Here is a 72,089-nt window from a genome sequence, read left to right on the forward strand (position 1 = left end):
TCTGGGAATTCCAGGTGAAAGGGTGTGTGAAATTACCCCAGTGTAGTCAAACAGGCTGAAGACACAGGTACATCAGTGATAACGATTGTGCACATCTTCATGATAAAGTTGACACATGTAACACAAGAATAATTCAATTATACAATGATTTTCAACATAGCAAAAATTCTACATTGCACATGAATTGCTCTGAGAATAAAAAAGTCTGCAAGCAAAAATATATGGAAAGGTATTCTAGAATTATGTTAGGAAGTATGTTTTGTTATTTTCTGGACATTGTGATATTTGTGGTATTTGTCATTTTTTTAATTTTTAAATTTGTGGTTTTAGTTCCCGTATTCTAATGAAATACTTATTTTCATATTTAACTATATATATTATTTTATTTTATTTTTTTCTTCATGAGGGACCTTAAACAAGATAAGTTTCAGATCCTAGAGTACTGGACTGGCCTTTGTCTCCATTCACCCATCATTGATGGGGAAGAAACTTTTCCCACTGAGGAGTCATTTTATTTTCTCTGAATGAAGTGAAATGGAGTAAAACTTGATCAGAAAGTTCTTAGCTCACTAATCATCAGGCAAATGCAAATTGAAACCACAGTGAAATATCACCTCATACCTGATAGAATGACTATTATAAGAAGGCAAGAGATAAGAAGTATTGGCGAGGATGTGGAGCAAGGGCAATCCCTGCACACTTTTGGTGGGAGTGTAAATTGCCGCAGCCACTTTGGAAAATTGTATGGAAGTCCCTCAAAAAATTAAAAATAGAACTACCATATGATCCAGCAATCTCACTTCCGGGTATATACCCAATAAAAATAAAAATGAAATCAGTATCTCAAAGAGATGTACCCCCATCATTGCAGCATCATTCACAATAACCAAGATACGGAAACAATCTAAGTGCCCATCAGTGAGTGAATGAATAAAGAAATTGTAGTGTATTTATATACAATGAAATATTATTCCACCATAAGAAAAGAAGGAAATCCTCCTATGTGCTACAATATGGATGAACTTGGAGGACATTACACTAAATGAAATTATTTCACTTGTATGTGAATACACATACAATGACAAATACTGTGTGTTCTCACTTACATGTGGAATACAAAAAGTTGATCTCAGAAGCAAAGAGTAAAACAATGACTGACAAGAGCTGGAATAGGGGAGTGAATGGGGAGATGTTGGTCAAAGGGCTGAAACTTTCAATTATAAGATGAATAAGTTCTAGTGATCTAATGTACAACATGGTGGCTATAGGTAATAATACTGCATTGTTTATTTGAAGTTTAATTATAGAGGAGGTGTTAAGGTCCTCACTCCCCTACACACACACATAGATACAGTGTTAACAATGGGTGGTGGTAGATGTGTTAATTAGACTGAGGTAATCAGTACACAATGTATATCAAATCATCACTTTGAATATATACAATTTTTTTAAAATGAGAAAAGACTTTTCTTAGCTGACTATATCATACTTGATTCATGGAATAGAAAATGAGTGAAAATTTTTAAAGAGCTATGTTTAGTGCCTGCCTAGTTTTTCTAGAGTATTGTGTCACCCCTGGTACACAGTAAGTGCTCATTGTTTGCTTAACTAAAATATTGACTTAAATGGGATGTTTTACCACCTTCATTATTAATGTGCCTCTTGATAACACTTGGTATGTTGTATTAGTCTGTTTTCATGCTGTTGATAAAGACATACCAAGATTGGGAAGAAACAGAGGTTTAGTTGAACTTACAGTTCCACATGGCTGGGGAGACCTCAGGATCATTGTGGGAGGTGAAAGGCACTTCTTACATGGTGGTGGCAAGAGAAAATGAAGAAGATAAAAAAGCAGGAACCCCTGATAAAACCATCAGATCTCATGAGACTTATTCACTACCACGAGAACAGTATGGGGGAAACCATCCCCATGATTCAAATTACCTCCCACCGGGTCCCACCCACCATATGCGAGAATTATGGGACAACAATTCAAGATGAGATTTGGGTGGGGATACAAAGCCAACCCATATCATATGCCTTGACTCTAAATTAACCAAAATTAAATTCAAATAAAGTTATGTTTTCCTCTTTAAATTATAAGTTTTCCTCAATAGCAATTGAATTGTTTAAAGATAGTGTTGGGACAAAAATTTTAAATAAGAAATTAATCTTCCTATCAGAATTACAGAATGTCACCTCTAAAGGGAGCCCCAGAAATCACCCTCATTCCACAAAGTGTGAAATTTGGCCGGGGAACAGGGAGAGACAGGCCTAGGCCTCCCAGTGGATACTGATTAGGACAAGGAAAAAACTATAATTTCAGAAGTCTTCCCCCTTCCCCCTTCAGTATTCTTTATTGCAAGGTCATGCCCTTTCTCCATTCCCTTTAATTATTGGGCCTCATTTTCACTGTAAGCAAGTGGTCCTTTTAAGACAACATGGCCTGATATTTGGTCCAGAAAATATGTCCATTGTAGTAGTAATTGCAGGGAAAGAAAAACAAATTATCTTCTTATTTGGCCTGCCTTAAACACAGATATTCTAAAATGTTTGCCAGAAAATCCATTAGATAGGCAATTCCAACCAGTTTCTCAGATCAAGTTGAAAAAAAGAAGTCAAATATTTACTTACTTTTCCAGCCAAAACTCTTGTCTCTGCTCTGCTAATGGTCTTCGAGATGCAGTGACTCCATTAATTTAGTTGGAAGAATTAATGAAAGGCATCTTGGTTTCTTCTGTTAAGATTAGAAAGGACTAAAACTGAATAAGTTACAAATATCCCTAAGGTCATTCCAGCACTAACTACCCAATGCTTCCAAATTTGTCCTCCAAAGAAAGGTTATTTTATCAGATGGCAATTAATGGGTTTTTTTACAGGTAGAAAAAACAAAATAACAAAACAAAACAAAAAGTATGGTTACTGCGTGCCTTCTGGAAGCTTCTGGACACTGGCGTTCAAGTGCAGGGGAAACTTGTCTTTAAGAGCCCACAAAATGGCAAAGATTGCAGGCAAACTTATTTTATTGCACGTCCAGCTATGAAAACCCCTTAAACAATGTTGCCCCTTCCCTTGCACCCACTCTCTGACCATGAATAAGACAATCCCCAGTGCCACATAACCCTGAGATTGACCAGCTTGGAAGCCTGTACATCTTCCTTGAAGGGATGCAGACTCTATCCTGCAGAGAAAGGTTTAGATCCATAAATGCATAGAAGAACAAGGTTGTCCCTTCTCAGTGGTATTTGAAAAAGTGTTGCCATTGAAAAAGTCAGAAAACTGAATAGGACTGAAATCACATGCCATTCCTGTCAGCTCAAAGGGATCAACAGTGTGAATAGCCAGCCCGTTTGTGTTATGCCTAAAGAAAGCTTAAGTGGGCTGCTTCATCTTTATGGAAAATTCTCCTGGCTCCCACTCCTCCCTCTACTGACAGGCAGTCCCTACTCCCCAGGTGACCTTTGTGGCCTTTTAAAAGACTTCCAGACACGTGTTTCCCCGTGGTTCCTGTGATGTGCTCTACATGTCATGTGGGATCCTGTACAAGTCTCTTGCAGCACAATTGACCTGAGCACATACTGTTCTATAGTACATAACAATTACAAAAACCCACAACAGAAGAAGAAAGAGGAGAAATTGCCATGGAAAGGCTTCTCCTTCTTTATATACCAATTCTCCTCCCCAAGAGCCATGCCACCTTGGACTGGGAGTCCATCCACCCTTGAACTTCAAAGTTCAGCTATTTCACAAGTGGTCAACTCTTGCTTGGGAAAATCCCAAACAACCTCAGAGGGGATAGGTAAATGGAGTTTGTTTTCCATGAGTCATGTGGTTTCCTCTGAGTCTGTCTTTGATTTATTTAATGATTCAAAAGATACCTTAAGTCTAACTTGCTGTGGAGAGATATTTATTTCTATTTCCCCCTCCCTCATCTACAAAAGCCCTAGTTTGTACCTTCCTCAGCATAAAACCATACATTCTGATAACTGAGAATTTTCTTGAAAAATTACCATACGTTATATACAATTTTTATTTCTCAGTTACCCCTCAATAAAGCCAAGGAAAATAAATTTTAAAATAACTTTTAAAAATATAGCCTGATGTTATAAAGACAGTAGTATGTGCAAAATAAATACTATAAAAGTAGATTCTAGTTAATAATGTTTAGAAATGATACTTTGAAACTGAAACCATTAGCAAACTTAAAAAAATGAAACCTGCTGACCTAAACAAGTGGATGCGTCATTCTTTTCTGGGTGGCAGTGTTGCAGAGCCTGCATTAGCACCATGTGGGCGAGAGCCTTGTCTTTCTTCTGCAGCAGGTGAAGCAGGCAGAGCTCTCAGGCGGTACTAAATCTAGAGCCCTGCGGGACCCACCCAGAGGTGCCATTTGGAGATGGTTGGTTCGGGGATGAGACAAAGGAAGTGGGGCAGGGAAGGGAGGGTCAGATAACTTGTGAAAGGAAAGATGACTGAGATTTGGGGGAAGCAGCAGCTGCAGGATTGTATCAAGCACCCCAGTATTGGGAGTTGGTGGTGCCAGCCATCAAAACAGTTGTGTGGCTGAGTCTTTGCTGGGCACATGGGATGTACCGCACACCAATAATTAGAATCACTTAGAAGGAGGCCTGGGGTGGAGGTGGTGCAAGTCCACCCCTGGAGATGTCTCCTAGAGAAAGTGTCACATGTGTGTGCCCAGAGACACATGTAGGCTGCCTCCAACTGCATGGCCTGTGTTTGCAAAATGGGAACCATCCCAGCGTCCATTGACAGTAGAGAAGATAATACATTAATGCACACATATATAATTGCATAGTGTGTTACTGAAAAATAAATGAAACCATGAAATAAAGAACTGCTACTTGCATCACCATAGGTAAATCTAAAACATGGAATATTAAAGGGTGGAAGCAGGCATCAAACAAAACATGCAATGAGACTATTTATCTAACAGTAGAAAACAGACAAAATGAAACAATCCATTATTTAAAAATGCATGCAAATGAGAAATTTTTTAAAACATAAAAATAATTAACACAAAATCTAAGATGGCAGTTAACTCTAGGGAGAGAGGCACTCAGAGGGTTTCAAAGATGCCATCAGTGGATAAAGGCATGTCACTAGTCTTTTAACTATGCATACAAGCTACATACTCTATTTTATATGCATTATATATTTCGTTGTTGGCTGGGTGTGGTGGCTCCTGCTGGTAATCCTAGCAATTTGGGAGGCCGAGGCAGGCAGATCACCTGAGCTCAGGAGTTTGAGACCACCCTGGGCAACATGGTGAAGCCCAATCTCCACTAAGATACAAAAAAATTAGCCAGGTGTGGTGGCACATGCCTGTAGTCCCAGCTACTCAGAAGGCTGAGGCATGAGAATTGCTTGGATGCTGGAGATGGAGGTTGCAGTGAGCTGAGATCGCACCACTGCACTTCAGCTTGGGCTACAGAGCGAGACTCCATCTCAAAAAAAAAAAAAATTAGAAAAGGAAAAAATATAGATATATGTATATATTTCACTGTAACAAAGAAAAAGAGGAAAAGATTATTAAAAAAAAAAAAAACTGGGATCAGATAGCTCTTCCTGGCACTCATACTTAGTATTAGGGAACTGAGAACACTCAACTCCTCTAGTCCTTTACGTGTCACAAATAAAAACAAATAATACAAACAAAAGAAATATTAATTTTAAAAAGAAAAATATCTAGGAGTGAGTATACAGCAGAGGCCTGTGACTGACACCTCTCCCCTGTAGGTGGACTTTTTCAGCCAGGGATGATTCCTCCTGTTCCCCCATCTCCTAGTCAGCATTTATTGAATAAATTATAGAACAGTAAAGAGAGTCTTTTATTCTTTCCATAGATGGAATTTTCCCCAAAGAGGTAGGACTGATTCTTCCTGGGATGATTCTGGAGTAGAGAACTGGAGGGCGTGTGGACAGCAGGATGCAGGAGCAGAGGGCGTGGGGCTACAGGAGCTGCCCGCACAGCTATGCGGGAGATGCTTCCTGGCCAGCGCTGCCCTGGACCAGTTCCCCGGCTTCATCCCCATCACTCGTGAGTGAGAAATTGTTAACTCCGGAAGGACAAACTCTGCAAGCATCAAAGCAAGGGCCGGCACAGGAGCAGAGGCAGGACAGAGAAGGATGTTCTCCAGCCAGGATAATGACGGTGAGCTTCTAGGGAAGATGAAGCCTCTAATGCCAGGCATGCCCCCATGGCAATGTGAGGGCCAGTGAGGAGGTGTGGGCTGCTCCTACCTACTCAGCTCTGCCATGCCCCTGCTGGGCAGAGTCTGCACCTTCTCGGAGTACCTTCCCTCTTGCACAGCATGGAGACACACCATTCCTAAGGCATGTGATTACATTCATCCATTGAACCCAGATTTCCTTGTAAGGTGGGCAATTTGGGCACAGAGCACAAACTCTGGGGACAGATGGGTACCAAGTCCGTGAGACAGAGATAGGTGCCAAGCTCACTGCTACAACGAGTAGTAGCCTCAGCTATTCTCTCTCCTTCCCTTAGCTTGTAATATGTTTATTTATTTGAAAGAGGAAAAGAAATTATATCTTATATTCTTCAAAACTTTACATGGATCAAGACCCTTCAGTATAAATGCCTAAAATCTGTTCCATCTGTCCTCTTATTCTGTGATGACTATTTTCCCTCTCAAGAAATTATCCCTCGTGTCTAGCTAGGTGAAGGGCTCTACTGTACAAGGTAAGAAACTTACTGAAGCGTGCAAAGTCAGAAAAATAACACTTTAAATAGTACCACTTGGAAAAGTGAGAAATACTACTAGCCTGAGCCCAAATTAGAGCTTGGACCCACAGATGACTCATGGTTTGAACTTGCTGTTTTGCAGCCTAACGGGTGTTGGCCTTTTGTCTTAGTTTAAAGACCACAAATGTCTGCCAGACTGACCGTGGTTTTCATTTTCTCATGAGATTCATACATCTAGAAATTAGAGACTATCAGAGCAAGAAGTTCCCTCTGAGGATGTCGAGTCCTTCTGAGCTTTGCTCTGAGTGATCTTGCATTTTGGTGCTCTGAGAGTCTCCCCAAGGCCTGTGTCATGAGGAGACGCCGGGGCCAAGCAGAGACAGGATAAGGGAGAGCTGGGGCCACACACGCCTGAGGGGTTGTATTCATCATTTCCGTTGTGGTCACATAGCAACGTACAATTTAGCTTGAATAAATAATTCTGCCACTAAAGATGGTGTTGAAAACCATGGATCTCACAGATACTCTCAGATGGAAACAAAAACCCAGTGATTTGAATGGATTCCCCCAAATTCAAAACTTATGTGCTTTATCTGAGAGTGAGTAGCAAATGGTCATAGCTTCCCCAAACTGCAGACCAGTGCTCTTTGACCACATCACACCACCCTAGGTTACCCATTAGCCACAGCCTTTCTACTCAGCCCAACAAATGCCAGGGACCAGATGTAGGTAAGTATGCCTAAGCTCACCTCTCCAAGAAAAGGATAAGGAGTTTGGTTCAACAGCATGATATTTTGGTATTGGGATTTTCTTGGATCTGGAAAATTCATTTCCAAAATGTCTCCCCCACAGAACTTTGAAGATGTAACACTGTCAGACCATGCCTTTGTCACAGGCACTGACTCCCCTTGGATGCTCCTGGAACAAGTATCCTAACAGCCTACAAACTTCAGGATGTTATGATCAGGCCTGGAATATCTTCCCTGTAATGTGGGATGCAGTTGTTCCCTTGATTCCTTCACAAGTCACATGGAGTGGAGGCCAACATTTCCTGTGATGCAAAACACAAGCTTGTTTGCATCATAGCTGAGGAGTCCCAAGCTCGGGGATCCCCGCTTTCAAAAACGGGCTAGAAACAAACTTACTGCCAATACTGGGAGAAGACATTATATTTATCATCCTGGACAGTAAGCAAACCAGCTCTTTGCTTCAGAGGGATACTCTGTGTCTCTCTTCAGAGGCTGTCCCCTGTACAACCCTCTGTGAGAAGGCAGTCTAGAATCAAAGCTATCGGTGCTTACAAGATGAGCAGAAATATGAATGACCCTGGAGAATCATCTCCCAAGAACTCTGCCTGGCTTTTCCGAGGTTTAGCTTTAATAGTTTTAACACGTGTTTCCTCTGCATCTAAACATTATCAAATCATGTAAGGACTTCCAGTATATTAGCATCTCAATTACACTTGCCTCTTTTAACCAGAATTATCACAAAAATACTTTCTCAGAGCATGTGTCCTGGTTTTGATTTGAGAGGAAGAAAAAAAAAGTCACTTCAGAAACATCTAGTTAGTATCAAGTCCTATAGACCCAACCACATACTTCATATATTCACTGAAATATTCAAGTTCAACCTGAACTCCATCATCCCAGTAATCACATACCCAGTGTTCAAAAATATCCTTGGGGAATGCAAATATTCCTAAACACAGATCAGCTTCAAAATTGCTATTGTCAATCATTTGACCTTAGTAAAATGCTCCAACATGCTTGATCACTTCAAGATTTTTCAGTAAAGCCTCTGTCTGAAAATCACTTATCTGTTTGGCTTTGAATTTGGGTATGAACACGCCAAAGCTTTACTATTCCAGTGTTCTCAAAATTGCTAAAGTTTGTTTTTGTGCCTGTAATTTAAATACTAAAACAGAATGGGGCAATTTTATTTCCTTTCCTCTTTCTCTTCTCCATTTAAAAAAATTGGCAGGGTAGATTGGAAGGATGGGGGTACAAGCATTTGTAAATACTGTGTGCCAGGCTGGGACACGATCAAATAATTCTGTTGTGGTTGATTTTTTCAGCTTGTTATAGAAAACAAACAAAAAAATTAAAACAGATTTTGTGCTTTTTTTGAAATTTAAAAATAGTTTCTTTTTTTCATGTATGGAAGCATGCCATAGTTATGCATGTTAGGGGAATGTGTTGCTTGTTATAATTTCCCAGGCTACGTTAAAGAGAGAAAAACATGATTAAGTTAAAGAAAGATTGAAAATGTTGTAACCCTTGGGCTTGCATAAGGTACTATTTCATTAACTTAAACAGGATAATTTCTTGTAATCAGGGCCAGTCATGGAGCTAGAGATGGATCAGGATCTACCCGTGTGATTAATCTAAGAAGATAATGCTGTACAAAGTCTTTCTCCTAGGACTTGGTCATGCCCACTTGTATGAGGACTAATATAGCCTCATCTCTACCCAAAGCGTGGATGCCTTTAGGGGGCAGCAGTTTTCTGCCCACACACCTCAAGCAAAATGTTTGTAAAGGAAAGGGCCAGTCTCTTGCCTCCAGGTGTAACCTAGAATTTTCTGAATGGCCTGAACTACCACTCCCAAGCAAATTTATAAAATTGTATTTTCTGCTGATGTTTCTGTCCAATCTTCCATCATAACCCATTCCCTGACCTTTTACTGTGCTATTACAGGCAACGTTGCAAAGTTGATCTGCTTTGAACAACCTGATAGCTAGAGCAGCCAGCACAGAGCCTTGACCATAGCAGAAACTTAGTAGCAATTTTTAAAATAATTGAATAGTATTATTCATCCTTCTACTATTTTAAAATTTAAAATGAACTATAATATATCCAGCTATATAGTCCTCTTGAAACATTTTTAGAAGCAAGGAAAATAACACATTTGAAGTTTAGGTGAATCTTTTTGGAAATAATGCCTTTAAATACATTTGTGTTTTAAAAATAATCATTTAACACTACAAGAAAAGAAAACCACAGGTTAATATCTGTCATGAACACAGATGCAAAAATTTTCAACAAAATATGAGCACACCAATTTAACATATTGAAAAGATCATACACCATTACCAAGTAAGATTTATTCCTGGGCTGCAAGGATGGTTCAACATATGCAAATCAATTAATGTGATATACCACATTAACAGAATGAAGGATACAAATCACATAATCATCTCAATATATACAGAAAATGCACTTGACAAAATTTAACACACTTTCATGATAAAAACTCAATGAACTAGGTCTGGAAGAAATTTACTGCAACATAATAAAGGCCATATTTGAGAATCCTGCAGCTAACATTATCTTTACTGCTGAAAAACAGAAAAATGTTTTATTTAAGATAGGAACAAGATGAGGATGTCCACTCTTGCTATTTCTATTCAACATAGTATTAGAAGTTCTAGCCAGAGAAATTAGATAAGAAAAATAAATAAGAGGCATCCAAATCAGGAAAGAAAAAGTAAAATTATCTGTTGAGAGATGATGTGATCTTATATGTAGGAAACCCTAATGACAGCACTACAAATCTGTTAATTATGAACAAATTGAGTAAAGTTGCAAGATATAAGATCAACATACAAAAATCATTTGAGTTTTTAATACACTAACATCAACTATCCAAAAAGGAAATTAAGAAAATGATCCCATTTGCAATAGCACCAAAAAGAATAAAATATCTAGAGATAAACTTAACTAAGAAGATGAAGGATGTATACTGAAAACAATAAAACATTTATAAAATGTATATATATATTCATATATATATATACAAAAGACTTAATATTGTTCAAGTGTCTCTACTGCCCAAAGTGTTCTACAGAATTATTGCTATCCCCATCAAAATTCCAATAACATTTTCTATAGAAAAAGGAAAAAAGCAATTCTAAAATTTATATGGAACCACAAAAGACCACAAATAGCCAAATCAATCTTGATAAAAAAGAACAATGAAATATTATCTCACATCTATTAAAATGGTTATCAAAAAATAGGTAAGTGTTGGCAAGGATAGGGAGAAATTAGAAAACTTGTACATGATACAGCCATTATGGAAAACAATATGGAAGCGCCTCAAAAAATTAAAAATAGAACTGCTGCAGGGCACAGTGGCTCATGCCTGTAATCCCAGCACTTTGGGAGGCCAAGGCAAGTGGATCACCTTAAGTCAGGAGTTTGAGATCAGCCTGCCCAACATGGTGAAACCCCATCTCTACTAAAAATACAAAAATTAGCCAGGTGTGGTGGCAGGTGCCTGTAATCCCAGCTACTCAGGAGGCTGAGGCAGGAGAATCGCTTGAACCCAGGAGGCGGAGGTTGCAGTGAGCTGAGATCGTGCCATTGCACTGCAGCCTGAGTGACAAGAGCAAAACTCCATCTCAAAAAAAAAAAAATAGAACTACAATATAATCCAAGAATTCTGCTGTTGGGCATATATCCAAAATAATTAAAATAAATATCTTGCAGAGATATGTGCACTTCCATGTTTATTGCAGCTTTATTCACAGTAGGAAAATCTGGAAACAACCTGAATGTTTATTGACCAATGAATGGAAAAAGAAAATGTGGTATATACAGACGATGCCATAATATTCAGCCTTAAAAAAAGAACGTCTTGTTATCTGTAAAAATGTGGGCAAACCTAGAGGGAATTACACTAAGTGAAAAAAGCCACAGGCTGAAGAGATGGGGAAATGAGGATCTGTTAAATGAGTGTAAATATTCAATTATGCAAGGTGAATACATTCTAGAGATCTTCTGTACAACATAGTGCCTACATTTAACATTGGGCACTTTAAAATGTTACTAAGAGGGAAGATCTCATGTAGCATTCTTACCACATAGACACAAACACACACATATATGCATGGACACACACATGCACACACACAAAAAAAATCATAAGGACATGGGGAATTTTTTGGAGATATTGGATAGGCTTATTTCCTTGATTTTGGTGATAGCTTCACAGGTCTATGCGCATGTCCAAACTCATCAAATTGTATACATTAATTATGTACAGTTTTGTCCTATATCATCTGTATTAGTCTGTTTTCATGCTGCTATAAAGAACTATCTGATACTGGGTATTTATGAATAAAAAAATTTTAATTGATTCATGGTTCCACAGGTTTAACAGGAAGCATGGCTGGGAAGCCTCAGGAAACTTACAATCATGGTGGAAGGCAAAGGAGAAGCAAGCACATATTACCATCGTGGAGCAGAAGAGAGAGAGCAAGCAAGGGGGGAACTGCCACACACTTTTAAACCAACAGATCTCGTGAGAACTCACTCACTATCATGAGAACAGCATGCGGGAAATCCACTCCCATGATCTAATCTCCTCCCTTCAGGTCCCTCCCCTGACATGTGGGGATTACAATTTGACATGAGATTTGGATGGGGACACAGAGACAAATCATACCATCCCACTCCTTGCCCTTCACAAATCTCATGCCCTTCTCACATTTCAAAATCAATCATGCCTTCTCAACAGTCCCCCAGAGTCTTAACTCATTCCAGTGTTAACTGAAAAGTCCAAGTCCAAAGTCTCATCTGAGACAAGGAAAGTCCTTTCCGCCTATGATTCTGTAAAATAAAAAACAAGTTAATTACTTCCAAGATACAATGGGGGTATAGGCATTGGGGAAATGTTCCCATTCCAAATGTGAGAAATTGGCCAAAACAAAGGGGCTACAGGCTCCATGCAAGTCCGAAACCCAGCAGGGCAGTCATTAAGTCTTAAAGCTCCAAAACAATCTCCTTTGACTCCATGTCTCATATCCAGGAATGCTGATGCAACAGTGGGGTGCTCCCAAGGTCCTGGGCAGCCACCAGAGTAGCTGGGACTACAGCTATGAGCCACCACACCGGGCCTTCCTAAAGATTAATGATCAATCTACGGCCTAAGCAATCCAAGCCATAAGCAGTGTCTGAAGATTAGGTAAAGATGTAATGTGCCTGCAGATGAACCCTAAGTCCATTTCTGCTACTTCAAAAGTTATTGCAGGGAGCTTCAGTTCTAGCCAGTGCTTTCCACACAAACCTGCAAATATGTCTTTTCTCTTAACTTTAGGTCTATGGAGAAAAGGTTGAAAGGCCGAAAATGACTGATGAACATGATATATAATGACAGCTGGCTCTTAAAGATTCTGTTAGCCCCTGGTATTAGGAAATCCAAGTGAAAGGCCCTGATTATGCTAAGGGTTGCAAGGATGCCCAATAATATTTGAATTTCAAATAAACAACAAATAAGTTTAACATAACTATGTCATAAATATTGCACGGAACACACTTTCACTAGAAAAATATATCTTTAGCTGAAATTCAAATTTAACTGGGTATCTTGTATTTTTATTTGCTAATTCTGGTAACTAATATAGCTTACATGAACTCTTGCAAAAGTATCCAAAGTGCATTTCTTATCACATGTTTCAAGGACTGCTTCTTGCTTAAGGAAAGACTTCTGGTTGTCCTGGAATTTGAGGTGCTTGAAGGTCTGCTGTCAGCACAACTTTGCATCTTCTTTCTCTGGGATGGCCCTCCCATACCACTTTTAGTCACGCAAAATCTCTTGTACTTTTGAGCAGGTCATATGTTTCTATGTTTCCCCATCTTCTCGAAGACTGTCTTCATCACCTGCATGGCCATTGCTCACTTTTCTCTTTGTAGAAACTGTCTTCAAAATCTAGGTCAAATATCATACATCCATGATTCCTTGGCTGGCTCTCCGAAAGCTCAAATAGTAATTTTTTAAAAATTAATAATGTCTGTCTTTTTGTCTATGAACAGAAATGCATCATCAGTGCTGAGTCAGAAGGACTAAAAGATTAAGGTTTCAGAAGCACTGGGAGATCTGGGAATGGGAAGTCCAGAAGAGTACCCATCAAAAGTTAGGGTGGCTGACCTGAAGGCCTCAGACTGAAAGCACCAAAGTAGTTGGTTCTCATGAGCTCTCTGGGGATGGGGACTGTGAGAATCCCCATAACTGGTGGGAGCTCCTACCAGCTCATTCAAGCTACAGCCTGAGGCACATGGCCCTCAGGGCCATGCTGGCCAACCACACAGCCCTGCAGATTGCTCCTGAGAATAAGGACTGCTCTTTTCACACCTGGGGGAGTGCCTCTCGTTGGTCCACTCAAATGTGGAACTACGGATAGAAGGGATATTGGGCAATGCAGTTCCCAGCTTGTTTTTGGCATACAGAAAGGGTCGCGGCAGGGCCGGTCTACAGAATGCAATTTAGCATATCACCTTTGCTTCAAAGACATCATCTTGGCTTTTGTAATTTTATTAACTGGATTTGTAGACTTACCTTGGATGGGGATGGCATCTTACATATTCTTTGATTTGCAATTCCCAGCATAGTGCTTAGCAAATCTTCAGTAAATGAACAAATAAATCAAACTTAAAAGTATAGCAGAAGGCCTAGAGTCTATCCTCAGCTCCACACATTCTTATTATTTTGCCAAAATCACTAATTACAAGCCTTCATATTTGCATCATTAAAACTATATAAACATCTCCATCCCACACTCCCATACTTTTTTTAAATTAACAGTTGTGAGTGATATCACTCCATGAGTGATAGAGATAGCTCTGTAGGCTGAAAGAGCTGTTTACAAAAATAGGATATCTTTTAAAAAAGATGTTAGTAATTTTAATTATACCACATTTAAGCAGCAGAAGGGGGATTTATTTTGTCCTCTGCATAATAGTTTCCTTTTTTATGATGCTACAGCCATTTCTTAGTAAATAAATGAATTAATTAAAAATTATTGCTTTAAAATTATGATTTATTGCTCCCACAGATGATTATAAAAGCCATGTACCCATGCTTCAAAGAGTAAACACAAGAGGAGTCTTCTCCTACTGTGACAATATGCCACATATGGAAAAATCAAGATGAACAACTTAATAAACCTTTAAAAACTGTTGCCATCACTTTTGGTCACTGTCACTGTACAGGATTATTTACAGGGCTTCTGAGGTACACTAATAATTTTCCTCTACTTTCATGCCACCAGTTACCTTGGCTTGCCTTCATTTACTGAGTAAGGTAAAATGCTGTCATAAATGTTTATCATGATCTATGTTACATGCTACTGGTATAGTTGGCAGAGGACATTACCTCACAAGGGAGGTGGCCTGGGTATTAATATCAGTATTGGCTCAAAGAAGATGCTTTAGCTTCCTTCCAGTTCTCAGCTGCTTTTTCATCTTGAAAATAACCTCATTCAGATAATGAGGATTCTAATACTCTGTTCTGCTCAAAATTTTTATTAATGCATAATAACTTTACATATTTTGTACCACTTGATAGAAAGATATAAAATGTGTTTTAATAGGGTTTGAAAAATCACAATTACTGTTATTTCATAATTTATATTAATTGCAGAATCAGATTTCCCAGCAATAAACTAGTACTTGAAAGTGAATGAGGAGGTAACTTCATGGAAATGATGAAATAAGAAGCCCCATCAATTGATTTCTCCATGGAAACAACCTTTAAACTGACAAGAAACTGACCATATCAACTTTTTCAAAATTCTCAGATCCCATGGAAATCTCACAATACCAAGGGAGTGTTTAGTGAAGAAAGAGGCTTCAAAGTCTCATTAATATATAGTTATGTCCATTTTGTTTACCTATCTAACTTTCTCTAATCCCTAGGCTCATGGCAGCACCCCTCAGTCTGGAGTGGCTTTCCAGGAAGCATCTGATTAAATAATTTAAGACATATAGTAGCTACTTATAGAGCTCTGGGCCATGGGACCATAGATGAGGCAAGCAACAAAGATTACCACAAGCCTGGGAAGAAGGAGGCTGAGAAGGAAGCTTCTTTGGGGAAATAGATATTCTGAAGGGTTTCCAGATATAACAGGAAATATGAAGTATACTATTTATGCTCAGGACTGGACATACATTCAGAAAAAATCTAAGAGTACCGTAGTATTGTAAGTCTAATATTGGGCTTCATGTAAACAGAAAGTGAAGGCTAAGGCAGAGTCACACATGGCTCGACCTAAAGGACTACCTCAGTCAGAGCCTGTCTTCAAAGTTTGGGAGACTTTTTTTTTTCTTTTAGACTCCAAGCATTTCATCAACTCTCTGTCAGGTAACTGGCTAACTGATGAGATAATAGAATAGAAACTGTGGTGGCAATATACGAGAAGAAATATATTCTTTGCAAAAATAGTTTGGAAAAGTCACTAAACAAATAGATGACTGCAAACCTCAACAATACACAATAGCAAATTCTGAAGTGGAGGAAAGACTAATTTCTAGTATTACTACATTCAAAGTGCCAAATTTCAACCAAAAATTATAAAACATATAAAAAAATTGGAGGCTGGACATGGTGGCTTATGCCTATAATCCCAGCACTTTGAGAGACTGAGGTAGGTGGGTCACTTGAGGTCAGTAGTTCAAGACCAGCCTGGCCAAAATGGTGAAACCTCACCTCTACTATAAATACAATAATTAGCCAGGTGTGGTGGCACACACCTGTAGTACCAGCTACTCAGGAGGCTGAGGCAGGAGAATCGCTTGAACCCAGGAGGCAGAGGTTGCAGTGAGTTAAGATTGTGCCACTGCACTCCAGCCTGAGCAACAGAGCAAGACTCCATCTCAAAATATATTATATATATAGAAATTATGGCTCATTCACAGGAAAAAAAAAAGAAAATAAATTTACAGAAACTGTATCCAAGGAAACTCAGGCATTAAACTTACTAGACACTTTAAATCAACCAGCTGAAATATGTGCAAACAGCAAGAAAAAACAATTAATAAAGAACTGAAGAAAACTAGGAGAATGATGTACAAACAAGTCAAGGATATCAATAAAGATATAGTATAAAAACAAAATAGAAATTTGGATACTAAAAAGTATAATAACTAAAGTGAAAAATTCACCAGAAAGGTTCAACAGCAGATTTGAGTAGACAGAAGAAATAATCAGTAAACTTAAAAATAGGACAATTGAGATAACTTACTGTGAAAAGAGGAAGCAAAGCAAGCAAGTCTCTGTAAGATAATTCATTGGTTATTTTGGTCTCAGGATGCCATTTTGTAACTTGCTCTTGTACACTGCCTTCATGACTTGAAAGAATTAATGCATCTTCAAAATTCTGCTCTGTACCTAACAACAGAGTCTGAAAACATAAGAATTATAGTATGCTTTCTCTTTTTGTTTCTCTAAAGCCCTTCTATAAAGTAAATAGGTCAAATCTTTTTCATCAAAGTTGACATGGCTTGCCATGGGTCTAGATAAGACTAGAAACTGGACTCTCCAAATTTCTATTATAAACTCAAAATCTAAGTATTGTTTTGGACCTATCCACAGCAGCTTCGTGTTCAGAAGTAGAAACGACTTTGTCAAAGTGTTCTAGCAAGTAAGATTGTTTTAAATAGAAAAGAATTTATTCTAATGCATCATGATGAAGTGATTTAAAATTTACATTTCAGTATATTTCTGCTGAACTTGACTCTCTATGATTAAGTTGTCTTTCTTATACAGCTTTGGGAATTTTACAAAATATAAGATTGTCAGTCCGGTTCTTTACAGAAAAAAAGTTTGACGGGTAATTTCCATTCTCTTCTTTATTATCAGAAAGACATGATAATTATTATAATTGCTTCTTTTAACAATTTTAATAATAAGACAAATATTTTCAGTATTTAGTATGAGCTAGTTACTGTACCAATTCTAGGCAGGCATGGTTTTCTGTAATTCTAGTGGGAACATAGGGAGGAAAGTTAATTGAATTTATATATAAGGAAATTAAACTGAATATCTTAAGAAATTTGCTCAAGTATACACAGTCAGAAAAATGACTGGTCCAAAAGGTGAAATTAGACCCCCAAATCCCTAGGTCATGTTCTTTCTGTTAGGCTTAATAACTGCCAAAATGCAAGCCCTTAGTTTGCAGTCTTTAATGCAGATTTTCTTCGCTGTATTAAACCTTACAGACATTACTGACATCAGATGAAATTGTGCCTTCTCCCTGGGCAGAGAAACACTTTTAAGATGTTCCCCAAATAATAGATGAGCACAAGGCTAGATGCATAACACTCAGACAGAAAGAGGAGACAAAGAACATTGCGGGCCAACTCTGTAATTGCACCTAAGTCATCTCATCAACTCCTCACAGCACATGACATTACAGCTGAGGAGACTAGGCTAGAGTTCCTACAGAGCTTACCAAAACCCCTAAGTTCATGCCTGTGTGTCCTCTTGTATGTGTGTGGCTTGGGGACAAAGATGTCCAGGGCAGGTGGAACAAAGCAGGAGGAATCACATTTGATTCTAATCTTTTTATACTATGCTTTTTAAATTTGTTACGATGAACAAATCAGAATTACTTTTAGAAAATAATGTGTTTTCTATTCTACCTCATTTCAAATTGATTAGTGAAGAGGAAGATCAGCGGTCACGTGATCTCTTTGAAGGGTCAAAATAACTGGATTGAACACAAATAAGCAGCAGTTATTTCAATAATTTCTCAAACACACTGGGCAAGGTTTGGGGTCTTTCATTCTAGTGTTTATTAACTGGTCATTAAAACAACAGAAAATACAAATGAATTAAACGAAATATCTCAAGCAAGCTCATTGAGAAAAGTTCTGTGTCATTGTATTGAGACCTCACATTTCAGCTATTTGATACAAGTTTTAAAAAGCAAGGAAATATTTAGAGAGAAATTTAACATGTTTAACAACAATTTGTGGAAATGCAGCAATATCAAAAACTTAACTTAGCATTAGAAATTTATAATTATTTTCCTGACCATTAATTTCCACACTAACAACAGATAGTAAAAGTAAAAGACAGATCCTCACCAGCAAGCAGCTTAAGGTAGGATAGGAAGGGATGCACCAGAAATGGTGAATAATAATAGGAGAGAATTTTTAGGTAAGTGAAGTAAACTGTGCCTCTTTCAACCTTCTCAAACTTTGTTGTGTTTTTAATGAAATTCTAAGAATCAACCCCTTCGATCATATTTCCATATAGTAATGTAACAAATGTTTTTAAAATTTACATAGCTTCTTCCCAAACTGCATTTCCAATTAGTAATTAAAATCAAATTATTTTATCTCTCCTAATACTTTATCTTCTACATGACTTTAAATATGAAAAATAAAAGCATAAATATCTTATTTTTAAAAAGGAAAAGTATTCTATAGATATTGAATATTTTCAATAGAAAAAGATCTTTACATTTAAAAAATAGAAGAAATCACAAAAGATAATAATTCTATACTTTAACACATAAAAGTTAAAAAGTAATATATAAACTTTCAGTTTCTAGTCTATTAAAATAGAAAGAAGCTTAGAAGCCACCACTCATACCCACACAACTAGAACAAAGCTGAACAAACTGAAAATCAATGTTTTTCAGATCCGTCAGATAATAGAGGTCATAGGGCACTGCTGCCTGGAAAACTGGAGAGGCAGGTACCAAGAATCATAGCCTGCTGGGGCAGAGGCCCAGGAGCAGAGGCCCACAGCTGAGCTAATACTTGAACTGCAATTAGCAAATACTGGTGACCCAAAGTGGACTAGCTTGAAAGTTAAAAACACCAAGGGATCGAACATTAGAGGGATCCACACTCTTTCTTGCGTTTTACCTCCAGGAGCCCCACCAGGTTCTCAGAATTATTACAGAAAAATTCCTTCAAGCTTCCAGCAGAGGGGAGGAAAAGAAACCATTTTGAAATATGCTTAAAGAATTATTTTTTCCTTAATAAAATCCAGCCCACAGGCAAACTATTTCACTCAAGACCAGCTGACTTGGGTCTTATTGCCTTACCAATGTGGGGAAATAAAAATATCCAACTCAACCCCTGCTAGCTTTTGACTTGGGAAAAGGAAAGGAAAATACTAAAATCTAGCCATTTCTAGCCTTCTTTTCCTACCTAAATGGAGGCGGGAGGGAGCTAGGAAGTAATTCTAAAGGTCACAGCCCAGAGGCACAGTCTCACTAAGAGACTAAGATTGAATGATGGTATTACAGGAGACACCCCCCTCGCCACCTCCACATCAGTTAGCCTTCTGTGTAATAACAGGGAATTACAGATAAAATGACCACAAGATTCAAACTCTATATGAGGAGGATCCAAGACAACGGAAAAGATAATCCAAAATACTAGAGAAAATGTTAGCTTCTGGCACCTAGAGCAAGAGAAAACAGTATACACACCTACAATTGAGCCAGATAAATGTAAACCTCACACTAAAGGCCTATTTATTTCAGTTCCTTTTACCTGACACATTAGGTCTGGCTCTCAAAAAAAAAAGTTACAAGGCATGAAAAAGGCAAAAATAAATTAAAAAGCAAAACAAGCTAAACAAAAATAAAACAAAACCAAAAATAAAAACAAAAAACCTTAAAGACATAAAATATCAGAATCAGACTCAGATACACCAAGGATTATAAAACTTATCAGTCCAGGAATGTAAATTAACTATGATTAAAATATGCTAAGGATGCTATTGGAAAAGTAATCAACAAGCAATAACAGATGGAAAAAGTAAGCAGAGAGATGGAAACTGTAAGAAAGAATAAAAAAGAAAGGCTAGAGATTGAAAAAAAGAAAAAAAGGTAATATAGACCTGAAGAAAGCCTTTGATGGGATCATCAGTAGACTGGACACAACTGGAGAAAAAAACAGTGAGCTTGAAACATGTCAACAGACACTTCTCAAACTTAATAAGCAAAAGAAAGACAAAAAGAAAGAAACAATAAGAAAACAGAGAACAGATTATCTAGTAACCGTTGGAAAATTACAGAAGGTATAGTAGATCCATAATGTGAATAGCAAAAGAAGAAAGAGAAAAAGAAACAGAAAAAATTAGTAGAATTAATAATGGCTTAAGTAATGGAGAATTTTCCAAAATTAATGACAGATACCAAACTACACATCTAGAAAGCTCAAGGAAAACCAAGCAGGATAGAGCCTTTTTTTTGTTTGTTTTTTTTAAAAGCATCTAAGCATATCATATTCAAACTGCAGAAAAATCAAAGAGAAAGAGAAAATTTTGAAAGAAGCCACAGATAGGGAAACGCCTTACCCAGAGAGGAACAAGGAAATGTATTATGTTAGAATTCTTTCTGGAAATCACGTGAGCAGAAAGAGGAGTGGGGTAAAATATTTACACTATTGAAAGAAAATACACCCACTTGAAATTCCATATCCAGTAAAATTATCCTTCAGAAATGAAGAAATAAAGATGTTTTCAGATAAAAATTGAGAGAATTTGTCACCAGGAGGCCTGCCTTTCATGATATGTTAAAATACCTTCTTCAGAGGAGGAAAATGATGCAGGTTAGAAACTTGTATCTACATTAATAAAGAAAGAGCATTTTTTTAAAAAAATCAAGAAAGGGCCTGGTGTGGTGACTCATGCCTGTAATCTCAGCACTTTGGGAGGCCAAGGCAGGCAGACTGGTTTGAGCTCAGGAGTTCAAGACCAGCCTGGGCAACATGGCAAAACCCTGTCTTTACAAAAATATAAAAATTACCCTGGCATTGGTGGCTTGTGCCTATAGTCCCAGCTAGTCAGGAGGCTGAAGCTGGAGAATCACTTGAGCCCGGGAAAGCAGAGGTTACAGTGAGCCGAGATTGTGCCACTGCACTCCAGCCTAGGCAACAGACTAAGACCCTGTCTCAAAAAAAAAAAAAAAAAAAAATCAAGACAAACTAAAATATTTTGTCTTATTCTTAATTAGTGTAAGAGAAAATAGTTTTTTTCAAAATAATATTAGCAACAATGTACTAGCTAATTATAGCATAGATAAGTAAAATGAGTGATAGAAATACTATAAGGAACAGGAGAAAAAATTAGGAATATACAGTTACAGGGTATCTGCATTATCTAAACATCAGTAGATAATGCAGCATTAATTATCAGTAGATAATGCATGCTCTCAAATTATAGCATTATTCAAGAGTGGAGTTAGATTAATTACAAATGTATATTGCAAATGCTAGGGCAACAAGTAAAATGAAATATAAAATAAACAAAATAAAATAATATATTAAGTTATAATTGGTATGGTAAAAGAGAATCGATAATGGAATCATATGAAACCCTCAAGTAAAACCAAAGAAGGCAGAAAAGAATAGAAGACCAAAAAAATAAGATACAAACAAAGAACAAGGGCAACAAATAGAAAACAGTTACAGGTAATGTAGACATTAATCCAACTATATCATTAATCACAGTAAATGTGAATGGTCTAATATATCAATTAAATATACCAACTAAAAGGTAGAAACTTTAAAAGTGAATAGAAAAACAAAAGCCAACTATATGTTGTCCATAAGAATATAAAGACACAAAAGGGTTAAAAGTAAAGGCATAAGGAAAAACATACTATGATTACAATAATCAAAAGAAATCATGAGTAGCTATATAAGTTTCAAACAAAGCAGACTTCAGAGAAAGGAAAATTAACAGAAATGAAGAGGGACATTACATAATGATAAAGTAGTTGATATGGTTTCGCTCTGTGTCCCCATAAAAATCTCATCTTGAACTATAATCCCCACTTGTGGGGGGTCGAGGGGACCTGGTGGGAGGTGATTGGATCATGGGAGCAGTGTACCCCATGCTGTTCTCATGATAGTGAGTTATTATAAAATCTGATGGTTTAAAAGTGTGTGGCATTTCCCCTCTCACTCTCTCTCTCTCTCCTGCTCCACCATGGTAAGATGTGCTTGTTTCCTCTTCACCTTTCACCATGATTGTAAGTTTCCTGAGGCCTCCCAGTCATGCTTCCTGTTAAGCCTGTGGAACTGTGAGTCAATTAAATCTCTTTTCTTAATAAATTACCCAGTCTCAGGTAGTTTTTTTTATAGCAGTGTGAAAACAAACTAATATAGTGGCCAATAAGTCACAACAATCCTCAATGTGTATGCACCTAACAACATAGCCTCAAAATACTTTAAGTGTAAACAGAACTGCAGGGAGAAATAGACAACTCTACTGTTTTAGTTAAATCTTCAATGACTCTCCATTTATAATTAACAGACCCAGCAAGCCGAAAATATGTAAGGACAGAGTTGAAATGAACGCCACCACCAATCAATTGAACCTAATTGATATCTATAGAACACTTCATTCAACAACAGCATAGTACAGACTTTTCTCAATCTCACGTGAAATACTCACCAATAAATTATACAAATATTATTCAATCTCTTTTAAAAAATACAAGAGAGTAATTTGCTTAGTAATTAATTCTATGAAGACTGCATTAGTCTGAAAACAAAATCAAGCAGAGACATTACAGAAAAGGAAAGCTATAGGCCAATATTTCTCATGAACATAAATATAAAAACCTGTAAATAGACAGAACATAGAAAACAAAATATTAGCAAATTGAATGCAACAGTTTATACACCATAACAAAGTGGAATTTATCCCAGGTATTAAAAGCCCTTTGAACATTAGGTAATCAATCAGTTTAATCAATAAATCAACATACTAAATAATAAAGATTATATATTCATTATAAAAATAATGCAAAAAAAGCATTTGACAAAATCCAATATTAATTCATGATAAAAACTCAGTAAAGTAGAAATAGAGGTAAATTGCCTCAACTTCATAAAGAACATTCATAAAAACTTACAACTAACATCATACTTAATGGTGAGACACCAGTTGCTTTCCTCATAAGATCAGGTTAAAAGCAAGGATGTATCCTTTCATTGATCTTAGTCAACATGATACTGGAAATCCTACTTAGTGAAACAAAAAATAAAAATAAATCAAAGGTATATAGAACAGGAAAGAAAAAATAATACCATCTTTGTTTGCAGATGACATAATTGTTTATGTACAAATCTCAAAAAAATCAAAAACCAATCTAGAACTAAGTAATTATAGTAAGTTTGCAGGTACTATATTAATATACAAAAGTCAATTCATTTCAAAGATAGTTGATATTTAAAATTTTAAAATACAACAGAATTTACACTAGCACAAATAAATGAAATCCCTGAGTATTAATCTAAAGAACTATCTATAATATCTATACGAGGATACTACAAAACTCTGATGAAAGAAATCAAAGCTCTAAATAAAAGGAGAGATATTCTATCTCGAGAGACAGAAAAACTTAATCTTGTCAAGATATAAGTTCTTGCCAACTTGATCTATAGATTCATTGTAATTTCAACCAAAATTAAAAGGTTGTTTTGTGTCTATTAACAAAGTGATTCTAAAGCTTATATGAAAAGGCAAAAGACCCAGAATTGCCAATAAAATGCTGCAGAAGTACAAAATTGGAAGCCTGACACTTCTCAACTTTAAGACTAACTATAAACGATGATCGAGGCAGTGTGATATTGGTGAAATAGTAAACAAATAGATCAATGGAACAGAATACAGTGCTCAGGAATAGACTTATACAAATACATTCAACTAATCTTTTACAAAAGGGTAAAGGTAATTCAATGCAGAGAGGATTCAGTACATTGAACAAATGGTGCTGGAAAAACTAGATCTCTATATGCAAAAAAAAAGTAAATTTAGATGCAGACTGCAACTTCTCAAAATTAACTCAAAATATATCATAGATCTGAATGTAAAATGCAAAATTATAGAACTTGTAGAACATAATGTAGGAAAAGTCCAGGTGCCCTTGGATCTGGTGACAATTTTTTAGATACAACACTTCAATCCATGAAGGAAAAAAAAATGGCAAGATGGACTTCATTAGAGTTAAAAATCTCTACTCCGTGAAAGATAATGCCAATAGAATGAGAAGACAAGCCACAGACTGAGAGAAAATATTTGTAAAACACTTATTAATAAATAATTTGCATCCAAAATATATAAAAAGTTCTTAAAACTCAACAGTAAGGAAGCAAACAACTCAATAAAAAATGAACAGAAACCAAAGAGGATAAGCTGATGGCAATTAGACATATGAAAAGATGTCAAACATCATGTATTGTTGTAGAATTGCAAACCAAAACTATAACGAGAAACCGTCACACACCTATGAGAATGGCAAAAACCCAAATAACAGCAAACACCAAATACTGGCAAGGTTGTAAAGCAACAGGAACTCTCATTCATTGCTGGTGGAAATGAAGGATGGTCCAGCCACTTCAGAAAACAGTTTGACCGCTTCTTAAAAACCAAACATATTCTTATCAGGCAATGCAGCAATTACACTCCTTGGTATTTATCCAAATGAGGTGAAGAACCTGCGTCCACAGAGAAACATTACATGGATATTCATAATTGCCAAAACATGAAAGCAACCAAGATGTTCTTCAGTAGGTGAATGAATAATCTGTGTTACATCCATACAATTGAATATTATTCAGTGATGAGAATAAATAAGCTATCAAGTCATGAAAAAATAAGAAGTAACTTAAATGGCTATTACTAGGTGAAACAAGTTAGTCTGAAAAGTCTACATACTATACAATTCCAACTATAACCCACTTTGAAAAAGTGGGAATTTTAGGGCAGTAAAATTATCATGTATGATATTACAATGGCAGGTGCATGTCATTATACTTTTGCCAAAACTTTTAGGACTGCACAATAGGAAGACTAAACCCTAATATAAATTATAAACCTAAGTTAATAACAAACTTAAGTTAATAACAATGTATTGATATTGATTCATTAATGTTAACAAATGTACTATAGTAGTTGTGGTGGTCAATTTTGTGTCAACCTGACTGAGACACTGTGTGTCAGTTATTTGGTCAAACATTGTTCCGGGTGTATCTCTGAAGGTGCTCTAGATGAGAACATATGCGTTGATAGACTGAATAAAGCACATTGCCCTCCCGTCTGTGGGTGACCCTCATCCAATCAATTGAAGATCTGAAAAGAACAAAAAGACTGAGCAAGAGGAGATTCCTCCTGCCTGGCTGCCTTAGCCAGGACATTGGTCTTTTCCTGACTTAAACTGAAACATGGGTTCCTTTTAGGTTTGAGGCATAGGCTTTTGGACTACAACTTATACCCTCACCTCCTCTGGTTCTCGGGCCTTTGGACTCGGACTAGAACCATGTTGGCTTTCCCGGTTCAGGCTGCCAGATTCAGACTAGAATTACACCATCACTTTTCTTTGTCTCCAAATTGTGAGGTGTCTATCTTGAGACTTCTTTACCTCCATAATCATTATAATCATTTAAACCAATTTATTTCTTTTTTTTTTTTTCTTTTTTTGAGACAGAGCCTTGCTCTGTCACTCAGGCTGGAGTGCAGTGGCACGGTATCAGCTCACTGTAAACTCTGCCTCCCAGGTTCAAGTGATTCTCCTGTCTCAGCCTCACGAGTAGCTGAGATTATAGGCACATGCTACCATGCCTGGCTAATTTTTGTACTTTTTTTTTTCCGTAGAGATGGAGTTTCCCCTTGTTGGCGACGCTGGTCTCGAACTCCTGATCTTAGGTGATCCACTCACCTTGGCCTCCCAAAGTGCTGGGATTACAGGCATAAGCCACTGTACCCGGCTGCCAATTTCTTATCATAAATCTCTGTCTATATTTATACACATCTTATAGGTGCTATTTCTCTGGGGAACCCTAATACACCAATGCAAAATGTTATTAATAGAGAAATTTTGTGTGCAGTAGGGAGAGCTATAGGAACTCTATAAGCTTTCCGCTCATTTTTTTTGTAAACCTAAAACTCTTCTACAAATAATATGATTAATATTTTTTAAATGTAACACACATTTTTAAATAAAGGAGAAAAAACAAACAGAAAAATATGTTAATATCCACTATTTATAAAGTTTTTTTAAATTTTTATTTATTTATTTATTTATTTATTTTAGACTGAGTCTTGCTCTGTTGCTCAGGCTGGAGTGCAATGGCACAATCTCGGCTCATTGCAACTTCCACCTCCTGGGTTCAAGCAATTCTCCTGCCTCAGCCTCCTGAGTAGCTGGGATTATAGGTGTGGCCACCATGCCCTGCTAATTTTTGTATTTTTAGTATAGACAGAGTTTTGCTATATTGGCTAGGCTAGTTTCAAACTGCTGACCTCAAGTGATCTGCCCACTTTGGCTTCCCAAAGTGCTGTGATTACAGTGTGAGCCACCACACCCGCCCAAATGTCTTTAATATAGAAAAAAAAATCACAACATTTGAAAATAATAAATGACCAAGGTATACATATTTGAGAACTTGGAGCAATAGAGTGAGTTAAGCTAATGGGGAATGGCTTCTCTCAGTAGGGCACACAGAAATGCTTCCCAAATTAGAGCCAGACATCAATTTATAACTGAGCCTAAAATAAGTCAAAATAAAATCTCAGGTATAAGAGACAGAAAGAAAGAGGGATGAGAATCAGGAGGTGGGCATGCATTCATCATTCATGCAGGAGTTCACAGAGAGGGTCTTCCCTGAGACGGCCTGCATGTGGTCTACTCCTTTCAGGGAAGAGAACATTGCCAAGAGCTACAGATGTGGGAAAAACATACCTGAGTCAGGCTTAACCTGCTTTCCCTCAGTGAAAAGCAGAACAGAATTACTCTCACAGAACAAAGAAAGTACAGGAAGTCTGAACTTCTTTACAGTCTTGGGAAGTAAAAAAAATAAGGAATCAGACATTAGAAGCAGAAATTCAAGGTCTATGCCACCACCTGGACAGGAATTCAAATTTACACAAACTCCCCTGGAAAATAACCATTAAGCCAAAGAATTAACAAATAATCTCACCCAAGGATATGAAAATTGCCCGGTGGCATGAAGCAGCAAAGGCAGATTTGCTCCACAGAACATTTTAAACAGCCCGGGGCACAAAGACTTCTTGCAAACAAACTGCACCTCCAACCATGCATTCATAATCCAAAATGATAAAAACGCATGAAGAAACAGAACATTGCAAAGAAGACTTGGGGGCTGCAACAAACATGTGGGCCATAACTCCAAGAATAGAACATTCAAGAGTAATCAGATGAAAAACTGTGTGTATGAAATCAAAATAAATATAATCCAAATTAAAGAAAAAGATTTTTTTAAATCAATGCTATATATAAAAGGCTGTAATGTTGAGAATGCGGACATTCTTCAAAGATTACTTAGATCAAATCCTGTAATGACTGCTTACTGACTGTGTGAACTCGGGTATGTGACTCAGCCTCTCTATGCTTCAGGTTCCTCAGCTGTAAATAGAGATGATAGAAACTACTTCACAGGGTTGATGAGATTGCTAAAGCTGTTAAAAATACGATAATGAGGCAGGGCGCAGTGGCTCATGCCTGTAATCCCAGAACTTTGGGAGGCCGAGGCAAGTGGATCACCTGAGGTCAGGAGTTCGAGACCAGCCTAGCCAACATGAAAAAACTCTGTCTCTACTAAAAATACAAAAATTAACCGGCATGGTGGTGGGCACCTGTAATCCCAGCTACTCAGGAGGCTGAGGCAGGAGAATTGCTTGAATCTGGGAGGTGGAGATTGCAGTGAGCCAAGATTGCACCACTGCACTCTGGCCTGGGCAACAGAACAAGACTGTCTCAAAAAAACAAAACAAAACAAAACAAACAAACAAACAAAAACCACTATAATGTGTAACATACAATATATCACTTGGAAAAGTGCATAGTTGGTGTTTAAAAGATGATAGTTATTACTATTAAAAAAGAAAAGACGTTTTATGTACATGTAAAAGGAGAAATAGTAGGAGACAAGAGAAAGAATGAGAAGAGAAAATAAAGAAAATTTCTGAGAATTTTGCCTATTCGAATATATGTGTTTTTAAATTAGTAAACACATGGTATAGCAAATAGAATCTGGCACATGTTAGATGATCAAAAAATGTCTGAATGAAGGAATAAGACATGATCAGGATAAATAATAACAAACGTAAACCTAAATAAAAGTGTATATACATGCAGGTATACATATGCACATGTATACATGCATGTGCGTATGTATATGTGTGTGTGCTTATTTCTGTATGCCTGCACATATGTGTGCATTTGTGCATGAATGTGCATGTTGGTGTAAACTGCAGAACATCAGAGCCAAAGCAATAACTCAAAAAGCAATACAGAGAAAAAGCAGATAATCTCCTCCTTCTCCCCAAAGATAATGATCAGGATGACAGCAGATTTCTCTTTAAGTAAAAATAAATTTCAGAAGACGAAAAATACTTGTTTCAAAGTGCTGGGAGAAAACAGCTGGTGACAACTAAATAATCGTTCCAGGATAACTACAAATAAATACTTCCTTTTTTTAAAAAAAAAGAACTGAGCAAGTGTAACATTGTTGATAGGAAGTTACAAGATGATGTACTTCAGTTAGATGGAAATTAGTCCTAAAGTGAAAAAGCAGAATGCAAAAACAGCTAGCAAGCAAATAAATCTCGGAATATATTGGTAAGGCTAAAAAATATTGATGAAAAATATGTGTTTATGTGTGTAAAATTATAATGCAGAGTGTGTTTAAAGCCAGTCTTTCTGCCATGGGAGATACTGCCTTCCCAGGGTTGCTGCGGTGATGGCCGTCATTCACTTTTGCTTTCTAGGAACCTGGGAACATTTCTCTGATGCCAACAACCATGGATGTCTGGCATTATTTTCTGCCCTAATGATGAAACTTAAATGATATTTAATTTTGTAATTATTACCAAATAACATACGATATATTACAGCAGTGCCTCATGGAAAACCTGTTCCCCGAGGATGAGTTTAAGAATAACTTATTTTGAGTTTAAATATGAGTTTAAGAATAACTTATTTTGGGCTCATTAAGCACTTGGGGCAGTTCCAGGGGATTTTGAGGCACAGCTTGTGACCAGCAGTAAATCAGTGGCTAGGTCAAATGAGAGAGTTTAAAGAAATCCAACTAATTTATAAGAAGATACCAATTTGAGTAAAACGACGGTATTTAATTTTAAATTTTCTTTAAAAGTTATAGGAGAAAACAAAACTAATGGTAATAATAACTATAAATGAATGTTCATCAGAATTCTGCTTAAATTTATTTGGATTTACTTTAGGAAACTTCTGGTTTCACTCCAAAGCTACTGGAATGTCAGGCATTTACAGAAAATCTTCACAGAAGCAGCTTACAGATGTGGGTTCTCAGCTCATTGCCTGCACGTCCCATCGAAAATGGAGCCAGGTACTGGAAACAAGACACGTGAAAAGAATAAAAATGAGCAGAAAACAGTGTTATCCAGGCAGTATTGCATAAGGCTTTGAGTTAAATCAATTGGTACACATCAATAACCTCCACTTTTACCCTTAACATTACCGAATTTATACACTCATTACACATTGCCAAAATATGTGTAAAATCTGCTGTTCAAAGGTAAGAAAAGTGCATCCTAGATGAACCCTAGCTTCAAGCTAAACTCTGACCTCTAGTTTGGAAGATCTAAGGAGGCAGTAAGAATGGGACCACCAGTTACATTGCCCAAATCAGTCACTGGTGTGAAGCGAAAGGGCTCATCTTTCTTTACAAAAGGGCACTATAAAACCTGAGCTTTGGCAATAGCATAGACCCTTGGACAGACGCCTCTTCCCCAGTCAACCCTGCAGGGGGATGACCAATATCATTTTAATCTCTATTCTCATATGCTAATTTTCTGTGACCATTAGGACAGACTTCAGTATGCATGGTGTGAACATCACTAGTATGTTACAAATACAGGCTAGTAACTCTGAAAAAGCAAAAACTGTGTTTTCTTTCATTTAGTCATTCACATAAATGGTCTTCATTAAAAATCTACACTATGGAAGTAACTGTTCTTAATGTTGTTGATACAGAAGTATATGAAACAATATATCTGATCTCATAGAGATTTTATAATTTATTTTTATATTTATATATTAAATTTAATTTGCATTGCAGTGGGTGATGATAAATACAATGAGGGAAAGACACTTAAGGAAACAGAATAAGCAGGGAGTGATAATTACATAGTCTGACTAGGTAAGGCCTCTCTAAATGTGACATATGGAGAAGAGAAATTAATGAAAAGAGGAAGCAGCAAAGATGTCTTAGAGGAAAGGGTTCAAAGCAGCAGGAGAATAGGTGCAAAGACTTGGAAATGGAGTAAGATGACTTGTTAATAAATAGCAAATGGTCTGGAAAATACACCTGACTTAAATAAGAGTAATAGCAAGGAGTTTTTTTAAACCCCATGTAAAACTACAAGAAAAAAGAATAAAGACTGGGAGGCCAAGGTGGGCAGATCACCTGAGGTCAGGAGTTTGAGACCAGCCTGGCTAACGTGGTGAAATCCTGTCTCTACTAAAAATACAACAATTAGCCAGGCGTAGTGACATGTGCCTGTAGTCCCAGCTACTCGGGAGGCTGAAGTAGGAGAATTGCTTGAACCAGGGAGGCTGAGGTTGCAGTGAGCCAAGATCGTGTCATTGCACTCCAGCCTGGGCAACAAGAGTGAAACTCTATCTCAAAAAAATAAATAAAATAAAATAAAAAATAGCATAACAACATTTATACAAAAAAAGAAAGGATATTGAAATGATATGCACACAAAACCTACCTAAGAAACAAGAAAGATGATAAAAGCATATGTTAGGGTTAGAAAGATTGGAGATTATCAAATTATACTAAAATCTTTGAAAAAGATACAAAAAAAAACAAAGAAACTTGGAATAACGTAAAAAATAATTTCATAAAATACAGAAAATAGAAAATTTCATAAAATACAAATAAACCCTTGAATAATGTCATAAGACTTAATGGAAATAAAATGTGGAGGGGAAAGGACAATTTTAAAAGTAAAAAAAAAAATTCAAAAAGAAAGGAGGACAACTGATTATGGCTACATGAGACTGATGATTTCTCTAGCCTCAAAAACTCAACTTGAAAAATTTTTAAAAATAAATAAATAAAACCTTTCAGCATTATTCTGGATATTAACCAAAGACAAACAAATTCTAAAATTTTGGTAACTACAGAAATCTTTACTGGTAAAAACTTTCCAAATTTTTGATACAAAATTCAAGTCCACTAATTTGTTAGAATGACTCACAAAACTCAGGAAAGTGCTATAATTATGCTTATTATTTTATTTAAAGAACACAACTCAGAAACAGCAAAAAGAGAAATTCACTGGGCAAGGGCTTAGGGGGACAGAGAACAGTGTACAGAACTTGTTTGCCCTCTCCTCATGGAGTCCAGGTGCATCACACTCCCAGCATATCAATGTATTCACCAACCAGGAAGCTCCTCCAAGCCTCAGTGTCCAGATATTTTACTGGGGTTTCACTAGGTAGCCATGATTGTTTAAATCACTGGTCATGTAATTCAACTCAAACTCTAGTCTCATTCTTGTCCATGGAAATTGGGGTGGCTCAAAATTCCAGTCCTCTAATGATGTGGTTGATTTTTCTGGTGTGCAGCCACATCCTGAAGCTTTTCAGGGCTAAGTCACTTCATTAGCATAACAAAGACTCTTCTGTGACTTGGGAATCCCCAAGGGCTTTTGGTGATCTGTGTCAGGAACCAGGGACAAAGGCCAGATATATTCTCCATAATATCACAAATATATGTAGTAATACCACAAAGGAAGATAAAAAACTGGAACTGTATTAAAGTTTCTTTATTTTATCAGAATTAGGTTAGTATTAATTGGAGGTCAATTATAAGATGTTAGGATTCATATTGTTATGCCAGAGCTACCTCTAAGAAAATAATTGAAACATATGGAAATATAGTTTTAAAAAGAAAAGATTAAAATTGTACATTAAAAATTATATAACACAAAAGAAGCCTCAAAAAGGAGAAACAGAGAAACAAATATAGACACATAAAACAAATAGTAAAATGGAAAATGTAAATCTAACCATGTTAACATTTACATTGAATGTGAACAATCTAACCAACACAGGGAATAGGCAGAGATTTTCAGACTCAATGAAAAAAATGAGAACATTCAACTCTATGCTGTTTTCAGGAGACAGACCATAGATGTAAGAATGCAAGTTTGAAAGTAAAAAGATGGAAATAAATTGTAGGCTGAAAAACGGCCACCCAACAAAATTAGGTAGTGATCCCTGGAACCTGTAGATATTACCTTATAAGGAAAAGAGTCTTTGCAGGTGCAATTAAACTAAGGATCTTCAGGTGGGGGTTTATCCTGTATTTTTCAAGTGAGTACTAAATTCAATCATGAATGCCCTTACAAGAGGGACATAATCTTCTGTGTATAATTTGTGTATGTATACATGTACTCCATGTATAAATTCTTTCTACATATAAGAGATATGCAGAGAAAGATTATGCAAAGAAGAAGAGGAGCGATGTGAACAAGAAGGCAGAGATTTGACTGATATGGCCACAAAGATTGTAAAACAGGGATGATGGTTGATTTGGGGTGTCAACTTGACCTGATTAAGGGATATCCAAATAGCTGGTAAAGCATTATTTATTTTCAATTATTGCATTAATTATTCTCAATGTTTCAGTAGTCACTGAGCCCACCTGTCTTCTGCTGAAAGGGATGTCCAGGTGGTTTGCCATTTGATTAGAATGATGAAGCTGCTTCATCTCAGTGGACATTTGCCAGACAGGGGTTTGTCCAAGGGTTTTCTTGGGGAAGCAGAATCCCATAGATGTGTGGCTATAGAAATGTTGTTTAGATATTAGTGTTAAGTTTTGGATGTTGAGAACTGCATCCAACATGACATGACAATGAGAACTGCATCTGACATGACAACTATGTCTAACATGACTGTTCTCTTTCCTTAAGCTGCACTTTGATGATGACATGTTAGCAGAATTAAATGTATATAGGTGAAATAATGTAACTGATGACATTAAACTGCAATTATAATGACCGATTGAGGACTGCCAGGATAATTTCTGGCCACAGCTACATACATACTTATGCATACTCTCTCTCTCTCTCTCTCTCACACACACACACACACACACACACACATTGTATTGTTACAGGCAAATGATTTAATTTCAATAAGCAATAGATTAGATATATTATCTTCTTAGAGAAAAAAATATGCTAAAAAATTTTCTTGTGGGTCAGGGTTAGGCAGCCTGCATTTGTTGGAGGTCACACATTGAATGTTGATTGCTTCTTACTGTCCTTTGCATACCTCAAAATGTTATCCATGGATCAATATAGAGCAGTGGAAAGCTATAGGGGCAACAGCATGTTAGTTTGCCCGGACCACCCTACCTCAGTCCCCAAAATCACCTTCTCATTTCTACAGTTTATCAAATCTTAGGTTTTAATCATGAATTAAAGGAAACAGAAATATTTTCAGAATATCTCTGCATTTTCTATAAAAGCTGCTGATATGGGTATTTTCTATTGAGAGCTCATTCTCCTGTAACTTCAACTAAACACCAAGAACAACATAATTTCTATTTCTTCTGCTTTGGGCTTGTCTGTTGCCTGCTTGAATTGTCAACACTTCTATGTTTAGTCTCAAAGGCTTTCCTTAGCTTGCATTTTAAAATCATAATCACAGAAGAAAAATGGCAGCACAGTAAGAGCCCACATTTGTTGAGCATTCAATTTGTACCAGGCACTGCCCATATCTAATCCTTTCACCAATCCTTGGAGATATCTGCTGGTGTTATCACCACTGTATGGGTATAGAAACTCACACTGAGGGTTGATAAGCAATTTGTCAAAAATCACACAGCGAGTAGGTAGGGAAGTCTGTATTTTAATCTACATTCTCAAGTTCCACTGCACCACCTCCTGCTCATTTGCAACCATGCAATAACTATTCAGGTTTTATTACATATACTTTTTTGTAACGGTAATGTGTGGTAACTGGTAAAAATCACATCTCCCATTCTCATGCTTTGACCATTCTTTGTATTTATCCTTATAATCCAGCAGAAGAAGCAATGGCCTTACAGTGAGGCCACACAGAAGCAAGGTAACCACATGGTGAAGGAAGATGACTCTATCTGTGGACCAGTTCCCAGAGCATAGCCTTGATCCTATGGGCCAGGGCAGCCATGGGGCTTTTTTCATTAGAGGAAGGAATGGTCAGATTTACAGTTTGCATAAATTTCTTCAGCTACTCAGCATGGGATGGATGTGTGGGTCCAAGCTTGAAAGCAGGAAGCCTAGTTTGGAGGCTCCTCAAACAGTACAATGAGAAGAAATCTGAGCTGGAGTTAGTATCCTAAGAAGCCTTTGAATGTGGGAGGCAGAGAATATATACACCCATTCCAAGCTAAAATGCTTATAAATTTGTATCACTGGAAAGACCTTGAGAAGTGTTGAAACTGGCAGAGACTTCTTGTTCAAATCTCTCACTTTATGGATGACATTCAGAGACAGGAAGATAATTTTCACTGATGTGTCAGTTGCCTTTGGAAATGAAGCCTCAAGGAAAGAAGCTCATTGTGCAATTGGATAATATAATGAGGGCTATGGATTTACAATTGAGCAACAAAAGCAGAAACAGGACGAAACATCATGTTTCTAAATTAAAAGTTCCGTTTGGAAAAAAATTAAGTTTTGGTCCTGACAATTTCTATAATTGTGCTAAAACCTTCTTAAGCATTTGTGATTCAGCATTCTTTTAGTTACAGTTGAACATCAAAAAAAAAAAAGTCCCTCTAATATATTTTAGGCAGATATTTCTTTCAAATGACACTGTGACAGACCTTTTTAAACACTGTGTATTGTACAATAAATGCTTGGCAGATTAGCAATTTGTTGTAAGAAAGAATGTTTAGAGAGCAGTTTAATAATATTAAACTTTGTGAACTTTATTTTGTTTACTGATCACTCATGTTAACAGACTAAAACATGCAACCATTAGGCACTATTAAAACGCTGGATACAAGTTGGTTGATACATATTTTTAAGCATAGATGACTATTCCTTTGACAGATTTTTATAATATTTTTGCTGCAGCATCAAATTGTTTTGAGAAAGACTACCCCTGGCACAGGAAAACATGAAACTATTTCAAAGTATATTGAATGTCCTGCTTGTTTCCTTACTATGTAACTATGCAGATGATAGTAACACTGAATTTTAAGGGAAGGAAAGCAACCAGTTAACCAAAGAATACGTGCAAATCTATTTCAGCAAAGGAGAAATAGGTTGCCTTTTTTCTGACGTGGATACTGCCTTAACACTTTCTTAATGGCAATACTTGGATTCACAGAATCAGAGTCTCAAAATGGACAACCAACTTCAGAAGATATTTAACCTTGTTTTTTGTAACTTTCCTAATATAAAATCTCCCATCTGTTTAAATATTTCCATTAATCGTAACAATTTTGTCACTGAGTATAGATATGAGTAAGAAACTTCTAGAGAATTGTCTCAGGTAGCACATGAAATTATACCTATCTGCCATTCATGACTAAAAATGAAATAATCTTAACATTGAAGGGATATTAATGAGGATCTCACCCCCCATGCATCTTAATAATTAGAACTTACTTCCACAACATTCCTTATAGATTTGTTGAGAGCTATTGTCTGTGTATACCATTCAATCTTCCCCAAACCATGGAAGTGCTTGCCATAATTTATATTTCAAAGATAATTTTCTTTTAGTTACAGCTGAACATCAAAGAAAAAATTCCTCTGATATGTTTCAGGCATACTAAGAAACTTGCCTCAAAATACACAGGCAAATGGTGGTACAGCCAGATTGCAAATGCTGGCCTTTCACCTCTAAAGTCTGCACTGGTTTCTCCCATGTGGCCAGGTCACTGGAACACATATCTGCCTGCTGTGGGAGACTGCATTTCCCACCGTTGTAGAGGTGCCCACTGAGATGAACGCTACCTTGTCCAAAGGATGCTGTGGTAAGAGACTGCACTTCAGAGTGGTAGATGAAATGGATGGCTACATAGTTACTGCCTTCTTTTCAGAATCTGAGACTCCATGATCCTTTTCATCTCAGGATGTGTGTGAAGGGACAGAGGATTACAGATCTATTGCCGATTGTTCTGCTATTTCTTCATTGAGCACATTGTGCCTCAGCCAGTCGCCAGACCCTCTCATGCACGAGGGCTGGTTCTTACCTTGGTGCATCTGTTTCATGTGCTAATGTGAGGACAATTTGGCAAATGATTTATCAGAGAAATGTATGACTTCAGGTGCCTCTGTTTCTTCAAATATAAACTGGAGGAAGGAGAGGGCTGAACTTTGATGATGTGTTTGCCTTCTGAGAACTGGGTACAGTTTACACATCAATTTCATCCAGTTTGCCTTGGTGGCTTTGTAGTAAGACAGGTCTGATTTTAAATCACCTAAATTGCTATCGTGAGCCACAAAAAAAGTAGAAGGAGGATAATACTACTTTCTTCTCAAATTCATTATCAGACTTAAATAGGATATTGAATACATGTAAATTTCCTAGTGGGGTACCCATTACAAAGTAAATTTCCAAAAATGTTAGTTATTCTTCTTTCCACTCTACATTTCTGGGCAAGACTGATGTAATCCTAGATGCTTCTGTAGCTCATAGAAAATGGTGTTTCCTACTGTGTGCCCTGTGGAACACTGCTACAAGGTATTAGAAGATGCTCTACTAAAAAAAAAAGAAAAAAAGTGTCCCATGGAAATTGTGTGATAAACAAATTCCACCAGGGTTCCATACACAGTGTGCAATGTGAGCCTCTAAGAAGGTGATATAATTAAACAGCGTTATCCCAGGATGTAGCTCCAGGATTACGCTTTCTCTCCACTCCAGAGGATATGAGAACATGGCATGCAGAATTACACAGAAGACAGTCTGGGACACACTGACAGAGACAGAAGATTCTGCTCTTTGGCAATATGGATTGGGGGCACTTAAGCACCTCAGAAAGAATGTGAGCAGGAATCAAGACATTCATCTTCAATGTGTTTCAATAGATTGAAATACTAGTAATTTGAGCTTTACTCTTTATTGATTATTGGTAACAATTTATTTAGGACATACCTGAGGACAAAGGACTCAGAAAACTCTTGTCCTAGTGGGCAGAGTTGTCCACCCACAGTGGGCCAGGAGATGCCGTTTAATTTAGCACCACTTTTAAGCAAAGATTAAAAATGCTTTGAGGACAGAGAGAGAAAAAGAGCAAACCAAAGTATCTAAACACAGGACCAAGGAATTTCTTCTTAAAAAGAGGGGTCACTCAACCCTCAGTAGCCCTAATCCCAAGTTAAAGACCGACTAATGCAGGTGAATGAACTCTAGCTTGTTTTAGCCTCTCAGTGCTCAGGGGCTGGTTTGCTGTTTTCCCACAAACTGCAACTACCCAGTTCAGGGCTAAAGGTTAGTGAGCTTTGGCCAGCAGCCATTTTTTAGCAGCTAAATCAGAAGTGTCTAGAAAACTTATCTTGCTCTGTATTTGTTTCCCATGGGCCCCAGGGACTCTGACTCCAAGGTCAAACATGACAAAGTCAATCCCGCAACTGGTTTCCTTGACCCAGAGGATATCTTTATATCCTCAAAATATGGACTAGGAACTCTGAACTGACAAGCCGGACTTCTAACCCCATCCCGGACCCCATTAGTAGTGGCAGAGGCCAAGTGGCCTCCCCAAAGTGCTGTGGGCTCTGGTCTTCAGCTGCTGATAGCAGTTGCATGGTACTAAGCTCAGTCCCCTTGTTACATATACCACAATGCATGCCCGTGTTTCTGTATGTGTGTACCTCACTACTCATGGACTTGCTTTTACTGTGACACATGGAAGCTCAAAACGCTAAAGTGCAAAGGTCACAGGTGACTAGATAAATGATAAGCAAACAATGTGGTTCTAATTTTAATTTCTGCAAATACTCTCAGGTGTACCCTCAAATTAAATTTACTGTAAGTACTGAAGTAGATTTCCTAGAAGCCAAGCTTAAAAGTCTATATAAAATTAATGTTATTTTAAATACTATTTTAGTTCCTCCTTTTCTTTTTAAAATATCAAACATATATGATTTGGCAGGCCTCCCTGTGAGGATATCTCATTTTGAGATATGGCTGAAAAAAAATCTGATTTTCAGATGTTCAAGCTAGTAAATACCCAGAGATGGCTGTCCAGAGTCACCTCCCTATGCAGACCTGGCTTTCCTGCAGCTTGCTTTTCTCTATCCATCAGGCACCATTCCAGGCTGCTCATCCTCCCGACGTTTTCTGATCTCATGGCTGACCTGCTGTCCAGGTTTCTAGCTTTCCAGGGTGATGCAGACCTCAACACCTCTCTATTTTTACTATAGCTGAATAAAGCCCAGGATTTTTTTCTGAATAAGGTTTCTATTGCTGTAAAATATTCAGCCTGTGGACAAGAGCAAACAAATGAGTGATGCTAGAAATGTGAGACATGAGTCTGGACCTCTAGAGTTCTCACAGGCAGTGAGTTCTTGCCAGTGGCTGGCTGCTCTCTTAGGCAGTGCCTGGAAGTCCCTCTATCCCTCCCTTTTCTCCATGATTCCTGAGGGCAGAGCTGGAGAACATCTCCAGTCTGCTCACCCTAAACCACCTCCCTCCTCTTCCTCAACCTCAAGGCCAGGAGACACAGCTGAAAGAGAACAAGGGCTGGAGACACCAGGAGAGCTCCATGCTCTTTCCTGATCTCCCTCTGGGTTAGTTGCATACCCAGGTATCCCAGCCAATGCGCTTCTAAGGAACTCAAGCGGCCCACTCCTCTCTATGGAAAAGGAATAGCTGAAGGCACAGAGGATCTTCAAAACTTTCTCTTCACCCAGGGCAGGTTGCATTCCCTGATGGAGCCCGACTCACACCTGGGCAGGTGGCATCAAGCAAGTACTTTCATCCAATTGGCCTTGATACCTAGTTGGTAGTGGTTTCAGAATACCATTCCTCTGAAGGAAGATACTTTCCAAATAAATTTTATTCAGAGGAGCTGTAGGAGCCACCCTGGGGAGGAGAGAAGGGCAAGAAGGAGGGTTTTCATGTTCCTGCTGTCAACCTTCAGCCACAGTCCCAGTGGTTGGGGATTTCTCATTATATCTTATTTAAAGAAGGAGATTTCATAACCCAAAACTTGAAAACTACTAAATTGCACAATCTTGTGAAGGTCCTTTTACCTCTGTCATCTCAACTTTGTTAAGTACTTATGTCATCATTATTTAACTTCTCTTGGAAAATGTAAGCGATTATCTAATTAAGTCGTTGAATATCTGTTCTTCCTTTTTTCTTTCCCTTTTCCTTTCTCCTTTCCTTCCTTATTTCCTTCCTTTCTTCTTTCCTCCTTGCTTTTCATGCTGTCCTGCCTTTCATTTTTTCTCTCTTTAAATTTAGAGGTTTCAAAGTGTTTTTTAGAAATTAATATTTTGTGCTTTTATAAATTATTAAATATTGGCTTTCAAAAGAAGTTTACCCATTCCATGGACCAAATGATAAATAATAATCCGAATATTTAGACATGGACAAAAATTTAAATCCCTAATTTAAAAGATTGAAATAGATTTTATTGTTTTTCCCTTGATTGATTAGAGAAGCTCAACTGAAAGTAGGTTGTCAGTGGGAATGTGCCATGAACATGGATACATTAGGGAATCCTCAGAACCTGTCCACAGACCCAGGAGGCTGCAAGGAAGAGTCACCTATGAAGCTTTATGGGACCTGGACTGAGATTCTGGCACACAGTGTGAGCCATCAAGCTATCCTATCTGGCCTTTCATCAGGCTCTACTACCTATTATCTGGGCTTTGGCCTGCTCATCTATAAAATGGGAATAATAATGGCATCTATAAGATTATTATTAGGGCCTCAGTTTTTCCATCTCTGAAAGGATTTTCTTAGGATATGTAAAGCTCATAGAACAGTACCTGAGTAGTGACCAATAAAGACCAACTATTAGTATTATTTTTGCCATTAATGGTTGTTTTGGAGAAAATCCCTTCACCATTATGAACATCAGTCTCATCTTTTGTCAAATGTGATATTCATACATCTCCTTTAACATATATCTCGTATGTTAAACAATGACCTGAGTCCAGGGAGAGTTGACAAGGTGTGATGTTGGCCATGGAGATGTTCCTGGTATTAGCAATTAAGTTAATTGATTGCAGAATGTGAGGACACTTCAGGCCGTGCAATTCATGTACTTTCTATTGATTGTCTTTCTTCTCTACAGAGCTCCTTAGGGGTGGTCTTGCAGTGCTCAGCATGAAGATCCACATGGCAATTGGACAGGCAATCACATTCATGTTTTGAGTTAGTGTTGATGATTACGATGTTTACATTTTATTTAAGTTACAGATTTTTCTCTCACTTGTCACACATTCATCTTAGTTCTGCTCTGAGGAAATATATGCCCTATTTCTGCTGTTAGAGTTTCAAATACTAGAAGATAAACATTTGGCACTTGGCTTGAGCTCCCTTCCTTCCTGTTCCATCACATGACAAATTAAGCACATGACTTCGCTTCCTCTCTCCCATCCCACTGTGTATGTACATGTGAGTGTGAAGGAACATATGTATGTGTGTTTATGTAAACACAGCCAAGCCCCTGTGCAGAACTTTATTTTGGGCTGAAGTTTTAGGATACTATCCTTGAGGATACTATATTGAGATAAATCTCTTATGAAGTTATTGGCTAAGTTTTTACATATTATATATATGTATGTGTGTGTGTATATATACATATACATATATACATATGCACACACATACATATATATAAATATTTATATAAATTTTAAAATCAGAGCAACTGGATAAAAATCCAGTAAAAATCAGAGCAACTGGATACATTTGAATTGAGAAATATATAATAGGGTTTATGTCAAATGAAAAATACATTAATCATCTGGAAGGGAATAAGTTACTTGAACCTTAACTTGTACCTTTCTGTAATCTTCTGAAAATGTTTGTGTAATTGTTTTTCAATGTTTTTAATATTCTTGCTTTTTTCTTCTTTTTGGTTTTAGCCAGAATGTAGCAGAATGTGAAGCAGACACACTAAGATAAGAATAAGAGTGATTCTTATAATGTTTCAAGTTCAAATAAAAGGAATAATAAAATTGAGCTCCCTTTTCCCTTTTGCAATCTCAGACTCCAGAAATAAAAGATTTAATTAGCCCTTTTAGGTTTCATGATCTTATCTTTATTTATTTAACATAAATAACCTGCAGATATTCTAAAAATATCAGAGGTGGCTTACATTAAGATACATATGCAGTATGGTTAAAAGAGAAAATAAAAAACTTTGGTAAAGGAAGGGATATAAATGTATCAGTCACCTTGAAATATCCTTATGGTAGCTGTATATCAAATTGACCACTTTTAGGTACCTTCACAGCCAAAACAAAAAGGAAAACAGTTTTGTTCAAATACTTCTCATTGTCTTATTTTCAAAAAATGAAGCCAATTCTAGGACCAGTAAACTATTCCTAGCATTGAATTCTAAAAGGAATGTATTGTGTTTGTATATTTTTGAGGGACATTATGCATCACCACCAATAATAGCTCTTTAAAATGTGTTTCCAATACATAAATATAAAAGTCATAGGTATAACATATTTACAGGAGCAAAACTAAAAATGCCCAGCTCTATGTGACTTTAATGATTGATTTTACCAGAAATAGATATGTCTTATGTTTTTTCACCGTTTTGGAATTGATTTATCACTACTTCCTGTTATGCTAAAATTTTTCTCTAAACTGTTCAGATAAAACAGTTGTTTTTACATTACTTCAAGTAGTTTTGAGAAAAATTTTGACAAATTGTATAGATGTGTTTTATGGTTTGAAACTAATCAAGAAAACAGGATAGAGAAGTTCTAGCATTCTAGACAATGGACAGAACAGACAAGTACAGTAACCAAGTGCAGAAAGATTTCCATTCCAGCAGATTGTGCTGGCTCACGCCTGTAATCCTAGAACTTTGAGAGGCTGAGGTGGGGGATTTTCTCAAGCCCAGGAGTTCAAGACCACCCTGGGCAACATGGCAAGACCCTGTCTCTGGGAAAAAAAAAAAAAAAAAGAGCTGGGTGTGTTGCTATATACCTGTGGTCTCCAGCTACTTGGGAGACTGAGGTGGGAGGATCAGTTGAGCACAGGAGTTTGGGGCTGCAGTGAGCCTTGTTTGCACCACTGCACTCCAGCCTGGGTGACAGAGCAAAACCCTGTCTCCAAAAAAAATAAAAATAAAAATAAAATAAAATAAAAAACGCTTATTCCACCAGGTGCTAGGAAATGTATGTTTCTCCTCTTAGCATTAACTTATTCAGGTAAAACATATAAAAATCATAAACTAATCAACTAGCATAAAGGAGTATATGGTCAACAGCAAAAGCCTACCTCTCTGCTGTACCACTATTAAGGTTCTTATGAATCTTAGGAATTTGTGATGCAAATATGAACATAGGTTTATACATATTATAGGGTTTTTTTGAGCAAATATGGTCTTACTATTATACGGTTTTCTTTTTCCCCTTAACAATATATCTTTGACATATTTCCATAATAGTATAAATAGATTCCCCAGCTTTTTTTTTTTTTTTTTTTTTTTGAGACAGATTTTCGCACTTGTTGCCCAGGCTGGAGTACAATGGCACGATCTTGGCTCACTGCAACCTCTGCCTCCTGGGTTCAAGCAATTCTCCTCAGCCTCCAAAGTGGCTGGTATTATAGGCACCCACCACCATGCCCAGCTAATTTTTGTATTTTTAGTGCAGATGGGGTTTCACCATGTTGGCTAGGCTGGTCTTGAACTCCTGACCTCAGGAGATCCACCCACCTCGGCCTCCCAAAGTGCTGGAATTTCATTTTAAGTCAGTTAAGGTTTTCTTTGTTCTTGTACTTTAAAAATAGTACTGTGTATAAGTCTTTAATCCATCTGGCATTTAGTTTTGTGTGAGGATCCACATCATATCCCTTCCCTCCTCCTTTTTTTTTTTTTTACTTCAATGGCAAACAGTTTCCCCACAGCCAATTGTTAAATCACACTTTTCTTTAGTCTTGGAATGTACTTAAAATTCTCAGCCAATAAACAATTTTTAAGTGCTTTCTAAATGTACACAACTATGCTAACCACTTAAGACATAAAGATTGATGATACTTTTGTGCTTAGGAAGACCATAGCTGACAAACGGAGACACAAACAATTTGTAACAATATAGGTGGTTTACATTACAGAGCAACACAACACAATACTGTGGAGTGTTTCTTAGAAGATAACTGGGAATTTGCCAATAAGAGATAGTGGGAGCCTTTCACAAGAAGCAGCATACCCATCAGCATGGGGTATTCAACCCAAGAGAACCAAGGGACAGGATATAGTATCCCAAAAGTCCAAGTATTTGTAGAGTTTCTGTCCTAAGCTGGAAAGGTAGATTTGAATCTACAAATGAACACCTTTGCCTACTTGCTAAAACCTACAAATATTCTTTTTTTTTTTTGGAAACTTTAATACCTCATTTTATTTTATTATTTATTTATTTATTTTTATTTTGCTTTAAGTTCTGGGATAAATGTGCAGAACGTGCAGGTTTGTTACATAGGTATACATGTGCCATGGTGGTTTGCCGCCGATATCCTTATGGCCCCAGAAGGCAAGACACATCTGAAAATAAGCCATGGCTACCTGTTGAGGAATCTCACTCTGGCCAGTGGGCACATGATGAGCTGTACTGAGGAGAGGCCTGAGACAGGGCAGTGGTCCAGGAGTCAGCCAAGAGGGGAAGATGCCTGGGCTTGTGAAGACCCAGGGAGGAGCGAGCCCTGGGTGGAGGGTGAGGAGGATCATAGTTTAGGGGTGAGTGTGCTGAGTTTGAGAATAACACTATGTGCATAATAGAAACACTAAAATGCTAGGTCTTCTTGTGCGTTGATCAGGAAGAGAAAACATCACCCTGGAACATGCAACCTATCTTATCTGCTACCTTCCATGCCCTTCTCTGCAGTCATTGCACCACGGACATCATTGCTGCCATATGTTCCTTCCTCCTGTTGTAATTATTTAAACTCACTACATGCCTAGGGCCTCTCTAAACAGCAAACACCTTGAGACTAGAGAATGAAACACTGTTTATGCATACAGTGTCTGGCCCACCAAAGCCTGACATAGACTAGGGAATTCATAGACATTTATTGAATGAAATGGTAATTAATTTCAGAAACTGGATATCCAGGAGATTAATGGACTGTGTAAGAGTTAGTCAAACCCACTCAACCATCATAAGAAAGTCTTGATACAAAAATTGGACTGGAGAGCCTGTGCTTTGCACTCATAACATGGGTATGTGAAAGAATGATTCTGAATTTTTTTTGTCATTCCAGGCTCAATATTCCAGTAGTTGGAAATTAGTAATGCTGAGCTTACCCAACCCACAAGGCCCATATCTTCTGATAACTGGAGTCAGAGGCGTTGCTTCTGCCATCTATCACCAATATTTTTACATTTCCTGGTGTGTATTTTCCCAGTATAACCAGATCTTGTTGGACACATCCCTGGATTTACATAATCGGGGCAGTGTGGAGAAGGACTGTTCAGGGGTCTAATACATCCCAGCTTGGCTACCACCAGGCATGTTCCCACACTCTGAATCTCAGTGTGTAAAAATAAGAATAACAATGGTAACTAAACATAGGGCCATGCTGAGGATTCAAGAAGAAAATATATCTTATCAAATGAGATCTTTACTTAGAAAAATAAAGCACATCTTTATGCTTGTGCAGGTAAAATGTAGAAAATACGGAGAAACTAATGAAGAAAACAAACCACCACAAAACCTACAATCCTGAGTTAGCCCAAATACCATATATTTCAATATATAACCTGATATGTTTTGGATCTGTGTCCCTGCCAAATCTCATGTTGACCTGTAATCCCCAGTGTTGGAGATGGGGCCTGGTGGGAGGTGTTTGCATCATGCGGTGGATTCCTCATGAATGGCTTAGTGCTATCCTCTTGGTGATGAACGAGTTCCTGTGAGATCTGGTTGTTTAAGCGTGTGGGACCTTCCACCCCCACTCTCTCTCTTGCTTCTATTCTTGCCATGTGAGACTCCAGCTCCCCTTTTGCCTTCTGCCATGATTGTAAACTCCCTGAGGCTTCAACAGAAACCAAGCAGAAGCTGGCACCATGCTTCCTGTACAAGCCTGCAGAACTGTGAAGCAGTTAACCCTCTGTTATTTATAAATTACCCAGCTTTAGATGTTTCTTTATAGCAATACAAGAACAGATTCATAACCTCTCAAGCTTGATTTTTTCTTAACTAAAATCATGTTTTTATTCAAAATCATAACACAACATCCCTTTGTGTCACTAAATGCAGTTCTGCAATAATGTGTGAATCTTGCTGGATAGTATTCCACTGCATGGTTTCTAGCTCTACTTCTCGTTGTTGGACATCTGCATTATTTACAATCACTCATCTTTGTAAAAAGAGCTATAATAATCAGAATAAGGGCTTACCTATATTTAATTTAGTCTGTGCCAGGCTGCAGTCTAATTGTTCTCTATGAATTAATTTGCTCACTGTCCCCAGCAATCCAACGAGCTATTAGGATTATCACCCACAGTGCTGGTCAAGATGGCTGACTAGGAGCAGCTAATATGTGTGGCTCTCACCAAGAGGAATAGAAGAGGCAAGTAAATACAGCACCTTCAACTGAAACATCCAGGTACATGCATGATTAGTACATCAGAACTAATCAAGGAAACAACTTGACCCATGGAGAACAGAGAAACAGCAAGGCAGGACGACTGTCCACCCAGAAGCAACATGGAGCCAGGGGAACCTCTTCCACTCAGGGAAACAGTGAGTGAATGAGCGACTCTGAGGACTCATGCTTCTCCCATGGGTCTTTGCAACCCTCAGATCAGGAGATCCCCTCATGAACCCACTTTACTAGGGCTTTCAGTCTGACATACAGAGCTAAGTGGAGTCTCAGCAGAGCAGTCACTCAGACAGACGTGGAGCCTTAGAAACCTGGGCTTCCTTGCAAAAGCAGCTGCAACTCTGGCAAAGAAAGAGGTTAGAACCCTGTGCATACCCCTGGGAAAGGGATTGAATCCAGCGGGATAGCAGCGACAAGCTGCAGGCCCCACTTCCATGGCACCTCGCAGGATAAAACCCACTGGCTTGGAACCCTAGCCAGCTTCCAGTGGCAGCATTATACCTCCCTGAGACAGAGTTTCCAGAGGGAGGAGTGGGCCACCATCTTTGCTGTTTTACAGCTTCAGCCACAGTTGCCTTAGGGCTCTAGCAAGTCCGAGGCAACAAGGGACTGGAGAAGTCCCCCAGCACAGTACAGCAGCTCTGCCGAGAAGTGGCCAGATTGTTTATTCACATGGATCCTGAATTCTGTTTCTCCTCACTGGGTGAAATCTTCTGACGGGGTCTCCAGTCATCCTGCCAGTGTTTTCCCGCCAACATAGGTTTCAAACCTCCCTGGGATGGGGCTCCCAGAGTGTAGTGGGCTGCCATGTTTGCTGTTTGGCTGACTCAGTCGTTCTTGCTTTCAGTCTTTAGAGAGTCCGAGGTGACTGGGACTCCCCAGCACAGCACAGCTGCTCTAAGAAAAGATGTCCAGACTGCTGTTCTAAGAGGGTCCCAATCCTGTTCCTCCTCACTGGGTGGGATTTCCCAACTCAGGTCTCCAGTTACCCCTGCCAGAGTTTTCTGGCCAACGGTGGTTTTGAACCTTCCTGGGATGGAGTTACCAGAGGCAGGGGCGGGTCACCATTTTTGCTGTTTGGCTCAGCTGTTCTTGCCTTTGGGCTTTGAAGAGCCTGAGGCAACCGGGGACTGAGCAGACTCCTAGCACAGAACAGCTCCTCTATGAAAATGTGGCCAGATTGCTGTTTTAAGCAGCTCCCCAACCCGTTCCTCCTCACAGGCCAGCACCTCCTGACTTGGTCTCCAGCCACCTTCTACAATGCATTTGGGCCAGCAAAAGGTGTCTATCTCCCTGGGATGGAGCTTCTAGGGGGAGGGACAGGCTGCCATCTTTTCTGTATTGCAGCCTTCATCGTTGATACCTCCACGTATTGGAAAATCAGAGGTGACTAGGGACTGAAGTGGGCCCCCAACATACTGCAGCAGTCCTACAAAAAGGTGTCCAGACTTTTATGTAGGTGCCCATTTCCATATCTCCTCACTGGGTGAGTCCTCCAGGCCTGGGTCTCCAGCCACCCCCACCAGGGCTATCAAGCCAGGAGCAGCTCTGCAACTCCCCAGACAGAGCTCTCTCAGTGGGAGGGATGGGTTGCCATCTTTGCTGCCTTTCAGCCTTTGCCCTTGCTGTCTCCAGGCTTGGGAGCATCTGTGGGGACCAGGAGCTCATCCAGACCCACAGCAGAGAGCAACTACTTCACAGAAAAATGGCCAGACTATTCTCCACACAGATCCTGGTACTTGCTGCTCCTCACTTGGCAGGATCACCTGACCTGGGACTCCAGCACAACCACCTTGCCCCCACCTGATCACCACAATCAGAGACAGCCCAGCATTTCTCTGAGGAGGAAATCCCAGAGTCAACCCACAACCCCTCCACCACTACAGTTGCAGTGGTAGAGCCCTAACAGCCCTTAGACTAGGAAGGAACAAAGGGCACTTCCAGCACACTGCAGCCACCATACAGAGAGGAGTCCAGCTCCTCTCCTCTGGGAACCCTCAGCCCCACTCTTCACCAGGCAGGGCACCGGCCTCATGAACATAGGACAGTTACCCCACCCATGGCTAACCATACCCACTGGTAATGGACTAGAGTTTCCCCACAGAGAGATTCCCAGAGGCATACAACAGCCCTTATGCCACTGCCACGGTAACAGTTCTATCCCTCCTGCCCTTGGTCTGGGGAAGAAACAAAGAGCCTGAAGGCTATAGCCATGCTGCTTATAGCACACCATCACTGCCATATGAAGAGGAGACCAATTTCTCCTCCCTGTGAGCCTTAGACCCCCTGCACCCCAACAAGTGAAAGCCCAACTCACTCCAGCAGTGCAGCCATCCCACCCCACTGCCTGAACACCCCAACTAAGAGTGGCTTCACATTTCCTGGAGGTGGGGCCCTTAGGGACAACTGAAAGCCTCTCTGCCACTGCCTCTGCAGTGGAACTGCCCTTCCCACCCTCAGACTAAAGAAGGAACAAAGTCCCTAAATGCCTTCTCTATACCTCAAACAAGCTGCTGTCAACCCAAGAAGAGGAGGCCTGTCCATCTCCTGCAGGCACTGCACATCTGGCTCATCACCAGACAGGGAACCCCTGGCTTGGGCCCACAGCACAGACCCTCCATGCTCAGTGCTGATTGCACTGAGCACAGCACAGACCCCTCAGCACTGATTGCACTGAGCAATTACTGACTTGCATCTCTCTGGGGTGAAGTCCCCAGAAGAAAAGCAAGAGACCTTTTACCACACCACTACTAGGTCCCTTTTTCTCAGCCGCCTCCAAGCTGGGGAAGGAACATAAACCCTGACATCACCCCAGAGCTGTGGTGGGCACCCCAGGAATGCCAAGTTGTGATCTATAGCCACCACTGAAGTGGGAGAGGAGTCCACACTTTCCAAGCATTGAGAGAGAGCACAGCTGCAACTATTAGGAAATACAGGAGAGCCCCATGACCAAGCAAGAGCCTAGCAACTGACCAGTATGCCTAAGTACCACCTACTAGACCACACCCCAAAGCTTTGACACCAAAAATACCTCCTGTGAAACAAACACAAGAAGTCAGCTACAAATAATGACCCTGGCACAAAGACTTGGCCCTGTGAAAACATCCAGAAAATAAGTCTGTTGACTACTAAATCTAACTGCAGTTAAAGGAACACCCAAATACAGAGGCGAGAAAGAACCAATACAAGAACTCCAGTAACTCAAATGGCAAGAGTATTTATGTCCTCCAAATGACTGTACCAGTTCACCATCAAGGGTTCTTAACCAGGATGAGCTGGCTGGTTAAGCATTCTGAATTCTGAATTCTATTCAATTCAGGAATAGAATTAAGAATACGGATAGGAATGAAGATTATCAAGATTGAGGAGAATGGTATAACCTAATCCAAGGAAACTAAGAATGACAACAAAATGATACAGAAGCTGTGAAAGACAAAGCAGCCAGTATAAGAAAGAACCTAATGGATCTGACAGAGCTGAAAAACACACTACAAAAATTTCACAACACATTCACAAGTATTAACAGCAGAATAGATCAAGCTGAGGAAAGGATCTCAGAATTTGAAGACTGACTCTCTAAAATAAGACAGTCAGACAAAAATAAAGAAAAAAGAATAAAGAGGAATGAACAAAGCTTCTGAGAAGCATGGGATTATGTAAAGAGGCCAAATCTATGAATCACTGGCATCCCTGAAAGGGACAGGGAGAAAGCAAACAACTTGGAAAACATATTTCAGGATATCATCCATGAAAACTTCTCCAACCTTGGTTAGAGGCCAGCAGCCAAATTCAAGAAATAGAGAGAACCCCTATGAGATTTTACACAAGAATATCAATGCCAAGACACATAATCATTAGATTTTCTAAGTCAAAATGAAAGAAAGAATGTTAAAAGCAGCTATAGACAAAGGGCAGGTCACCTACAAAAGACAGCCCCATAAGGCTAAGAGTGGACCTCTCAGTTGAATTCCTACAAGCCAGAAGAGATTGAGGACCTTTATTCAATATTCTTAAAGAAAAATATCTTCAGCCAAGAATTTCGTATCCAGTCAAACTAAGCTTCCTAAGCAAAGGAAAAATAAGATCCTTTTTAGATAAGCAAATGTTGAGGAAATTCATTACCACCAGACCTGCCTTACAAGGGATCTTGAAAGGAGCACTAAATCTAGAAAAGGAAGACTACTAATGGTCAATAAAAAAATACACTTAAATACACAAACTAGTGACAATATAAAGCAACCACACAAACAAGCCAGCAAAATAACCAGTTAACAACACAATGACAGGATCGAATCCACACATATCAATACTAACCTTGAATGTAAATAGGCTAAATGCCCCACTTAAAAAGCACAGAGTGACAACATAGATTAAAAAGCCAGACTCAATGGTATGCTGTCTTCACGAGACCCATCTCACAAGTAGTGACACCAGTAGGCCCAAAATAAAGGGATGGAGGAAAATCTACCAAGCAAATGGAAATGAGAAAAAGCAGGAGTTGCAATCCTAACTTCAGACAAAACAGACTTTAAACTTCAGACAAAGCAGACTTTAAAAGATCAAAAAAGACAAAGAAGAGTATTACATAATGGTAAAGGGTTCACTTCAACAAGAAGACTTAACTATCCTAAATATATATGCACCTAACACAGGAGCACTCCGATTCATAAAGCAAGTTCTTAGAGACTTACAAAGAGACTTAGAATCCCTCACAATAATAGCGGGAGACTTCAACCTTTGGTGACAGTATTAGACAGATCATCAAGGCAGAAAATTAACAAAGACATTCAGGACCTGAGCTCAACATTGGACCAAATGGACCTGATAGACTTCTACGGAACTTTCTACTCAAAAACAACAGAATATACATTCCTCTCATTGTCACATAGCACATACTCTAAAATCAACCACATAATTGGACATAAAACAATCCCCAGCAAATGCAAAAGAACTGAAATTATACCAGACACACTCTCAGGCCAAAGCATAATAAAAATAGAAGTCAAGACTGAAAAAATGTTCAAATCCATGCAGTTACATGGATATTGAACAACCTGATCCTGAATGACTTTTGGGTAAATAATAAAATTAAGGCAGAAACCAAGAAGGTCTTTGAAACTAATGAGAACAAAGATACAACATACCAGAATCTGTGGGATGCAGCTAAGGCCATGTTAAGAGGGAATTCATCACACTAAATGCCCACATCAAAAAGTTAGAAACATCTCAAATTAACAACCTCACATCACAACAGAAAGAGTAAGAGAAGCAAGAGCAAGTCAACCCCAAAGCTAGCAGAAGACAAGAAATCACTGAAATTAGAGCTGAACTGAAGGAAATCAATACACTAAAAACAATTCAAAAGATGAATGAATCCAAGAATTTGTTTTTTAAAAACTAATAAGATAGGCCACTAACTAGACTAATAAAAAAGGAGAAGATCCGCATAAGCACAGTTAGAAATGGCAAGGGGAATGTTACCACTGATCCTGCAGAAATAAAAATAACCATCACAAACTACTATGAACACCTCTATGCACAGAAACTAGAAAACCTAGAAGAAATAGATTAATTCCTGCACACAAATACCTTCCCAGGACTGAACCAGGAAGAAATTTATTCCCTGAACAGAACAATAATGAGCTCCAAAATTGAATCAGTAATAAATAGCCCACCAAACAAAAAAAAGCCCAGGATGAGAGGGAATTGCAGCTGAATTCTACTAGATGTACAAAGAAGAGCATTCTGAATTCTGGTACCATTCTTATTGATACTATTCCAAAAAACTGAGGAGAAGAGACTCCTCCTCAACTCATTCTATAAGGCCAGCATCATCCTGATATCAAAACCTGGCAGACACTCACACACAAAAAAATACTTCAGGCCAATATCCTTAATGAACATCAATGCAAAAATCATCAACAAAATACTTACAAATCGAGTCCAGTAGCACATCAGAAAGCTAATCTACCATGAAGACGTAGGCTTCAACCCCAGCATGCAAGACTGGTTCAACATATGCAAATCAATAAATGTGATTCATCACATAAACAGAACTAAAGACATAAACCACATGATTATCTCAATAGATGCAGAAAAGATTTTAAATAAAATTCAACATCCCTTCATGGTAAAAACTCTCACTAAACTAGGTATTGAATAAACATATCTCAAAATAATGAGAGCCATCCATGACTAACTCACAGCCAACATCATAGTGAATGGGCAAAGGCTGGAATTATTCCCCTTGAAAACTGGCACAAAACAAGGAGGTCCTCTTTCATCACTCCTATTCAACCTAGTATTGAAAGTCCTGGCCACAGCAATCAGGAAGGAGAAAGAGAAGGACATCCAAATAGGGAAGGAGGAATTCAAACTATCCCTGTTTGCCGATGACATAATTCTATATCTAGAAAACCCCCTAATCTCAGCACAAAAGTTCCTTCAGCTGATAAACAACTTTAGCAAAGTCTCATAATACAAAATCAATGTACAAAAATCACTAGCATTCATATATACCAACAACAGCCAAGCTAAATGCCAAATCAGGAATGCAATCTCATTAACAGTTGCCAAAAGGAGAATAAAATACCTAGGCATACAGCTAACCAGAGAGGTGAAAAATATCTACAAGAACTACAAACCACTGCTTAAAAAATCAGAAATGATACAAATAGAAAAACATCCCATGGTAATGGATAGGAAGAATCAATATCATTGAAATGGCTATAATGCCCAAAGCAATTTATAGATCCAATGCTATTCCTATAAACTACCAGTGACATTCTTCACAGAACTAGAAAAAACTGTTTTAAAATTCACATGGAACCAAAAAGAGAACAAATAGTCGAGGCAATCCAGGACAAAGCTGGGGTGATTATGTTACCTGACTTCAAACTATACCACAGGGCAACAGTGACCAAAACAGCATGGTGCTGATATAAAAACAGACACATAAACCAATGGAACAGAATAAAGAGCTCAGAAATAAGGCTGCACATCTACAACCATCTGATTTTTATGAAGCTGACAAAAACAAGCAATGGGGAAAAGACTCCCTGTTAAATAAATAGTGCTGGGATAACTGGCTAGCTATATGCAAAAGATCAAAACTGGACCCCTTCCTTACACCATATACAAAAATCAACTCAAGATACATTAAAGACTTAAATGTAAAACCCAAAACTCTAAAAACCCCGGTTGCCTGGAAGACAACCTAGGCAATACCATCCTGTACATAGAAATGGGCAAAGATTTCATGACAAAGACACCAAAAGCAATTGCAACAAAAAGAAAAATTGACAAATGGGATCTAATTAAACTTCAGAGCTTCTGCACAGCAGACATCCTACAGAATGGGAAAAAATATTTGCTTGCAAACTATGCATCTGACAAAGGTCTAATATCCAGCATCTCTAAGACAAACAAATTTACAAGAGAAAACAAAGAACTCCATTAAAAAGTGAGCAAAGGACATGAACAGACACTTTTATGAAGAAGACATACATGCAGTCAACAAGCATATAAAAAAAGCTCAATATCATTTATTATTAGAGAAATACAAATCAAAATCACAATCAGATACCATCTCACACCAGCCAGAATGGCTATTATTAAAAAGTCAAGGCTGGGCACAGTGGCTGATACTTGTAATCCCAACACTTTGGGAGGCAGAGGCAGGTGGATCACCTGAGGTCAAGTGTTTGAGACCAGCCCGGCTAACATGCCGAAACCCTATCTCTACTAAAAATACAAAAATTAGGCCAGGCACGGTGGCTTATGCCTGTTATCCCAGCACTTTGGGAGGCAGAGGCAAGTGGATCACCTGAGGTCAGGAGTTCGAGACCAGCCTGGCCAACATGGTAAAACCCCATCTCTACTAAAAATACAAACATCAGGCAGACGTGGTGGCACTTGGGAGGCTGAGGCAGGAGAATTGCTTGAACCTGGGAGGCAGAGGTTGCAGTGAGCCGAGATTGTGCCATTACACTCCAAACTGGGAAACAGAAGGAGACTCAGGCTCAAAAAAAAAAAAAAAAAAGCTGGGCATGGTGGCATGCATGTGTAATACCAGCTACTCGGGAATCTGAGGCAGGAGAATCTCTTGAACCCGGGAGATGGAGGTTGCAATGAGCCAAGATCGCAGCACTGTCACTCCAGTCTGACAGAGTGAGACTGTGTCTCAGGAAAAAAAAAAAATTAGATAAATAAAAATTTTAAAAAGTAAAAGTCAAAAAACAACAGATGCTATGAGGTTGCAAAGAAAAGAGAATGTTTATACACTGTTGGTTGGAGTGTAAATTAATTTAACCATTATGGAAAGCAGTATGGTAATTCCTCAAAGAGCTAATAACAAAATTACCATTAAACCCAGCAATCCCATTACTGAGTGTATACCCAAAGGAATGTAAATCATTCTACCATAAAGACACATGTACGCAAATGTTCATTGCAGTTTTATTCATAATAGCAATGACATGGAATCAACCTAAATGCCCATCAATGAGATTAGATAAAGAAAACATGGTACATGTACACCATGGAATACTATGCAGCCATAAAAAAGAATAAGATCATGTCTTTTGTGGGAACATGGATGGAGCTGGAGGCCATTATATTTAGCAAACTAGTGCAGGACTAGAAAGCCAAATACTGTATGTTCTCACTTATACATGGGAGCTAAATGATGAGAACTCATGAACAGAAAGAAGAGAACAACAGACAGTGGGACCAACTTGAGGGTGGAGGGTGGGAGGAGGGAGAAGAGCAGAAAAAGTAACTATTGGGTATTAGGCTTAGCACCTGGGTGATGAAATAATCTGTGCATTAAACCCCCAAGACACGAGTTTACCTTTATAACAAACCTGCACATGTACTCCTAAACTTAAAACAAAAGTTTTTTTAAAAAGGATTATCTGCCCCCTTTTAAGATGGAAGAAACTGAGGCACCAAATTCTCACAGAGTAAATTTTCCTAGTCATTATGCTCTGTAAATCTTCATTTAGTTCTTCTCTACTAATCACAAAAATTGAGTGGCTCTGTCTATTACATGTATGATACCAAAGTTGTGGAAATGTGTGTCTAAATTATTTTCTAGAAAATCTGTATTCGTTTCCATCTCTATGGGCAGGGTAGCGAGTTGCCCGTCTTTGTTCCTGGCAAAATACTAGACACAAACACACACAGACACACACACACACACCCACGCATGCACGAAGTCTGCCAATAAGGATATTAAAAAATGTCCTCTTAATTTGCTTAACTTTCTCTTTCTTTGATTACTAGGGGGTTGATTTTTTTCCCCATTGGTCATTTCCCTTTCTCCTTAAACGATTTGTCAGTTCATAGACTTTGTTCAATTTCCTCTGATAGCATTTTTAAATTAGTAATTTGGAAGAGCTCTTCACTGACAATTGTAAATACTTCTAGATCATATATATTTTAATTGTTTTTTAAAATTAGAATATCATTTCTTATTTTATTATGATTATAGTCATTTTGGGGGCATATCTTTCCTACCATAAGATGTATGAATATAGATGCCTCTATATTTTCTTCAGAACATTTTTTATTATTGAATAACTTTTAATTACATTTAATTATAAATTAGTTCAGACTGATCATTTAATTACATAAGGATTTAGTTATAGATTAGTTCAGATTGGCTTCTTTAATTTAGCAATATGCATTAGAGTTTCTCCCATACTTTTCATGGCTTAATAGTTCATTTCATTTTAGCACTGAGTAATATTCCATTGTCTGGACATGCCACAGTTTATTCTTTTACCTACTGAAAAGTGTCTTGTTTGTTGGAAGTTTCAGAATTACTAATAAAGCTGCTACAAACATCAGTGTGTCGGTTTTTGTATAGACATAAGGTTTCAACTCCTTTGGGTAAACACCAAGAGGTGTGATTGCTGGATCATAAGTATGGTAAGAGTATGGTGAGTTTTGTAAGAAACTGCCAAATTGCCTTCCAAAGTGGCTGTGCCATTATTCATTCCCACTAGCAATGAACAAGATTTGTTGCTCTACACCTTCATCAGCATTTGGTGTTGTCAGTGTTCTGGATTTGAGCCTTTCTAATAGGAGTGTAGTGGCATTTCACTGCTCTTTTACTTTATATATTTCCCTGATGACATATGACATTGAGCATCTTTCTATATGCTTATTTATCTCCTGTGTATCTTTGTTAGTGAGATGACTGTTAATGTTTTTGACCCGTTTTTTTCAATTGAGTTGTTTGTTTTCTTATTGTTAAGTATTAAGTGTTCTTTATATATTTTGGATAACAGTCCTTTATCAGATATGTCTTTTGCAAATATTTCTTCCTGGTCTGTGGCTTGTGTTTTCACTCTCTTAACAGTATCTTTTGTGAGGTAAAAAAAGTTCTTAATTTTAATGAAGTCCAGCTTATCAGTTCTTTCTTTTATGGATTATACCTTTGTTGTTGTATCTAAAAAGTCATCACCAAACCCCAAATTGGCTGGATTTTATCCTACGTAATGTTCTAGGAGCTTTAGAGTTTTGTGTTTTACATTTAGGTCATTCATTTATTTATTTAGAGGCAGAGTCTCGCTCTGTCACCCACACTGGAGTGCAGTGACATGATCTCGAGTCACTGCTACCTCTACCTCTCGGGTTCAAGCAATTCTCCTGCCTCAGCCTCCCAAGCAGCTGAGACCACAGGCATGCGCCACCACACCTGGCTAATTTTTATATTTTTGGTGGAGACGGAGTTTTACCATATTGGCCAGGCTGGTCTCAAACTCCTGACCTTAGCCTCCCAGCCACCTCAGCCTCCCAAAGTGCTGGGATTACAGGCGTAAGCCACCACGCCCAGCCTATCATTTATTTGTAGTTAATTTTATTAAGAGTATAATGTCTATGTCCAGATTTATGTTTTTGCTTATGGCTGTCCATTTGTTCCAGTAGCACTTACTGAAAAAGCTATTTTTTCTCCATTGTATTACCTTTGCTCCTCTGTCAAAAATCAGTTTCTGGGCTCATTATTTTGTTTCATTGATCTATTTGTCTATTCTTTTACCAATATCACACTACCTTCATTATAATAGTACTATACTAATTCTTGAAATTGGGTAGGGTCAGTCCTAAGATTTTGTTGTTCTTCAATATTATGTTGGCTATTCTGGGTCTTTTGCCTCTCTATATAAACTTTAAAATTAGTTTGTTGATATCCATAAAATAAGTTGCTGGTATTTTAACTGATATTGCTCTGAATAAACAGATCAGTTTGAGAAGAACTAATATACTGACTATATTGAGTCTTCTTATCAATTAACATGAAATATCTCTCAGCCAGGTGCAGTAGCTCAGGCCTATAATCCTGAGACTTTGAGAGGCTGAAGTGGGCAGATGGCTTGAGCTCAGGAGTTTGAGATCAGCCTGGGCAACATGGTGAAACTCCATCTCTACAAATATATATATATATGTGTGTATATATATATATATCCATCTCTACAAAAAAAATTATATATATATATATATATATATATATACACACACACACACACACACACACACACACATATATATCCAGGCATGGTGGTGTGTGCCTGTAGTCCCAGCTACTAAGGAAGCTGAGGTGGGAGGATCACCTGAGCCCAGGAGCTCTGATTGTGCCACTGCCCTCCATCCTGAGTGACAGAGTGAGACCCTGTCTAAAAAATGAAACAAATCTATTTAGTTCTTTTGTGATTTCTTTCACCAGACTTTTGTATTCCTCCTCATATTGAGCTTATACATATTTTGTTAGGTTTATACCTAAGTACTTCATTTTGTGTGCTAATGTAAATAGCATTGTGTTTTTAATTTAAAAGTCCACTTGTTAATTCCTGGTATATAGAAAACCAATTGACTTGTGGGTATTAATCTTGTATTCTGCAACTGTACTGTAATCATTTATTAGTTTCAAGGATTTTTTGTGTCAGTTCTTTTGGATTCTCTAGTCAATCCTGTCATCTGCAAACAAAAACAGTTTTATTTCCTCCTTCCCGATCTGCATATGTTTTCTTTCTTTTTCTTGTCTTATTCCATTAGCCAGGCCTTCCAGTATGATACAAAAAATGATATCTGTAAGTGATATCTGAAAAATGATTACTGAAAGGGGGCATCTTTGCCCTTTTTTTTTTTTTTTTTTACTTTTTAAGACAGGCTCACCCTGTCACCCAGGCTAGAGTGTAGTGGTGCCATATTGGTTCACTCCAACCACCACCTCCTGGGCTCAAATGATCCTCCTGCCTCAGCCTCCCGAGTAGCTGGGACTACAGGTGTGCACCACCATGTCCTGCTAATTTTTTGTATCTTTTGTAGAGACAGGGTTTCACCATGTTGCAGTCAGCCCATTTTGGCCTCCCAAAGTGCTGGCATTACAGGCATGAGCCAGCATGTGCGGCCCTTGCCTTGTTCCTGATCTTAGTGGGAAAGCATCAAGTTTCTAATGTGTGATGGTTATGTGTGATGGTTATGTGTGATGTTAGCTGAAAGATACTTACAGATATTATTTATCAGGTTGATGAAGTCCTACTCTATTCCTAGTTTGTGGAGCGTTTTTATTATGAAACAGTGTTACATTTTGTCAAATGCTTTTTATGCTTCTACTGATATTAGGTGATTTTTCTTCATTAGGGTATTGATGTGATGTGTCACATTAATTGATTTTTGAGTGTTGAGTTAGCCTTGCATAACTGGAATATAATTCATTTTATACATTATTGGATTTGATTTGCTAATATTTTATTGGAAATATTTGCATCTATGTTGATAATAGATATTGGTCTTTTGTTTGCTTTTCTTATAATGTCTTATAATGTTCCAAACTCAAATGGTTTGGATAATAGGGTAATGCTGGCCTCATCGAATGAGTTAGAAAGTATTCCTTCTGTTTCTATTTTCTGAAAGAGATTTTAGAAATTTGGTATAGCTGCCGATTACCGAAACTGACTTTATGAAAGAGAAAAATCAAAATTGATTTGAATCTTCAGTCACTATTTAATACAAATTAAAATTGTTGACAGTTAAATATCTATTTTAAAATATAATTCCATGTTTATTCATATCTTCCCCATTTATTCTTGAGTAAATTTTATATTTCTGTTGAGTCAGATTTAATTGACTAGTATATAGTATTTATTCTGGTAATGATTCTCATCATATACATTTTTTTAAATGTAGAGAACAAAAATGAAATGGCAAATGTGCAGGATCCTTGCTTTGAAATTTCAAAATCCCCTGACTTCTATGGTTGATAGTATTGTGGAAGAAACATCCAAACCAAGTTATTTTGACTGATGATCTTTCCCCATTCTCCAGAAAAGAGATCTGGCCAAGAGCTTCAAAATATATAATGAAAAATTGATAGAGCTAAAAATATAGAGAAAACCGAAATTATCTTTGGGGACTTCACACCACCCTTAGCAATTCAAATAATGAATAGACAGAAAATCAGCAATGTTCCAACACTTGCAATTAAATAGCACAGTTCTAAATAACCCATGGGTCAAAAAGGAAGTCTCAACAGAAATGAAAAATGCACTAATTCTATTGGCAGTAGATATCTCATCTGAAACCAGGAATATTAGAAGAAAATGGCAAAATATTTTTCAAGTTTCAGAAGGAAAAAAAAAAGCCTCTGGACCACATATTTAAAATCTGGCAAAACTATCCTTAAGGAATAAAATAGACAAATCTGCAATTATAGTTGTGGACTTCAACGCATCCTTCTCTGTAACTGATGGAACTGCTAAATATAACATTAACAAGCATACAGAAGATCTGGACAACACAATCAATCAAAGAGAACCGATTGATATACACAGAACACATCAGCATTTAACAACAGCAAAATACAATTTAAGTGCTCCTGGAACATTCACTAAAATAGCCCATATCCTGGGCCATGTAACAAACTTCAACAAATTTAAAAGAACTGAAACAATACATAGCGCATTCTCTCATGACAATAAATTCAAACTATAAATCAACAACACAAGGATAAAGGAAAACCTCTAAAAACCTATAAATGAAATAGCACACTTCTAAATAACTTGCAGATCAAAGAAATCTCAAGGGAACTTTAAAACTAAATAGAAGTGAGTAAAAATGAAACTATTGTATAGAAAAACAATCGATGGTACACACAGAAAATAGCAGTACTGAAAAGACAAATTAATTTTATTAAATACTAACAATAGAAATAAGGAAAGAATCCAAGTCAGTAACCTAAGTTTCTATCTTAGGAAACTAGAAAGAGAATATCAAAGAAACCCAACCTAGCAGAAGGGAGGAAATAATAAGGAAAAGGGCAAATATCAACAAAATTGAAAATTGGAAAAAATAGAGAAAATCAGTGAAAGGAAAAAAACAGTTACTAAAAGAAAGGTAAAATTAAAACATCTCTAGAAAGACTGAAAATAATAAAAAGAGAACAGACACAAATCACAAAAACAGAAATGAAGATCCCACAGCAAAAAAACAGATAGCATGAGAATACTATCTGCATCTGTGCATTCATTAACGCTACAACTTTGAAAGAAATGGATCAATTATTTGAAAACTGCAGACAAACAAATACCTGGAAAAGAGCTTGGCAGTTTTTTTGTAAAACTAGACATGCAACTATCACAAAATCCAGTGGTCTATTCCAGAGAAAAGGAAACTTACGTTCACACTAAAACCTCTACACAAATGTTCACAGAAGCTTTATTCAAAATAGACAAAAATGGGAGGTAACCCAAATGTCTTTCAACAAGTGACTGGTTAAAGAAACTGTGGACACTGTGGTGGTACATTCATTCCCTGGAATACTCCCACAACAAAGAGGACACACAACAGCTTGGATGAAAATGAAACGAATTTTGTATTATTGATATTGTATTGTAGCTATTCAAGATGACACTATCGATAGAAACCAGGTGAAGGGTACACAAGACTTCCTTGTACATTTTTAACAATTTCTTCTGAATCTATAATCCTCTCAAATAATTTTTAAATAATATTATTTTTAAAAAGCAAGTTCTATGCAGATGGTGGTCACTGCGCCTTACATTCTCCATCTCTGCTCTTTAGGTATATTTAAGACAATAATGAGTAGCTTCCTACTGTTGTGCTAGGGATTGTAGAATAGACTCCCTGGATTTGAGCTTAATGTGAATCAAGACCTAAATAAATGTGCCCTTGGGATGCTGAACTGGTGTCAAACTTCAGAGCTGAATGATGTCACAGCTCAGCTCAAAACACTTCAGGGGCTTCCTATGATTTTCTTAGTGAAAACCGTTATTCTAAACTGATGTATAATAACTAATATGATCTGACCTCCTGCCACTTCTCAGAATCTCTTACATTTATTAACATCCAAATATATACTTGAATTATTGTTCAAATATAAGGAAATAATTTAACCATTCTAAAAGGTAAAGACATTTGTAAGGGGAAAGTAGCACTGGCCATAGATTTCCTTACAGATACATTCAACTTTGGAAGGCAGAGAAACAATACTTAGGAAGTACTTGATAAATGGAGTTGAGTATTTTGACTGGCCTTTACACATGAGAGAATTCAGGGACTCCAGCACTTCTGAGCCCTTCTTGAAGAAAATGGAAGATTATAAACTGTAGCCATCCAAGTAACAAAGGCAGAAACCACAACAAAATAATTGAACAAGAGCGTTCAGTTCTTAGCCATGAGGCCAGGGCTAAAATAAACATAAGAATTATGGCTGAAGAACAGAAAGGAAGTACTATAGGACCTGAATATGTAGAAATACCATGTTTAATAAAAATTGAGTATGGTAAATGAAAGAAAAGAGGTAGTAAAATGAATTCTTTTTTGTGATAGTCTCAATATATCAGTTAAAACAAGTCGGTTGAGCCACATCGATATACATAGATTTCAAGGTATAAAGTTAAAACTCAAGTTTGGATGATATAAGGGAGAGAATGAGAAAATGTAGAGAAAATATCCTTATTCTGTCATTGCTAATACTGGTGAGTCAATATAGACTCAGTAGTATAATATATACAAAGAACTAGGCGGTCAGTTAACCATTAGAAAAAAAAAAAAAAAAACTCAGACCTTCCAAATCATCATTGAAAAAACTCAGACCTTCCAAATCACATTAAACTAAAACATTAATAATGGCCTTAGCATAAAAGAATGTTGAGGAAAAGAAAAGGGAAGAGGAGGAAAAATATGTCTTGAGTAGTAAGAATAAGCCTGTCATATTAATAAAGGTACTAAACTGATATGGACTACACTCGTAGGTGTGGATCATGATAGGACCACAAAAAAAACCCCAACCTCCTATTCAGAAAACATGAAAAAACAACTAAAACCAAGTAATTACAAAATGAAGTGCAAAGGCTGCTGTGAATGGGGAACTGCTCCTGCCCACAATAAAGTTGAATTCAGTATAAGTTTATTAAATGAAACAAAGGTATGATATTTATTGCATACATTAAATATGATTTTTTTAAAGTTTTCAGAAAGAATGGGAGTTTACCAACCGCATAATTTCTATGACTCATCCATATCTGTGACTCTAAGTCTAGCCAAGCCATCAGATACTGTCCTGCTTCAGCCATCAGCATCACCTGGGGCCCATATGAATTCCACATCCCCATTCTATATTCACGTGGAACCAGAGCTGGAGCCAACCAGGGAACTTCCACACAGGGACAAGCTCAGCAGGTGATTCTTACGCATCAGGTTACCCGCGCATGGGCAGACCAGTACTAGAAAGGCACATTCATATTCAAAAGAAACTCCAATTGCAACTAAATAAACCTATTCTCACTGTCTCATAACTTCAAAGTGAGTAATTTTAAAGTAGAGCTAGAAGAAACTTGGCATGTCATTCTCATCTTGAAGAAATGGAACAATGAACATCATATGATGAGCTTAATATGATTTTAAAACAAGAATATGTGGCTTTTTTCTGATTTGATTATTAAAAATACAAGACAGGACAGTATATTTTGTTCTTTCAAAAAAGAAAGAAAGATTTGTGATTTATTGATATGCTTCAGTAGATTTGAATTGAATTCCCAAGGTTCGGGAAACTATAGTTGCAGGTTTCCAAGAAAAGCAGTATAAAAATATTCTGTTGCTGATATTTCTACAAAGAATATTATGAAATTTCAATTCAAGGACACAGATGTTGTTCAGTTACTGTAAGTTACTGTTTGCAAATCTAGTTTTTGTCCCCATTTGCTAAAACGTTCTGTGACTAGGGAACTTCCATGTAGGGACTTGGCTTTGGGGCCTTCGCACCTGGACTCACATGTCTCTTCGACTTCTTGGAATCTTGCTTTTGTCATCTGTTACAGAGCCAAAATAACAGGGTTTTAGGATCAGAGATAGCATATATGAAAGGTCTAGAGAGTGCCTGTTACATGGATGGTGTTTGTTGAGCTGTGCAGTGGAGACATTTTCCACAGACTTTTTTCAGATGAGCCTTGAGCCAAGCAAACTGTCACCCTTCTATGTTTCAAGCCAGAGAACATTTTGTCAGCATCTCCCATGTGTTAATATTTGAGCAGAACTCCTGAGTCCACCACTATAAGGAAAACATCATGCCCCATAAAAGAACTTACAGTCACTAGTTTCCTCACAAATGTGATACCTATGTATGGAAATCTGTTTATCTTTTACCAAGCTATTTGGCTCTTAGGAGGCCAAGTCATGAGACTGCAAAGCTGCTCTTCAGTGCTGTCTGATATAGAATGAATTTGGGTCATGGAAAAGAAAGGGAACAGGAAGCTTGCCTTTTTTGTTTTCTAACAGAGTAAAATAAAAGGAGGAATTAACCATGAGATTCGCATGGCAATGTTTAGCTTTATAACCACACATTTTGGTAAAATGAACACCAAAAAGTCAACAGCAAAATATTAATGCCATGTCACACTGCTACAGAAAGTGCTAACAATGCACAATGGACTGGAAATTTGGGATGTGAATTCTTGGAAAAGTAGTAGGTATCTTTTATAAATTATTATATCGATCCACAACTTTAATAGTTTGAAGGGACTCCAGAGAATATTTAGCTCAATGCTCACATCTCATCAGTGGAGAATCAAAGACTAATAAGTTATTCTTCACTGTTTAGGGTCACACTATACTATACAAGCCAGAGCTGGCTCAGGACACCTTACACCTCCCTAAGGGACTCCTCTCTCCTGTTTGGACCCCTCTGTCTCCCTCAGCAAGATGTAGGTTCCAAAAGGGTTCATCTGGTGCAGAAACAAACAAAATGAATGACACTTTCTTTTAAAATATACTAGCATTATTCTGCCATCTTGGGTGACCACACTTTAGTCACTTTTCTCTATAATTTAGAAAGAGATAATGGCATTTCGGCATACAGTTCTAAACATTCAATGATTGCTAGTCACGAAGCCTCTGGCTCTATTTAGCAGACATTAGACATTCCAAAACTGCCTATTGTTTTAATAGCAGCTTTATTGACAAATATTCTTTACTTAGAAAAAAGAAAAACTTAATTGATAGAAGAAAGCTTAGCTGCTCTAACAGGAAGCTGAGATGCTATGTATATTAAAGTCAAAACTTTTTTGGATACAGACTGAGAGAAATCATGTGAACCAACGGAGGATTCCATCTGGCTGCATCCAGAGAGAAATTTTAAGAATATTTGAAAGCAGGTAAAGAGAAGAAAAAGGGGAGAGTTCTCTGTTGGCAGAGGGTGAGCATGTACACACCCCAGATACAGAGGGACGTTGTCGAAATGGTTTCCTACAGACAGGGAGGCTATGGAACATAGCAACTGTGGCGTCTGACCTCAAGGTTAAGACAATTACGTTCCTTTTACTGTATTTTTTAGTAACATCTGTGCTATCTCCACATTTGTTATACTCACCAATTTTGAGTTGGTCATAGCTTGGGGAATGAGGAGAGACCTCGATCACACTCTTACTCACAGGCATCTAGAGATGGCTGGAGCAGCCAGCAGAAGCAGTGTTCATCACACGCAAATCAGCCCTGGACTATGGAGCGAGAAGACTCGGGATTGCCAAGAGAATGTGGATATCTGAGCTGGGTGAGAACCCTGAGAAATCACAAGAGGCACTCAGGTTGTTTCACAGATAAATGTTGGCATGACTCAGTGATTTCTTCCAGCCACTGATGAAGAGGTGAACCCCGGAGACGGAACCATTCGGAATGGCTCATTTCTCTACGCGTTTGCATGTTAACATGATATTCTCCATTGGGTGGCTTTATTTGTCAGTATGAATTTCAGTATCAATACCTTTCAATCAGATACACATTTTATCATTAAAGCACAAGCCTAGCTTGAGTTTTAAAGGTAGGCACAAACTATGCAATTCTTTTAAGAAGAAATAAACTAAAACAAACAAGAAGAGGCAAGTCATGTTCACGACCCAGTGTGTTTCACTTCAGGATGAAGAGATATACAAAAACTCAGTTTGGCTTGACTGACACTAGGGTACCTTAAAATGAAAAGGGCGGTAGTGCAAATAGCAATGTAGTTCAACAGCCTTTGCAAATCTCCAAAAATTAGATGATTTATATAGCTTTTTACATTGCTTTTTATCTAAAGATGTCATATCATATATCTATAAATTTCCTGACTCAACATATCAAAGATGTTTTAAAATGGCATTTTGATGATTTTTTGATGTCATGTGAGTGTACAGAGGTACTTTGTTTTCAGATATTTATATGAAACAGAGGGTGACTCCCTAGTTTCATGGAGGTTCAGTAGTGAGATGGGAAAGATATGGACCACATGCAGTATAATTATTAACAGAGCCCTGGCTTAATTACTTCAAGACGCTTAACCTTCCTGGAATTATACTTCTCATTTGTAAAATAAGAAAATGAGGCTATGCTATCTTTAATGTTTTGTTTGGCTTTTTTAAAACATAATAGGGACAAGAATAAGGAATGGTCCTTTACGTCAACACTGGGAACTCAAGGTTATGCTGTAAAAATGTAGGAAAATACAAAACTGTATTGACTTTGTGAAAGAAGGTTTAATTACTTAACCACTAAGGAGGTCGTTTTAAGGTGACATTCCTGTAACTTAGCAGGAATTCCTTGGAAATGGACCCAGAGCAGTGAGAAGCGATCCAATGTATTTTGTAGTATTTGGATAAATGTCAAAAACCTGAAGGCCTGACTTTTTAATTTTTGTTTTATTTTGTTTTTGTTTTGTCCATACAGTGATTATGAACTTAAGGGAGTATAACCTGAGAGAAAACAAAACAAAACAAAAAAAAACTCTGAACAGGTATATTGTTGTTTTTTTAATAGCTTATAGGATACCAAAGAGCGATGCTAGAGCTGTGTAGATCCAGAGAGAAAACCCAGAACCCAGTGGAAGACTTCGTAAGATTTTACAGGAAGGCAAGATGCGTAATAAGTCCCCCACAGCTACAGGAATTGGCCTTGGAAGTAATGAGCTTGTGCTCGAGACAAAGGCTTGAGAACCAGGCACTGGGATTTCCCAGACACTGATGATGATAGCACTTTGCATCGATGTTCATGAGAGATTTCGGTGTGTAGTTTTGTTTTTATAATGTCACTATCTTGTGTTGGTAAAAAGACAATGTTGATCTTATAGAATAGTTAAAAAGTGTTTATGTCTACATTTTGGAAGAAATTGTGTAGAACTCATGTTATTTTTAATTATATTTAATTTTGTAATTTAATATTGTAAGATTCACCAGTGAAACCATCTGGGACCGGTGTTTTTTAAAAATATATAGAAATTATTGATTTAATTTTAATGGATACAAACATATTCAGTTTACCTATTTCTCCTTATGTGAGTTTTGCTATTTTGTGTGCCCAAGTGTACCTGAAGTATCATAGTCAGCTTCATGCTATTTCTTTATTATTGTTTTAATGTCTGCAGAGTATCTGGTAATAACCCCTCTTTCATTCCTGCTATCAGTAATTATCTTTTTTAAAAATTTGTCAGTCTTGCTAGAGGTTTATCAGTTTTATTAATCCTATTATAGAACCAGCTCTGTTTCATTGATTTTTCTCTATTGTTTTACTGTTTTAATTTGTATTAATTTCTGCTCTTATCTTCGTTATTTCCTTCCCTTTGCTTACCTTGTATTTTGTTCTTTTTTCTCAAGGTAGATATTTAGGCCATTGATTTAAGATTTTTCTCATTTCTAATGTAAGCATCTACTGGTATACACTTTTCTGTCAGTACTGCTTTAGTTCCATCCCACAATTATGGTCTGTTGCAGACTTGTTTTTATTCAGCCTCATGCATTAAAAAAATTTATTCTGCTATTTCTTTTTTCGGTATCAGATGGTGTTAAAACTTTTGCTTAAATAATTAAATACAATTAATAAAAGTTATAATAAAAGGGATAATTGTATGTACAGTCATATGTCAATGATAAAAACACATTCTAAGAAATGCATTATTAGGCAATTTCATTGTTGTGTGAACATCACAGAGTGCACTTACACAAAGCTAGATGGTACAGCCTACTACACACCTGGGCTGTATTGTAGAGCCGATTGCTCCTAGGTTACAGACCTGTACAGCATGTTACTGTACTGAATTCTGCAGGCAATTTATAACACAATGGCAAGTATTTATGTATCTAAACATATCTAAACATTGACAAGGTACAGAAAAAATACAATATAAATGATAAAAAGAAATGGTACACTTGTATAGGGCACTTACCATGAATGGCATCTGCAGGGTGGAAGTTACTCTGGGTGAGTTAGTCAGTGAGCGGTTAAGTGAATGTGAAAATCTAGGACATTGCTGCACACTACTGTAGACTTTGCAAACACTGTACACTTAAGCTGCACTGCATTTCATGAAAAATAAAGTAATTTTGCTACAGTGTTACAACAGCTATAACATCACTAAGCAATAGGAATTTTTCAGCTCCATTCTAATCTTATTGGACCACTGTCACATAAGCAGTTTGTCATTGACAGAAATGTCTTTATACAGCATGTGACTGAACCTATATTTTGCTCTTTCCATTGTTCCACGTTCCTTCCTGATGCTTTTAGTTCCCGTCTTTCATCTTTTGTTTTTTTCTGTTGGAAGAGCATCCTTTAGGCAATCTTTAAGAATAAGTCTGCCATTGAGAAATTCCCATATTTTCTCTACATCTGAGATTGTTTTTATTTCTCTTTCTTTCCTGAAAAATACTTCTATTGGGTATAGAAACACAGTTCACAGCTCTTTTCTTTCAGCCTTTAAAGGGTATTGTGCCATGTCCTTCTCTTTTCCTTGGTTCTAATGAGAAATCTGATGTCATTTTAATTGGCGTTCCGTTGTAGGTAACATGTCGATCCTCTCTGGCTTCTTTTAATTTTTTTATTTGTTTTAGAACTTCAATTATGATATGTCTTAGTATCTATTCATGGGGTTTTTTTTCAGTGCCTTGAATTTTTAAGTGTGTATCTTTTGCAAAATTTGTCAAGTCTTCGGCCATTAATTATTCCATTCTATATCATTTTTTTCAGTCTGTTTCTATCTGTTGTTCAGATTGGGTGAATTCTAATTTTCTGTACTCAATTTCACATATTTTATCTCTTTCATTTGCACTCTACTATTGAATCCATCCAGCAATTTTTTTTTCTGTTATCGTATTTATCAGTTTTATAATTTGATCCTGTTCTTTTTTATGAATCTATTTCCTTGCTGAAATTCTCTGTATTACATTTGCCTCTAATAGACTGTCATAGAATGTTTGACAGCTGTTTTAAAACCCTTGTCAGGTAGTTCCCACACCTGATTCTATTGATGTTGGCATTCCTCAAACCCATAATCTCAGCGTTACTGAGGGTTGTTCAGAATAATTTTTACTGCTAAAAATAGCACCTAAAGTCAGTAAACAGAAGACGATTGCATGCTTAGCTGAGAGATAGTATAAAACTAGAGGTTATATGTTGAAAAATTGTCTTCTTAAAATTGAAAGTGGTTTTAAAAAGTCAAAACCTGATGGATAAGCTGAATAATCTACAGGGGAAAAAAACTCACCTCGACAAGGAATATAAAGAAATACTTTACGATTATTCTGTTGAGTAAAAGAAAAGAATGGGTTATAGTCAGAGGTTGACAGAGAGTGTGGCCTTAAATGAATTGTGGTGATAAATTTTCAGTGAATTTCCTAGTGAGTCACTAGATATGGAATAATTGCTGCATATATGAGGCAGAGGATTGAATAGTAAATAAAATCCATGTAGGATTTAACAGCTTGCAAGGGAGGGTATGGAACAGGCTGATACTCACAACTATTTCTAAAGGAAAATGGAAAGAAAATTCACAAGAAATTGGAAAATGGAGGTGGAGCTCACAGCTTTTTTTGTTACACCTTTTCAGTGGGAAGCGTGGTCTGGCAAGCATGATATAAAACATCATGTATAACTGGTCATCAAAACTTTGGGAAACATAATCTACAAATAGGAAAGAGAATGAGCCTTAAGTCCAGAGAGAACAACAGAATAAGAAAGAGGCAGGATGTGTCCAGTCTAAGGCAGCAGAGCCCTGATCCTACAGCACCTCTGGCTGCCAGAATGTGGTACAAGCTGACTCTGGATTGGACCTTGCACGTGCTACTGTACCAGACCACCTTTGCAGTTCCCTTTAGTTTCCTCCCATCTGAATTTCCTCAGTGGCAACGTTAATAATTTTATCTTGAAAGTTAGTCCAAAACAGCATGTGCCCAGTTTGTCCTAAGTGAGGAATAAGCATTTTGAGGGATGTTCTCCTTATTCCAGCACATTTTCCCAAGTTTCCTCAATGTTCTCCCTTTAGTTTTAACAGACATTTTCTGACCGGATTTATGCTAAACAAGGACAATAAACACCAACAGAAACTTTTCCAGCTTCCCAACATTTCACAGCAGAGCTGCAGTAAAGGCAGAGGACATGGAGAGAAGCCCCATATGGCCAAGTCCTGCAGGAGCAGCAGCTCCTCCTGCCCATGTGTTCTGGAGCCCACCCGTCCAGGGGCAAAGCTGCATGCAGACTCCTTCCCCATCCGATTTTTCAGCGGGGACTGGCTCTGACCTTCAGACAGACACGTCCAAACACCTGCCGACTGCCCTCTGGGTGGCCACCAGATACCTACAGCTCCGCACTGAAAAGTTCCAAAATGGAAACATCATCTCCCCCAAACCCGCCCCCTCTGTTCTGTGTTTTCTTAGATTCTGTATGTATATTTGCCTTCCATTCCTCACAAGGCCCAACTCTCAGCCAAAGTGTCCACCTCTCTCCTTTTAAGTCCAATGCCTGGTATTCACTTCTCACATGCAGATCTGCTGATTCAAGGCTGAGCCCCCACCTTCTTCCCTAACTCGCACAGCAAGCCAACATTGCCCCTACCCTAAATCATCCCAGGGCCAGGTACCAGGCAACCAGAGACCACCCTACGCTGTGTACCCATCCCTGCCTTTACTTCCCCACAGAAGCCTCAATACAGGCTCTGGCTGGGCCCTTCCTTCTGTCTCCTAGCCTCCCTGAGCTTTCTGCATGGCCCTGCGTGATGTGGTGTGCCCCCTCCTCCTGGGAAATAGAAGCAATAAATTTTCTTTCAGTGGCACTGACCTCTATGTGTAGTCACTCAGTCATTTCCAGAAACTAAAATCCTTTGGCCACAAAGGAGATGCTCTCCTTTTGCCATCACAGAATGAGATTGAGGATAGGGCATATCTGAATTCGGGGATGTAGTCTCAGCCTTAACTCTCACTACTTTGTGGTGGTGTTTAAGGATGTCTACCACTCAGCTTATCAAGAAAGCAGTGATATGTGAGGAGGCGCACTAGACTAGGTGCAAAATATATAGGAAGTGTCGCTCCCGCAGGCAGATGTGTCAGAGCACACAAGCCTCCCTCTACTGCATGCTGTACCCTCCTTCCTCCCTCTGGACACCAGTGAGGGTAAAAATCACCTGGCCTGCAAAATTCTTTGACAACTGGCACTTGTCGAGTATGTGCTGTGAACTACACACGGAGGTGAGTGGAATCGATGTGTGTGTGTTTGTGGTGGTGCATACACTTCCTGTGACTCTCTGGAGGGTCAGTGTTTACAGATGCGCTCACCCCTGCAGGGCCAGGTCAGGGTCTGTGCTATCTCTGCTGTTTTCACAACTCCGTTCTGGCTCCCCAGGAAAACCACAATAAAAATCGGTCTTAGTTGGGTGCAGTGACTCACACCTGTAATCCCAGCAGTTTGTGAGGCCAAGGCAGGCAGATCACTTGAGGTCAGGAGTTCAAGACCAGCCTGCCAACATGGTGAAACCCTATCTCTAATAAAAATACAAAAATTAGTCGAGTGTGGTGGCACGAACCTGTAATACCAGCTACTCAGGAGGCTGAGGCAGGAGAATCGCTTGAACCTGGGAGGCGTAGGTTGCAGTGAGCTGAGATCACACCACTGCCCTCCAGCCTGAGTGACAAGAGTGGGATTCTGTCACACACACACACACACACACACACACACCAGTCTTAGCGGAGGATTCTCTGTCCAACAGAAAGGACAGGAAAGCAATGTGTTCACACTTGGCCTGTGGAGAAACCTCTCATTCACACCAGGACCTACGTTACCTCAGTGAGTATCTAGACACTTTAAAAGCTAGAAATGTTGGGGCTTGCCAAAGTTCCTTTTCTATGTAAGTTTTTGTTTTGCTTTTTTCCTGGTTAGGTCAAGGTCAAGGTGATTTACTGTTAGCATCTGTGGCTTTCTGGAATCCCACCCTTCCCAATCACACATCATTTTAAAGAAATGGTTCCCGAAAGGTCTGAACCAC

At 38.0% G+C, this 72,089-nt stretch overlaps 1 long non-coding RNA gene across 1 annotated transcript; it reads right to left on the reverse strand.

Annotated features, from left to right (window-relative positions):
* Window positions 1–11,839: 11,839 nt before the first annotated feature.
* LOC739709 (uncharacterized) lies at window positions 11,840–21,052 on the reverse strand. The gene is made up of 3 exons (XR_681332.4): window positions 20,933–21,052; window positions 16,745–16,903; window positions 11,840–13,528 (listed from the first exon to the last, which is right to left on the reverse strand). It is a non-coding gene; the product is annotated as an uncharacterized LOC739709 (long non-coding RNA).
* Window positions 21,053–72,089: the final 51,037 nt, after the last annotated feature.

Source organism: Pan troglodytes, chromosome 6 (genome assembly GCF_028858775.2).
Source record: "Pan troglodytes isolate AG18354 chromosome 6, NHGRI_mPanTro3-v2.0_pri, whole genome shotgun sequence".
Taxonomy (NCBI): Eukaryota; Metazoa; Chordata; class Mammalia; order Primates; family Hominidae; genus Pan; species Pan troglodytes.